At 42.1% G+C, this 72,089-nt stretch overlaps 4 non-coding genes across 4 annotated transcripts; all 4 read left to right on the top strand.

The window, feature by feature from the left end:
- Positions 1–14,144: 14,144 nt before the first annotated feature.
- Positions 14,145–14,263, top strand: LOC138706878 (5S ribosomal RNA). Its single transcript, XR_011334124.1, has one exon. It is a non-coding gene; the product is annotated as a 5S ribosomal RNA (ribosomal RNA).
- A 21,762-nt stretch (positions 14,264–36,025) lies between these two features.
- LOC138706877 (5S ribosomal RNA) lies at positions 36,026–36,144 on the top strand. Its single transcript, XR_011334123.1, has one exon. It is a non-coding gene; the product is annotated as a 5S ribosomal RNA (ribosomal RNA).
- An 18,420-nt stretch (positions 36,145–54,564) lies between these two features.
- LOC138706876 (5S ribosomal RNA) lies at positions 54,565–54,683 on the top strand. The gene has a single exon (XR_011334122.1). It is a non-coding gene; the product is annotated as a 5S ribosomal RNA (ribosomal RNA).
- A 15,457-nt stretch (positions 54,684–70,140) lies between these two features.
- On the top strand, positions 70,141–70,259 carry LOC138706875 (5S ribosomal RNA). Its single transcript, XR_011334121.1, has one exon. It is a non-coding gene; the product is annotated as a 5S ribosomal RNA (ribosomal RNA).
- The last annotated feature ends 1,830 nt before the right edge of the window (positions 70,260–72,089 follow it).

Here is a 72,089-nt window from a genome sequence, read left to right as displayed (position 1 = left end):
CTCTAAGATTGTTTAAAATAAAGGTATTGTAATCGTACGTTTCTGTCTTTTGTCAATAGTAACGTTGACCTTTCTTTTTCGAGAAAACAAAATCTGTTGTACAGTTAAAGGTACTGAAATAGTAAGAAATTTTCTGAAATCCCCACGCGTTTGCAAGTGTAAGTCTCTGTTGTAACCTGTTGATTTACGAGAGACTGCGTGTGCTTCCGTACAGTGTTTCTAAAATGTGCAGTAACGAGTCAGAAATCATTGGAATGTAGTGTAGGTGTGTTTGTTATAACCGGGAATCAATCCGCAGTACTTGACCAATCAACTACGGGAAATATCAGAAAAATTGGCAGGAGTTAGCAAGAAAAACAAAGGTAAAATATCACGTGAACGAGCACCGATACCGAGCACTATGTACAATATACCCTAGAGAAAAAGACAAGAAAACAAAAGTCAACCGCTGCAAGTGTTACGAAGTGGTGTGTGAAACATATAATGAAGAATGTCTGCGGGAAGCGCATCTAGTGAGATAAAGGGTGAAATGGAGGATTCTGCTAAAAATAAAGAAAGGAAGAAAAATGTTTACAGTTAATACAAGTATTGTTTTCTCTTGTGGGTTTATGTTTAGTATAATAGATGTGTGTGTGTGTGTGTGTGTGTGTGTGTTTCATTAAAAATTAGCATATCCTTAATGAATACATCCTAAGTGGTATAAATGAAATTGTATAAACTGCAGGGAATCTTAAAATATGAAAATTGCGATAGTTGTTTTCTTTACAGTCCGACCTTTTTTAATAAACTAGTGTGAGATATGAAGTTTTGCACATTTAAGGGTTGTTAACATGAATGTAAGGAATATATATTATGATATGATATGATATGATTCTCAAATACTCTGTCCTGCTGACCCTTCACATTTCTGTATTCGGGCGAGTGTGTATTCTTCTTCTTCTTCTTCTTCTTCTTCTTATTATTATTATTACTATTACTATAATTATTATTATTATTATTATTATTATTATTATTATTATTATTATTGTGTGAAGAGTTGTATCGGAAGTGCTTTATAGACTAAATTAATAATTTCTATCTTAACTGAAATATTTACATTATATTTCACACAGTATAGTTACAGGTAGCATAAATTCAGATAATGGTTTTTATATGGGAATCTACTTCTTGTGTTTAGAGGCTACATTTATACAGAGTTAATAATTTCTCCCCTATGTAACATATTTCCATGAAATTTTATACGCATCTATGCAAAAACGAATTATGCTCGTGTAATTAGGGAATTAGGGAAAAATTAGTGTTTCTGATAATTTTTAATGTTTTAATAGAAATTATGCTCCTAAAAGATGACTAGCCTGCCATATTTTTCGCAGTTGGTAACAAAATGCTAGATTCATGGATATACTCCATAATTTAGTTGTTCATTATATGTTCAAGAAGTGTTGAATTTTTCTTGGAGAAATTAAGCTCCTTCATCCAGACTCTGAAAAGTGGCTGCTGTCGAATTCGTAAAGCGCCACCAAGAGATGAATATAACATCTAAGTTTGCAGGATGTAGCAGCTAAATTTTAAGCCGTATAGAGTTTAATATTTGATTAATGTGTGGGTAGAAGAATTGAAAGTTAACTCAGGTTTACTTGTAATGCACAGCCTGTTAAATATGTCGTAAAAAAAAAAAAAAAAAAAAAAAACTAGTTGCACAAATCTCAGTAAACGTGCCAATTAAATGAATGCTAACGTATTATAGATTGCTTTTCGCGTATTAAATGAAAGTACACATCTTGTCCTATGACCTCCATAAGGGAAGGTTTAACAATATAAAACAGCCACTGACCCCACGAACAAAAATCAACTGAAGAGCGTGACTTAAAAAAAAAAAAAAAAAAAAAAAAAAAAAAAAAAAAAAAAAAAAAAAAAAACTCATGTTTTGTCCCACCTCTTACTGATATTGATGTTTTGTATGTTGTTGTGCACAATGCCTAGCTTTTGTTTAAGCCTAGATATTACTTAAACTTCGGTTATGATGAAGTTGATTTTCTTACATAGTTTTGCGTTCTGGACAACTGTGCGCCGGCATCTCTCGGAACATCCGAGATCAGGTCCCTATCCCCTCCACCGCAAAGTCAAATAGCGTCTGTCACTTGATTTTGAATATTAAACAAACATACCATCACGGCATTTCCGTTATGGCATCTGGTGTCATCAATAAGCTACAAATAAAGGAAAGAAAGAAAGAAAGAAAGAAAGAAAGAAAGAAAGAAAGAAAGAAAGAAAGAAAGTAGCACAGTCACTGTCCTGAACAAGGTACGCAAGTATTATTTTAATTAATGCGTATCGCCTACCAGCCGCCGAAACTATTCGACAGGAGAGTGAATATCCTACACGGTCCTGTAAAAATGTTCTGAATACACTAAATGACGTGTAATTTTTTTTCTATTATTAGGACAATTGAACGTGTCATTGCTCCTGCGGGTTGCTTTGTTTCACACCACAGAGAATTCAGGTTCTCTACCCCCCGGGATTCTAGAGATAAGAGAGCGATGAGGTTAAAGGAGTAGGCGTTTGTTCGTGTTTTTGTTTTTACTTTAGAAAAATTGCGAAACGTGACGCAATAGCGATAAGTTTTATGAACAAGTTTGCTGAATCGACCAATTGAAGGTAATTTATATTTTGCTAAAGAAGAGAGGAGATTAATGAAATCAGTTATTGTAATAATCGTAGTAGATTGAAGGAATTGTTTGTATTCAAACTCCTTTTGTGAAATAAGCTGCTCGGATGCTTATCAGGGTGACGGTTATAAATGTTATCGTAATACCCACCCGAGGTCACAAAGGTCACAGTCTTCCGCTTGTCCTTTCCTAAGCAGACCACGTCTGTACTATCGAAAATAATGAGTCACAGTTATAGTTTCGTGAAAGTAAAAAATGTTAGATAGGAGACAAGTAGCTACTCTTATACAATCATAATCACATTTTGTATCCAATATAGTATAAACGAGCTACATGTAAGTACTGTGTAAAGTTTCATTAAAACAATATATTATATATGAGACAAGTCACTAATTTTTGTCAAAACGCATCGTCTATAAAGGGGTAGTTTCTCCTCTTATACAGTAGTGACTATAGTGCGAAGTTTCATGGAAATATGTCACATTTTTAGTCCAGCTAGATTTGCTTTCTGGACCACTTTGAGCCTTGGCGCTTGTGATCGGTCGGACGGAGGATCACTCGTCCCGGCGGCGTTAACCCTTAATTTGGTAAATATATATAATGTGCAATATTATAGAACTGTGAAATTTTTTTTTAATTTTCCTAAGAAACTTTGTTATCCATCGTTCTATTAAAAAATTGTTTATTAACCTATAGGATACATTGCGATATTTGTCAAACAGGCTGTGGGAAAATGCTGATACGGTGAGGAATGGAAAGGGAGAAACCATTTATATTATTGAGGTGACCTTGAACTGAGGGTAGTAGGAACGAGACCTGGAGTACGGTACAACCGGCTCTTCCGAGAAATAACTAGTGGCCCTGAAAAGGGCCTTTTTGCGGGCAGGAGTACCTTTGTTAATTCAAGCCCTCTCGCCGCGGATGCGCCTAGCCAGCTGAATATCCTTGGGCATAATGGTCACGCGCTTGGCGTGGATGGCGCAAAGGTTGGTATCCTCGAAGAGACCGACGAGGTATGCCTCGCTTGCCTCCTGCAAGGCCATTACGGCTGAGCTCTGGAAACGGAGGTCGGTTTTGAAATCCTGAGCGATTTCACGCACCAAGCGCTGGAAAGGCAGCTTGCGGATGAGGAGCTCGGTGCTCTTCTGGTAACGACGGATCTCGCGAAGAGCAACTGTACCAGGTCGGTATCGATGGGGTTTCTTCACGCCTCCAGTAGCCGGTGCGCTCTTCCTAGCGGCCTTCGTTGCCAGCTGCTTTCGTGGAGCCTTGCCTCCCGTGGACTTACGCGCAGTTTGCTTCGTACGTGCCATCGCTTACTCCTTCGTCCTCGCAACCCAAGTTGACGCAATACAGTCGCGCCCGCTGCCCCCAAGAGGGGTATTTATGTCTTCGCCCGTTGAGAAGCCACGCCCCTTCCGTAATGTGATTGGTCCGCGGGTTTTAGTATATAAACCAAAAAATGACCCGCCGTCGAGATCACTTTTAACCTTCGTCACACGAGCAACATGACTGGACGCGGCAAGGGAGGCAAGGGTCTTGGCAAAGGTGGAGCGAAGCGCCACAGGAAGGTTCTCCGAGATAATATTCAGGGCATCACGAAGCCGGCCATTCGTCGTCTCGCCCGACGTGGAGGCGTAAAGCGTATCTCCGGCCTCATCTACGAGGAGACGAGAGGTGTTCTCAAGGTCTTTCTGGAGAACGTAATCCGTGACGCTGTAACATACACCGAGCACGCGAAGCGGAAGACAGTCACGGCCATGGACGTGGTATACGCCTTGAAGAGGCAGGGGAGGACTCTCTACGGGTTCGGCGGTTAGACTGCCTACACACGTCTGCTGCCGAATCCGTCGGCAAAACGGCCCTTTTCAGGGCCATAAAATCCGTCTAAAAAGGGCAGTAGTTGTCGAGATTAATTTAATTCACCTTTACTGTGTGACCACTAGCTCAACAGGCCAGTGCGGAAAACAGAACTTATTTCGTAGGGGCACTTCAGTATCAGCAAAAGACGTTGTAAGAAATGCCTCTCCGTTTTTCAAATGGGTCTGACCCCAACGCTTGGTATATCAAGTGGAAAGACCGGATTCCTCTGTGAAGCCTTGCTCCTCGGATTATGTTACCTGTTACTGTAAACTTCTGTAAGTCAATAATCACTGTCCGAAGAATTGGTGGGTAATATGACAACGCAGGTAGGCAATGCTCACCAGACCGTAACAAGGAACCGAGGGGATTGACACATACTGAACATCACATCACCACGTTTTTGCAATGCCAACTTTTAGGTCATAGGAATCCAGTGTGGTAAACACTGGGGAGAAGAGGTACACATCGCATGTCAGAACACAGGACTTCGTCCTGTCAGACAACTTCCACGTATAGCTTGCGTCATTTCGGTTCGAACGAAACGACAGAGAGAGGGGAAATTCGAACGCAAATTGTCAAAGCCTTCGATTCCTACGAGAAGGTCATGTCATCATCTCAGTATTGGGGTTCCTGCGCGTGCGGCCAATATGTGCACCAACAAACAAACGCATTAGGAACTCTATTATAACGCCGTAAGTTGTTCACCAGTTATCGATTTCTTATTCAAAATTAGTTTCATTCGTAGTATGTAGTAAAGTAAACTAGTATATTCAAACGTATATGTCTAAAACCACGATGGGCACCAAAGAAGGGGACTTGTGATTATTTTCACGATAATCTCCATTACTCTAATATGATAGAAATATATTACATAAATTTCGAAGCCAACTATGTACCTTGGCATCATCATCTAATTTAACTCGTATTGTGTTAAATTATATAATAATAATGAAACCTTTCTATATGCATCAGTATAATGTGTTATCACACAATAGCCTAGTAAATGTACAACGGTTTCAAGTACTTCAGTGCGAACCTGGGACAACGACATCGTTCAGAGCACAAAATTACAGAATGATGATATTAAATCAGCCCACCGGTATAGAGAGAGAGAGAAAGTTGACACGCGTAATGAAATTACATTACGAAGCCGTGAGAGAGGATTAACAATACTGGCTATTTCTGACTTTTGTGAGGTTAGTGGGGCCCTTAAAAGGGCCGTTTTACGGAGAAGGGGCTTAAGCCTTCTTCTCGGTTTTCTTCGGGAGGAGAACCGCCTGGATGTTGGGCAACACACCACCCTGGGCGATGGTGACGCCGGACAGGAGTTTGTTCAGCTCCTCGTCGTTGCGAATGGCGAGCTGTAAGTGACGAGGAATGATCCTAGTCTTCTTGTTGTCACGAGCTGCGTTGCCAGCCAACTCGAGAACTTCGGCCGCCAGGTACTCCATCACCGCGGCCAGGTAGACTGGCGCACCGGCACCAACTCGCTCTGCGTAATTGCCCTTACGCAAAAGACGGTGGATACGGCCTACCGGGAACTGCAACCCAGCACGGCTGGATCGAGACTTTGACTTTCCCTTCACCTTGCCTCCCTTTCCACGACCCGACATGATGCTACTCCTACTTGCAGCTGTTTAACTACAAGAACGACGCCTCGCCCAAAATGATGCAGGGCCCGGTGTCAGAGATGATTGCTGGCAGAGCCAGCGGTCGTTTTAGGGTCTTACATTACAATGCCCTCTTCGACCGTGAGTGCTTGTGAGTGCAGTGTTAATAGAATGTTGGATATTTAGGGCTTTTATGAGATTGAGACGTGGAAAGAAGACAGGTGGGTAGAAAGTAAGAAAGAAGATTTAAGAAGCAGATTTTAAGTTTTGATTTGTTGTTATTTGAGGAGTGACCATGAACTGTTTGTGATGTAAATTATTTACTGGGCTTGCGTGAATTTTGAATGTATTTATTTATTGTTTAGTTATTCAACGATAGCTATCATGCATCACTAAGCAGTGGTGAGGGCAGTCACAATTTGTTTATATTGTTGTTATCCTTGTGTTTGTGCGTTGGCATTTTGACTTCAGCTATCCAGCAGTCGGAGAGATGTTCGCTGGTACGTTATGTTGTGGGTGGGGTATTTGATTTCGATTTCCTCTCGTTGTAGATGAAAGTGGATTATTAATTGTATGTGTCGGGTTCTGGTCTATGACATGTATGTGCATTCCTCAACGATGGCATTCTTTTGGGGTATTTATGGGAGACAGACCGCGAATGAGCCGACTCCGGGAGACGAGGGGTGTTGTAGAGAGGGAGAGAGAGGGGGAGAGTTTAATGGTTATTTTGTGGATTGAAGTGATCTTGATAGGCTTGTAGGAGTTTTTCAATGGTTGTGTTCTTGTTGGTGTGTGGAGGATTGTTAAACATATGTTGTGTGTATGAGCGACGTAGTGCGAAGTGTGTGTATTTAGTGACTGTTCGGATTAGGTGTGTGGAGAGTGGTTTCGTTTTGGTGTGGATGTATACTGTGTCGTTTCTGGTATGTTTGGGTAGTCGAAATATCTGGCGCAATAATTTCCTTTCACGGGACTCAAATTTCTTTTGTGTTGAGGGTGAAGATTGCAATAGAAAGTAGGAGGAGTAGGTGCACTGGGATCGAACCAGTGCTTTATATAGGTGTAGTAATGTGTTGGCGTGGCAGCCTTGTCGTCTAATGCCGCTTAGGTAGCTTACTGCTTTAGTAGCTTTGTTGTATTTGTCCCATATTGTTTGCGCTATTGTAGTCCAAGAGAGTTTTGATGTGAGTGGAATGCCTAGATATGTTACTTTGTGTTGGAGTGGTATTAATGCTTGTCCGATTGTAATGTGTTGTCTGTTTGTGATTCGTGATTTTAAAGAGGGGCGGAAGACACAGGTTTGGGTTTTTTCGGTGTTGATGGTAATTCTCCAGGTGTTGGCCCACTCAGTGTACTGTCTCAGGGCGTTGTCTATTAGTACCCTGGCGGATCGTAAGCGGGGATGGGTGGCCCAGAAAGCAACATCGTCAGCAAACTGTGCCAGGCCCACTTGATTGTTGTTGGGTTGAGGGATGTCGGATACATATATGTTATAGAGCAGGGGGGAAATCACGCTGCCCTGGGGAACTCCTGCTTCGATTTGGAAGGTGCGGGACAGATCTTGTCTGCCAAGACGGACCTGGCCAGATCGGTTATTCAGGAAGCTGGAGATCCAGCGTGTTATTTCGTGCGGAAATTGCATGTTTGTTAATTTATATCGCAAGGCGTCCAGCCATACTGTGTCAAAGGCTCGTCTGGCGTCGAGCGCTACCAAGATTGAGTAATGTCGTTTAGAGTAGGCCTCCTCAATGGGGGTAAGTACCCGTATCAGCTGATCAGTCGGCTGGACTCCCGGTCTGAAGCCCGCCTGAGAATCGGGAATCATATTTCGGTCGCGCAGGTAAACCTGCAAGCGTGAAACGAGTACTTTCTCCATTAACTTGGCAATAGTCGGGGTGAGGCTTATGGGTCGGTAGTTGGCGGGGTCTGAGGCGTCTTTACCAGGTTTTGGAAATAGAAGTATGTGTGAATGTCTCCAGCGTGTCGGAGCGTGTCCAAGTTTCAAAGAGAGGGTGAAAAGACCAGCAAGAAAATTAAGGGCTGTCGGCGGGAGTTGTTTAAGTGTTTGGTATGTGATACCATCAGGTCCTGGTGCTGAGTTCTTGCATGTTTGGAGGGCAAGTGAGATGTCTAGTATGGTGATGTCATCAATGATGGGGTCGTCGGTTGATCGTGGTGCTGGTGCTGGGAGTGGATTATAGAGGATATGATGGTTATTGATATGATCTGTGATGAAATGGTAATGATCTTGGTCGAAATCTGGATGTATAGGTGTTGTGTGCGTGTTGGATAGAAACTGTCGGAAGACTTCCAGTTTGCCTGGTGTGTCAATAATCGTTTGTTGTCTGTTGCGTAATGGGTGGGAAGTATATTGGTACTTGCCCCTAATACGCTTTATGGTTTCCCAGAATCGCTTGGGAGCGTTTAGTCTGTCTTTGTCGACTTTCTGAATGAATTTGTCCCATCGTCGCGTCTCGTATCTCTGTATAGCGTCTTTGACATCTTCTTGCAGTGAGCGGTAGAGGCGTCTGTCTTCATCTTCATGGGTGCGCATGTAGAGTCTGTGTGCTGCTCTTTTTGTCTTTATGATTTTTAAGATGTCTGGAGGTAATGCACGGCGACGGTCAGTGGTATATCGTTTTTGTGGTATTGAGTCTTGAATAGCTTCATTAAGCACCTGTACAAACAAAGTCTCTGCGGTGTCTAAGTCTTCGTGTTTCGTGATTGGAAAATGAGGGAGTGATTTAGATATGTAATCTTTGAATTTCTGCCAATCAGCGTTACGATAATCTCGCATGTATATAGCTTCGTTCACGGGTTGAGAGCGGTAAAAGGGGCAGGCAAGTTTTATTAGTATGGGTGCGTGATCTGAATTTAGAGGGGGGAGGACTAGAGTATTGATGAGTCGGTTATGTAATCTGGGAGAGATGAATATTTTATCAGGAGTTGTAAATTGTTGAGTAGGAGTTGGTAGGCGTGTGGGGGCAGGGAGTGGAACTTGTACTAGGTTGAGACTGGGTAAGAGCGTCACTAGGTGGTTGCCTTTGGTGTTCCGATTGTTATCATGGAGGAAGGGGTGGTGGGCGTTGATATCTGTGGTGATTATGACATTTGGAAGGGTGTGAAGGTAACGCAGGAGTGTGGATGGGAGTGGATTGGCTGGCGGAGAGTAGAAAGAAGCCACATGCATGCGAGAATTACCTATGTGGATTTGAATTATTACACATTCTTGGTCGTCGAGGTGGAGGGGTAGGGGAATTTGAGTTGTTGTCAAGTTTTTGTTAGTCATAATCATAACTCCTCCTCCTATCGTAGGTCTGTCGCGTCGATATATAGTGAAGTCTCTCATAGTAAAGCGGTCTTTGTCTCGAAGGTGGGTTTCATTTAAACATATGATTTCGGGTTTTTGCTCTTGGATGAGGTGAGTGAGTTCCGTTCTGTTGTTATACAGGTGTCTAATATTGCAATGAATTATCGTGATGTCATGTCGAAGTAGGATGGACGCCATTATAGTGGTATTAGGTTGTTGGTGAGAGGCTGTTTGTGGTGTCAAGGTGCCGTGAATTTCCTGAGGGGCAGGGTAGGGATTGGTAATCCGCCAGGGCTCGTTCTATTGCGCCACCTATCATAGTTTGGACTTTCTGGACTATGGGCGTGATTATTACATCTATATTGTTTCCATAAGGTGCAACGCTGACTTTCCTATTTATGGTCTTTTTGGCTGTGGCATTTATAGTGGCTGTGGTATTTTCGAGTCGTGAGGGTGGGGTTGTGTTTATTGTTGTGGCTGTGATAAATTGTGTTAAATTGTTAATGGCTTGATTGATTTTTTCGTCAATGTATTTTTCAATGCGGGTTATGTGGATGGCGATACGTTCATCTATATAGTTGGCGATTTGTTGGGGGGTGGGTAGATCATTTCTGTCGGTTTTTTGTGGTGTTGCCAAGATCTGAGCAAATGTGTGGGGTTTGGGACTGTTGGTGGTTTCGTTTGGTATGGTGGATATGTCGCTGTCGACGGAGTTGAGGGTTGGGAAATTGATTGTGTTAAGAGACGGGGGCTGGTTTGGGGGTGTCATTTGGCTGGGTTTAAGTGGCGAATCAATATTTTGTTTCCTAATGAATGGTCTGTAGGTAGGTTCATCGGGGAGTTGGATTTCGCGTGGATATAGTGGACAGTGCATCTGTCCTGTATAATGTCCGTCTCTATTACAGGTGGCGCAATGATGTGGTCGATCTTTATGTGCACAGGAAGTGCCAATGTTCCCACAGTGAAAACAAACTGCGGGGTTTGTGCAGTTTTTCTTCTTATGCAGATACTGATGACAGTTCCTGCATGGAATATGGCGTTTTCCTAGTTTGGGCGGTTCACAATGATATGTTCTGCCCCACAGTCGGAGGCCATCGCTGAGAAGTGTCGATATGGTGTTCGGGTTTTTTGTGAAAATGCGAACAAGGGGCGTTGGTCCGTAGCTATTTCTTATTCTTGTGATCCTAGTGTGTTCTAAGTTGATGTTTGTCATAGCAGCTGATACTGTTTCTGTATCTATTTCCGGGGAGATTCCAGTAGCAACTAGATTGGTTTCTTTGGCGTAAGATTGAGCACTCTCCGTATTTCTGTTCTGTCTGTTAATTTTAATTGCATATTCTGCGTTGGGTCCGAAAGTGTTGGGTGGGTAGGAGGAGATGAATTTATCTAAGTGCTCTTGGTTTTCGAAAATAAGAGTTGTTGAACTGAATTTTTGCGACCAGGTTTGTCGAGGTGGTGTGATTTGAATTTTTAGGCAATTTTGATATATGATGGTGGGGTTGTTTTTGTGTAGATCTTGGTTATTGATACGCATAGCTACGCGTGAGTCAATTTGAGTTGCAGCAGGCGGTGGATGCGTTTGTGATATTCGAATGTCTTTGCTAGGAGTGGTTTTATTATTTGCATTTGATGTGGAAGGTTGTGGCGTGATTTGATTGGGGGCAAAATTAGGATTCGTTTGGATTGGTGATACGGGGGATTGTAGGTCTTGGTGTACTGTGGTGCTTTGAGAGGGAAGTGGCAGAGACGATATCAGATTTTCTAGTCTGTATCGTAGTTCTCTGTTATTTGTTTTGAGTGGAGTTTTTGCGGTAGGGGCAGATATTTCTTTGGTAGCTGCATTTGGTTTGTATTGTCTTTGAGCGGGTTGTGAGAGCCAAGGAGCTTGCAATTTAGCTTGCTCCGGAATCATGTACTGAGTTTTATCACTAGGCCCAAGAATTGAGGGTGGAATGTACTGTGTAAATTTTGAGAGGTGAGCTCGGGTATGGAAATTTATAATAAGCAGGTGTTCATGGTGTTTATACCAGCGAACATGCACACGAATTTGGTTTAGAACTTTTTTGAGCTCTGAGGCACTATAATTATATATTATAAGGGTTGTGTTTGCCTCTGATTCTGTGAAAGCGTCAGGCGGTGACTGCTGGTGTATTAGACCTGGAAAAGGATTGTCAGTGGATGGAGTGTTTACTGACAAATCCTCAGCGGAGTGAGAGCGGTTTTTTGAGGAGTTGTGACTGCCCTTACCTCTGTCTGCTGGTTGTGTTGCTCTGCTTTCAGGGTTGTTGTTATTCATGGTGGCTCCTCCTTTTGATTTGTGTTGGAGTTATGATGCACTATTTGGTTGAAGATGTAATACGTAGCACTAAACACTGTAATTGACACTGCGGCATTTGAGGTATATATTGGAGAGAGAGATAAGAAAGGTTAAACTAAGTCCAGAAATGAAAAGACAAAGGAGAATATTTGGAGTGTAAAGTTTCGTTGACACTATTTAGTTGGTTCACTCACTGCACGTTAGATTGTTTTGTACTATGAGCACACAGAGCACTGTTTAGTTTTCACAAGCAGAGAGAGTGAAACATGTCTGCACGCATAGTAAATGTCTTGCACTCGAATACACTTGACGTGATATAAGATTTAATACACGTCCAAATTGTCAGTCACTCGGTATGCTACACTGTGTTGGCTTCTCTCTAACTGGAACAATATTGTAGTAAAGGTGCGCTACAACTAGATGGAAATTTCCGCAGTAACGTCCTATCGTTAAGCGGAGAGAACTGTATATCTGGATCGGTTAACTAGTGGTCCGTACACTAGCACCACACTAGAGATGTTAACAATTGAAGAGTTCACTCGAGGCAATGGCACAAAAACCCACAGTCTTGAGGGTTTAGTCACTTGCGTACGGCTTCTCTAGCACTATTGATCACTACTCAGTGTCCACACTGTAGAGGTTCCTTCGTAGCTACATCTTTACGGAAGAGTACACACACACGAACACTGCATAGACCTACCCACTGTTTCGGTTCTCACTGGAAAGAAAACACGCAACTAAAGGGTTTCTCTCTGAAGTATACAAATACGCCTCAGGCGTGTTCTCGTACGGTCCGCGCCCGGTATTATAAGCAAAACGGTGGCCTTCACTTTTCGCCTCGGGCGTGTTCCCGTACGGTCCGCACCCGATGCACAGTACGATGCGGAGCGCGACTGATCAATCCTCTGCCATGCAGCTATCTCCACCTGCCTGATCATCTGATGCCATCTCATCAATGCAGGGCCCGACGGTAACCTTCACTTTTACGCCAACGTCAATAATCGACAGCGGACCAATCGTAAAGTCACAAACGTTTGCGCTGTTTCTATTGGCTCGCACTGGGAAGGCAGTACGGCATTGTCCCTGCGACTTAAATATTTTTCTCCCTCCGGGCTCATCATCAGACGAGCACCATGCCCCCCAAAGCTTCCGGAAAGGCTGCCAAGAAGGCCGGCAAGGCCCAGAAGAATATTTCGAAGGGCGATAAGAAGAAGAAGCGCAAGAGGAAGGAGAGCTACGCCATTTACATCTACAAGGTTCTGAAACAAGTTCACCCAGACACGGGAATCAGTTCAAAGGCTATGAGCATCATGAACAGCTTCGTTAACGACATCTTCGAGCGCATCGCCGCGGAAGCTTCGCGGCTCGCGCATTACAACAAGCGGTCGACCATCACCAGTCGGGAGATCCAGACAGCCGTCCGTCTCCTGCTACCCGGTGAGCTGGCCAAGCACGCCGTCAGTGAAGGGACCAAGGCCGTCACAAAATACACTAGTTCCAAGTAAGCGGGAGTGCTTGCTAGGGAATCAGCAACCGGCCCTTTTAAGGGCCACAAGTTATTCATAACAGAGTAGATGAATGAAGAACAACAGCGTTTCCCACCGAGTGAAAATTTAAATAATCACCCCGATAACACTTCTAGGATAGATAATACATTATAGGCAGTCCATGGGAGACTTGGATCCACGAGGCAAATTCGTTTCCTTAATAGTTTCGTACGACTTATATGAGAGCGCGGTGTCATTCCTACTCACTTGGCAGCATTAATTGTTGAGGGAAAACAACTTAGAAGGTAACTTGTCGACCGCGGTCATAATCCTTCCGCAGGCCACTACTGAGAATCTGTGGACATACGGGTAATCTATCTTTATTGAAACTCGGGTTCATAACATACGACTGATACTTTATATATCTGTCACGTAATCCATCAAGAGACAAATGTCCCCCCCCCCCTAGTCAGTAGCGAGCTTCAGTCCATTCGTAGTAGCCGCCGGTGCAAGAAGTGAATTGAAGTTTGTGTGAAGTTCCGTAGTATGGCATGAAAATGATGTCGAAAATCCGACTACAGTTCCACAACCATGTGGTTGAAAGGAGGCTCCGCTGTTGAACAACAATCCACCTGTGGCTTAACTTAGAATGCCGACTAGCTGTTTTATTAATCCCGTGTCAATCCAGCAGTGTGTGACGTTGAAACGTAACCAAACTGCCGTTGATAGATAGATTTATCATCTATCCCAATGACATCCAACGAGCTTGGTAATTTAGGTACAGAGTCTAAGCAGGCAGTTTACGTGTGTGTGTGAGCGAGTGCAGGTTTTATCGAGTGCACCCCAATCCCATCGTCCTCAAGTGCCTACAGATTACGCAGTTTCATCGGCAACGGCCATACCATGTTGAAAATACCGGTTCTCGTCCGATCACCGAAGTCAAGCAACATTGGGCGTGGTCAGTACTTGGATGGGTGACCGCTTGGGAACACCACGTGCCGTTGGCGATTTTTTTTTTTACGTCACTATTTCCAGCGTGTTCTAATAAGACTTATGGGATATTATGTTCCCTTCCCTATTCCAGCTATAGCTTGGATGATGACGCCGCTGCATAATTGTAGAGTAATTGATAATTCTTAAGTACTTGCAGCTCCGTATTGAAACTTATGACTGGTAGCATATTCATATGAGACGGTTCACTTCTCTGCGTTTTCTCGAAGAAGGGAATATGTATTCAGGGGATTGTGAACGTACCTCGCGCTCTCCCTAGAAGTTAGAGACATTTTAGGTAAAGAATGTAATATACTGTACATATATGGCTAATTAAAATCCCATTAGTTACTACATTTCAGTGGGTAGTACAAATTCCATAATGAAAATATCTCTGTCCTAGTAGTTGTATCCTTTAAAGAAGCTCGTTGTTTTCCCATGATGAAGGGCAGAACTTGGTCGGTAGAAATTTAAACAGACTGCATTATCAGACCAGGCGTTATTTCAATATCAGCGTTTAGTTTAGGAAATATAGCAATAGCGGAGTTGGGAGAAGTAGTTATAGCATGTACAGTAAGTATAAACAGTTCGCTGTACTGTACAGTGAATATAAATATTTGAATGTACGATGGCAAAACATCAGACATACAGTACGTAGCTCACATATCTTTAAAAATAAATAAATAAATAAATAAATAAAAATAAAGAAGACATTCTGAGGAGTGAGTGGAAAGTGCATATTATAATGAATATTTTTAACTCTCAGTTGACATTGAGAGAGAAAGCCATGCATCGGGGAACCGGTGACTGTTTTTGCGTTACCTTCTGCTATTGGCGTTGTTGGTTAGTAACGAATGAAAGGGGTAGGACGCGGAATCAAATGTCAAAAAACGATAGGGAAATAATAGTAACTGGTTGTATTTCGATCGAGCTCGGCGTGCTGATTCACCAGTGGGGTGTTTCACAAAGTTTACAATCTTTGGAAATTGTGAACTCTGTTTGTAAACTTCTGTTTCACAATCTTTGTTTGTAAAGGTGGACTGTACAAAGGAAATCAAATCTTTACGAATGAAATTTTGCGCTCTTTACAAGTGATATGTTTGTTTCACAACGAAGGAGTAATTTTACAAACGTGTAAACTAAACTTTACTAGTGAAGTTAGCACATTTTCTACAGTAGCCCTGTTGAAATAGCTTCTAATTGTGAATGAAAAAAATAAACACATATGTATAAAATCAATTTTATAGTAACAGGGTACCATTAAGAATTACACTGAAGCAGTTGTGATGTTATTGAGTAGTTCTAGCGACTCAGACGAAGATTTTGCATTTAGGCCTAACGTAGAATTTTCCGGCCACGTTCGTATCATTGTACGAATATTAATGAAAGGTTTCGAATGAATCCCGCGCTATACTTCAGAATACCGCGTTAGTTCTTATATACGAGGAACGTATTTAATAAATACTCGCACTTAAAGAAGAAAAACTTTGCACCGAAAACCAATCACTTAATAATGCAATGTCGGCATTACTTACGCAGTATTCTGAAGTCGTTCCGAATCCCATTTCGCTGTAATCTCTCCTACAAGATATGGGACATCACATGCAACATCTGAAAGGGAAAAGTGGTGCCCTAACCTCAAAGCGAGAACTGCATTGGTTGCATAGTAGCTCTCAGTTCCCTGCGTTAGCAGATAAGAACGGAATTTATAAGATTACAGTGTGCAAAAGTTCACACATGGTAGTTGATGTTGTTACAAGATTGAAAAAACTCGAGGCGGGTTATTGATCACCGAATGTGCTTACTCGGGCAAAGGATTTTTATGCTCCTCCTGCTGGGTTCCCTAATGTTGGCGAGGTTATGGATGAAACAATAAAATATACTGATGGACCAGCAGAGAGCGAAGTTGATTTTAATGGATGGACATGTTAGCTGCTCTATCAACTGCATATAACTACGTGGGTCAAATCCATTATTTATCAATTATTTGAATGAATTTCGCGCTAACTTTCGTCAGTTAAGTCGTAGGCTAATTAATGCATTGGTATGCTCGACCAATTGCATGCCGCGAAACTCCGTTGTCGCCGATGTAGCAAAATCTAAATAAAATATATATAAAAAAATATAAACATGTCCATCGATAGTTCTAAAATTACAGCTACTTTACCTCTGATCCTTAGTGATTTTTGTAAACTGTCGTTGGCGATTTTGTTCAACCAATTATGCGTATTTGTAAGTTTGTTTCGCCGATTTTGTAAAGTTCGTTAAAACATACAAGTGAATAAGATTGCATTGTGAAACACAGTTAACAAGCATATGTAATATTTCCGTTGTTAATTGTATATTGTTAATTTGTAATTTGTTAGCGTTGTGAAACATGCCCCCATTTACCTTTAGAGGTAATATCTACATTAATATTTAGTTAAAATTTAAAGAAATTTTAAACGAATGGAAGCTGCATTTTAATTCACCCCAAATTACTATGTTCCCTTTCAGATTATCAGCTGTTGTTGTTGTTGTTGTTGTATTGTAAGTTCTCACTTATTGTTAGCTAGCCGTACCCGTTCGCTCCGCTCCACCTGTTAGAAATAAATATAAAGTAATTACATAATTAAAATAGGACGTCTGATCCAGGGAACAACTTTTACAACAGCGCAAGATAATCTGCTTCGCATATTACCCAATTTTTTTTTAGCACTGCATTTATTGCATATATATTTTATGTATTTTAACACGATTCAATTGAGCATAGTTAAAATATGAATTATTAAAATAATGGATTGCCAAGCTAAAGTACTATTACTGCATACTAAATCAATACACTCTCGTTGTTCGTTAATTCTCTGAGATTAAAATGCGTGTACATAAATATTATTTTAAGAAATACAGAAAACGAATGTACAAAATAGCCTATCAAATTTTCTGTGCATAAGAAGCTATTTTAATCTTACCTGTCCTCGATTTACTCAGACGTTACTGTAATAACATTATAGCATTATGTCCATCTAGAGAAACTACAGTTTCCAATGGTGAAATAATAACTAATTATACAAATCAGTTAATTTACGAGCTTGTGATATTACTTCATACAAACACAGAAACATTCCCTGTAGGCTATGTTTAATAGCTTTCGATTGTTTGTTGATGTCCAAGGCCCCTGTTTCGATTGTTGTTGTCCAAGGCCCCTTATAGACGAAGTCATTTGTTCTTAATTCATTGCACCGTCTTAGATAGCGTTATTTTAATTTTAAAACTCATTTATCTCATTAAATATCAGTCCTATCAAAATGTTGTAAAAAAATAAAACTTAACGGAAATCATTTTTAAAGGAACATCTGTTATGTAACATTTTTTCTCAAATATCAATAATAAGCGAGATATTTCGATTTATTTAATTCAGGCCCCCTTATAACTCCCCTTTTAAATAATGTATTTCGAATGCCATATAGCCTAAAATCTAAGTTACAACAAACTTAATTTATATTCCAGTTTTCATATAAATCGGTTCAGCCATTATCGCGTGAAAAGGTAACAAACATACAGACAGACATACAAACAAAAATTTCAAAAATGCGATTTTCGGTTTCAGGGTGGTTAATTATATATGTTAGGACCAATTACTTTTGGAAAATCGAAACTTACCAGAAAAATTTCGGCTACAGATTTATTATTAGTATAGATAGTACGAGATACGACCGCAATTTTGTACGACTAGTGTAATGAAGGAATGCAAAAAATTATTTTGGAACTTTGCAATGTTAGTCTATCATTAAAATAAAATTAAATCTTAATTCGTCCCTTTTGCAGGAGTCTTCTTCATCCAGTATGTTGTTGGCTGATATGGAGGAGGAGGGGGGGGGGACATGCTCTAAAGGGATTAAATTTGCTTAGCAAATCGATATGGTGACTAACGCTTGCAATGCGTCATAGCTATAATTGTACTGCGCGGTAATTTCAGAGTAATAAGAGTTCAGTTCAGGGATCTGCTAATTTCTTCATATTGTGTTCGGCAATGGAATAGTACCGCAGTAGCATTAAGAGGTTTTTATAATTTGAACTGATATGTGCAGGTATATTGACCCCCCCCCCCTCCCACCGCTGGCCGACGCGGACTGCAATGACAACAGTAAGCCACACGTCATACGTAAGCCTTTCTTCTTCTTCATCTTTGCTCGCCTGGCAAATACAGTCTTGGATTTCACATATTCAATTTTTCACAGTCCCAACTCCCTTGCATGGACGTGTTTTCACGTACCTTTAAAGTTTCTCCTCTCATTCATTCAGTCTATTCGCAAGCCTGAGGGTTTTCCGTGGTTTTCCCTAAGGAGCTAAGACAAATGTAGGGATGAGCCCAGAAAGAAAAGGGCATTCACTTCCTTAGACCCTGGTAACTGCTCTTTTTAGAGGAAGGAGGAGGAGAAAGAAACCCCCCCACCCCCACCGACGTGGACTGCAATGACAACAGTAAGCAACACGTTATATGTAAAGCCTTTATTATTATTATTATTATTATTATTATTATTATTTACAATGGGACTAAAGGTGGTGTAGATACACTATGTCAAATGTGCCACAATCTTTCCTGCAATAGAAAGACGAGGCGCTGGCCACTAGCAATATTTTACAACATGCTAAATATTGCAAGTATAAATTCATGGATAATTTATAGTTAGAAGAACTCAGAAAACAATATCAAGAAAACAATTCATTTTCCAATTGTGTGAAGAGCTGACAAAACCGTGGATGCAGCACCGCTTTGCACGTCCTACTTTACACCGATCTCTGCGGGCAACAATTGAAGAACATCTGAACATTGCTGTGCAACAACAATGCCAGGTAATGCAGCCAGATGGTGAACGTACTGTTTGCTATAAATGTCCTGCAAAGAAGAGGAGAATGATGACAACATTTTGTGGACTTTGCAAAAAGGGGTTCTGCAGAGAACATCGCGCTGTTGTTTGCACTAATTGTAAATAGGACAATAACATGAACGTAAAGACTTTATGACAAACTTAAAATTAAATGAACACTAATGGCTACGAAAAGTGTAAAAGTTGTTAAATGTGTGATATTGAGTTGATTTCAGTTAATTAAAATGTGAGTAGTAAAAATTACGAATGCTTACCTTTAACATGAGTACAGTGATGATTACCTGTCTAGGGTTAAGTAGTCGCGTGGTGAGTTTAGGAATTCCCAGACCACCTCTAAGATTGTTTAAAATAAAGGTATTGTAATCGTACGTTTCTGTCTTTTGTCAATAGTAACGTTGACCTTTCTTTTTCGAGAAAACAAAATCTGTTGTACAGTTAAAGGTACTGAAATAGTAAGAAATTTTCTGAAATCCCCACGCGTTTGCAAGTGTAAGTCTCTGTTGTAACCTGTTGATTTACGAGAGACTGCGTGTGCTTCCGTACAGTGTTTCTAAAATGTGCAGTAACGAGTCAGAAATCATTGGAATGTAGTGTAGGTGTGTTTGTTATAACCGGGAATCAATCCGCAGTACTTGACCAATCAACTACGGGAAATATCAGAAAAATTGGCAGGAGTTAGCAAGAAAAACAAAGGTAAAATATCACGTGAACGAGCACCGATACCGAGCACTATGTACAATATACCCTAGAGAAAAAGACAAGAAAACAAAAGTCAACCGCTGCAAGTGTTACGAAGTGGTGTGTGAAACATATAATGAAGAATGTCTGCGGGAAGCGCATCTAGTGAGATAAAGGGTGAAATGGAGGATTCTGCTAAAAATAAAGAAAGGAAGAAAAATGTTTACAGTTAATACAAGTATTGTTTTCTCTTGTGGGTTTATGTTTAGTATAATAGATGTGTGTGTGTGTGTGTGTGTGTGTGTGTTTCATTAAAAATTAGCATATCCTTAATGAATACATCCTAAGTGGTATAAATGAAATTGTATAAACTGCAGGGAATCTTAAAATATGAAAATTGCGATAGTTGTTTTCTTTACAGTCCGACCTTTTTTAATAAACTAGTGTGAGATATGAAGTTTTGCACATTTAAGGGTTGTTAACATGAATGTAAGGAATATATATTATGATATGATATGATATGATTCTCAAATACTCTGTCCTGCTGACCCTTCACATTTCTGTATTCGGGCGAGTGTGTATTCTTCTTCTTCTTCTTCTTCTTCTTCTTATTATTATTATTACTATTACTATAATTATTATTATTATTATTATTATTATTATTATTATTATTATTATTATTGTGTGAAGAGTTGTATCGGAAGTGCTTTATAGACTAAATTAATAATTTCTATCTTAACTGAAATATTTACATTATATTTCACACAGTATAGTTACAGGTAGCATAAATTCAGATAATGGTTTTTATATGGGAATCTACTTCTTGTGTTTAGAGGCTACATTTATACAGAGTTAATAATTTCTCCCCTATGTAACATATTTCCATGAAATTTTATACGCATCTATGCAAAAACGAATTATGCTCGTGTAATTAGGGAATTAGGGAAAAATTAGTGTTTCTGATAATTTTTAATGTTTTAATAGAAATTATGCTCCTAAAAGATGACTAGCCTGCCATATTTTTCGCAGTTGGTAACAAAATGCTAGATTCATGGATATACTCCATAATTTAGTTGTTCATTATATGTTCAAGAAGTGTTGAATTTTTCTTGGAGAAATTAAGCTCCTTCATCCAGACTCTGAAAAGTGGCTGCTGTCGAATTCGTAAAGCGCCACCAAGAGATGAATATAACATCTAAGTTTGCAGGATGTAGCAGCTAAATTTTAAGCCGTATAGAGTTTAATATTTGATTAATGTGTGGGTAGAAGAATTGAAAGTTAACTCAGGTTTACTTGTAATGCACAGCCTGTTAAATATGTCGTAAAAAAAAAAAAAAAAAAAAAAAACTAGTTGCACAAATCTCAGTAAACGTGCCAATTAAATGAATGCTAACGTATTATAGATTGCTTTTCGCGTATTAAATGAAAGTACACATCTTGTCCTATGACCTCCATAAGGGAAGGTTTAACAATATAAAACAGCCACTGACCCCACGAACAAAAATCAACTGAAGAGCGTGACTTAAAAAAAAAAAAAAAAAAAAAAAAAAAAAAAAAAAAAAAAAAAAAAAAAAACTCATGTTTTGTCCCACCTCTTACTGATATTGATGTTTTGTATGTTGTTGTGCACAATGCCTAGCTTTTGTTTAAGCCTAGATATTACTTAAACTTCGGTTATGATGAAGTTGATTTTCTTACATAGTTTTGCGTTCTGGACAACTGTGCGCCGGCATCTCTCGGAACATCCGAGATCAGGTCCCTATCCCCTCCACCGCAAAGTCAAATAGCGTCTGTCACTTGATTTTGAATATTAAACAAACATACCATCACGGCATTTCCGTTATGGCATCTGGTGTCATCAATAAGCTACAAATAAAGGAAAGAAAGAAAGAAAGAAAGAAAGAAAGAAAGAAAGAAAGAAAGAAAGAAAGAAAGTAGCACAGTCACTGTCCTGAACAAGGTACGCAAGTATTATTTTAATTAATGCGTATCGCCTACCAGCCGCCGAAACTATTCGACAGGAGAGTGAATATCCTACACGGTCCTGTAAAAATGTTCTGAATACACTAAATGACGTGTAATTTTTTTTCTATTATTAGGACAATTGAACGTGTCATTGCTCCTGCGGGTTGCTTTGTTTCACACCACAGAGAATTCAGGTTCTCTACCCCCCGGGATTCTAGAGATAAGAGAGCGATGAGGTTAAAGGAGTAGGCGTTTGTTCGTGTTTTTGTTTTTACTTTAGAAAAATTGCGAAACGTGACGCAATAGCGATAAGTTTTATGAACAAGTTTGCTGAATCGACCAATTGAAGGTAATTTATATTTTGCTAAAGAAGAGAGGAGATTAATGAAATCAGTTATTGTAATAATCGTAGTAGATTGAAGGAATTGTTTGTATTCAAACTCCTTTTGTGAAATAAGCTGCTCGGATGCTTATCAGGGTGACGGTTATAAATGTTATCGTAATACCCACCCGAGGTCACAAAGGTCACAGTCTTCCGCTTGTCCTTTCCTAAGCAGACCACGTCTGTACTATCGAAAATAATGAGTCACAGTTATAGTTTCGTGAAAGTAAAAAATGTTAGATAGGAGACAAGTAGCTACTCTTATACAATCATAATCACATTTTGTATCCAATATAGTATAAACGAGCTACATGTAAGTACTGTGTAAAGTTTCATTAAAACAATATATTATATATGAGACAAGTCACTAATTTTTGTCAAAACGCATCGTCTATAAAGGGGTAGTTTCTCCTCTTATACAGTAGTGACTATAGTGCGAAGTTTCATGGAAATATGTCACATTTTTAGTCCAGCTAGATTTGCTTTCTGGACCACTTTGAGCCTTGGCGCTTGTGATCGGTCGGACGGAGGATCACTCGTCCCGGCGGCGTTAACCCTTAATTTGGTAAATATATATAATGTGCAATATTATAGAACTGTGAAATTTTTTTTTAATTTTCCTAAGAAACTTTGTTATCCATCGTTCTATTAAAAAATTGTTTATTAACCTATAGGATACATTGCGATATTTGTCAAACAGGCTGTGGGAAAATGCTGATACGGTGAGGAATGGAAAGGGAGAAACCATTTATATTATTGAGGTGACCTTGAACTGAGGGTAGTAGGAACGAGACCTGGAGTACGGTACAACCGGCTCTTCCGAGAAATAACTAGTGGCCCTGAAAAGGGCCTTTTTGCGGGCAGGAGTACCTTTGTTAATTCAAGCCCTCTCGCCGCGGATGCGCCTAGCCAGCTGAATATCCTTGGGCATAATGGTCACGCGCTTGGCGTGGATGGCGCAAAGGTTGGTATCCTCGAAGAGACCGACGAGGTATGCCTCGCTTGCCTCCTGCAAGGCCATTACGGCTGAGCTCTGGAAACGGAGGTCGGTTTTGAAATCCTGAGCGATTTCACGCACCAAGCGCTGGAAAGGCAGCTTGCGGATGAGGAGCTCGGTGCTCTTCTGGTAACGACGGATCTCGCGAAGAGCAACTGTACCAGGTCGGTATCGATGGGGTTTCTTCACGCCTCCAGTAGCCGGTGCGCTCTTCCTAGCGGCCTTCGTTGCCAGCTGCTTTCGTGGAGCCTTGCCTCCCGTGGACTTACGCGCAGTTTGCTTCGTACGTGCCATCGCTTACTCCTTCGTCCTCGCAACCCAAGTTGACGCAATACAGTCGCGCCCGCTGCCCCCAAGAGGGGTATTTATGTCTTCGCCCGTTGAGAAGCCACGCCCCTTCCGTAATGTGATTGGTCCGCGGGTTTTAGTATATAAACCAAAAAATGACCCGCCGTCGAGATCATCATCACATCATTCTGCCGACGGACGAGGTACAGAGACGTACAACAGAGGCTCCACTGCATCTCCGAGAACTTCGCGTCACAGCATCGCAGTTTGGCCTTGAGATGAGCACCAGCAGCGGCGGGCGCGGACCGCCGCGACAACCACCTGACGCAGCAGTCGTCACGGACGATCACGGCGGGCAACTTTTCATCGTTCCGACAACTACGAAGAAGGGAAAGAAGAAAAAGAAGACTCACACTACCACGACTGGGACTACACTCGACCAACCTACAACTGACTCCCATGAGACCACTACGCTACAGACTAAATTGACAACACTAGACCCGTGGACCGAACTAAAAAACTGGCCGTCTGAAAGAGCGAACCGATCAGTAATGGTCGAAGACGCTGACCCAGACTTACTAGCGACGCTCCAACCTCCTCATCGAGCCGACACATTGACACTTGGACCAAGAACGAGAGTGTTCACATTCTCGACACGACTCAAACTACAGAAAGCTACGAGACCCGACCCAAAGCAATTCGGGAAGAAAGCCCGCTACATTGCGCCACCGACCGCAACTCTACAAGGACCTTGGACGCTACCGACTGATCCTCCTGCACCATCCCGATCCGTGAAACCCGACCGGCCCTCAGAAGGTCCTTCCTCTGAACCCACCAGACCCGAAACCCCTCCACTGCAACACATTCAGGACTCGTACTTTTACACCACGAGTGAATCTGCCTCTTCTGAAGGTTCAAATGAATCCGAAGGAGAGGTAGACCAAGACTGGCAGAACGCCAAGTCACGGCGCAAGAAGAAGACTCGACCAACCGCGAGCGCCGTTTCGACCACGGCAGCCGAGAAGGTCACGCCCAGTCCACAACCTGCTCCCCAGAATTCCCTTGCACCCACACCACCACCAGACCGAGACACCACAGCCGCAAGTGAACGACTCAAGAGCAGAACGACTGTGAAAATCACTAGACACACGACTGACAACAATAACCCACTGTTCATCCAGAAGCTTATAAGACAGAACAACTTAAACATGGAAACTCCGAGACAATACTGGGCCTACTCTACAGGAACGACGACACTTACCTTCCCGACGATTGACGAGGCGGAACGATTTGTTAAAGCCATACCGGCCAGAACTTTTGGACCGTCCGCACAACTTTTCATCGTCCATACACCATCTCACCAAGGACAAAGACTTCCACGAAACCGAGAGATCAGTGTCGTCATGAAGAATGTCGGCACCCAGATCCCGGAGGACGAATTGTTGCAGATTCTACGGGAAAAGTTCCCTGGAATCAAGCGCATCTCTAGAATAACCTCCGCCCAGACTAACCAGCCGACGCAGATGGTTCGACTTATAGTACAAGACGTGACCACAGCCGACCAACTTCTATGTGGAATCAACATAGCCGGACGTAATTACAAAGTCGAGCCAGCCCACGAGACAGTATTCCACAGACCGTGTCAGAACTGCGCCCAGTATGGACATGACAAAACCGACTGCCGAAACGACAAGACGTGTTTCACTTGCGGAAAAAATCCCGTCCACTGCAAACACCCACCAGACAACCAAGTCAAGTTCTGCGCCAGCTGCAAGAGCGATACCCACTATACGGGCCAAGCACGCTGTCCAAACTACCCCCGACATAACCCAACCCAACAAACTCCAACCCACATCCCGGTTCAAACACCCCAACAGATCCCTCCACCAATTCCTAAACCCTCACAATCCAGTCCAATCCAACTTCCCGAACCAAGACCTGGAATATCGTACGCCAGTGCGGTAAACCCGACAACGACCGACACGACAGAACCAACAACGGAACCGACACAGACTAACACCGAACAAATCGTAGCAGCAGCTCTAAATTCTGCAATGCAGAAAATAGAAAGCTACATCGACCAACAGATCAACAGACTGCGAGATGAAATTGTGATGTTCACAATTTCACTCCTCACGACAGACGCCCAACCCAAGACAAGACGAACGACTTTAGCAACAGCTAACCAGACAGCAAGACGGCTCTTACGCAGACAAGTTGCTCACCACTTTGTGGGTAACAAACTACAACTATCACTAGCACCACTGAAACGTGACACGACCAACCACAGACAAGCAACCAACAGCGGCCCTTCATAGGGCCGCGCGACAAAAGTAAACCACAACCAACACAGACAACAGCTTCATCCAGCCACATAAATCTGCAAGATAACAGCATCCAAGGCCAACGCAGCAGCCTGGTGTGAGCGGAGAAGACGCTGACCCGTAGAGAGTCCAACGAGCGAAGCCTAGCCGGGACCACGCCTCAACTGTCGCTACAGACAAAACATCGTAACCTGAAGAGGGCATATGTAAGACCCTAAAACAGGTTGCCCTTTGGGCAAACAACTTTGAGCTTGAGCTTGAGCCGTCGAGATCACTTTTAACCTTCGTCACACGAGCAACATGACTGGACGCGGCAAGGGAGGCAAGGGTCTTGGCAAAGGTGGAGCGAAGCGCCACAGGAAGGTTCTCCGAGATAATATTCAGGGCATCACGAAGCCGGCCATTCGTCGTCTCGCCCGACGTGGAGGCGTAAAGCGTATCTCCGGCCTCATCTACGAGGAGACGAGAGGTGTTCTCAAGGTCTTTCTGGAGAACGTAATCCGTGACGCTGTAACATACACCGAGCACGCGAAGCGGAAGACAGTCACGGCCATGGACGTGGTATACGCCTTGAAGAGGCAGGGGAGGACTCTCTACGGGTTCGGCGGTTAGACTGCCTACACACGTCTGCTGCCGAATCCGTCGGCAAAACGGCCCTTTTCAGGGCCATAAAATCCGTCTAAAAAGGGCAGTAGTTGTCGAGATTAATTTAATTCACCTTTACTGTGTGACCACTAGCTCAACAGGCCAGTGCGGAAAACAGAACTTATTTCGTAGGGGCACTTCAGTATCAGCAAAAGACGTTGTAAGAAATGCCTCTCCGTTTTTCAAATGGGTCTGACCCCAACGCTTGGTATATCAAGTGGAAAGACCGGATTCCTCTGTGAAGCCTTGCTCCTCGGATTATGTTACCTGTTACTGTAAACTTCTGTAAGTCAATAATCACTGTCCGAAGAATTGGTGGGTAATATGACAACGCAGGTAGGCAATGCTCACCAGACCGTAACAAGGAACCGAGGGGATTGACACATACTGAACATCACATCACCACGTTTTTGCAATGCCAACTTTTAGGTCATAGGAATCCAGTGTGGTAAACACTGGGGAGAAGAGGTACACATCGCATGTCAGAACACAGGACTTCGTCCTGTCAGACAACTTCCACGTATAGCTTGCGTCATTTCGGTTCGAACGAAACGACAGAGAGAGGGGAAATTCGAACGCAAATTGTCAAAGCCTTCGATTCCTACGAGAAGGTCATGTCATCATCTCAGTATTGGGGTTCCTGCGCGTGCGGCCAATATGTGCACCAACAAACAAACGCATTAGGAACTCTATTATAACGCCGTAAGTTGTTCACCAGTTATCGATTTCTTATTCAAAATTAGTTTCATTCGTAGTATGTAGTAAAGTAAACTAGTATATTCAAACGTATATGTCTAAAACCACGATGGGCACCAAAGAAGGGGACTTGTGATTATTTTCACGATAATCTCCATTACTCTAATATGATAGAAATATATTACATAAATTTCGAAGCCAACTATGTACCTTGGCATCATCATCTAATTTAACTCGTATTGTGTTAAATTATATAATAATAATGAAACCTTTCTATATGCATCAGTATAATGTGTTATCACACAATAGCCTAGTAAATGTACAACGGTTTCAAGTACTTCAGTGCGAACCTGGGACAACGACATCGTTCAGAGCACAAAATTACAGAATGATGATATTAAATCAGCCCACCGGTATAGAGAGAGAGAGAAAGTTGACACGCGTAATGAAATTACATTACGAAGCCGTGAGAGAGGATTAACAATACTGGCTATTTCTGACTTTTGTGAGGTTAGTGGGGCCCTTAAAAGGGCCGTTTTACGGAGAAGGGGCTTAAGCCTTCTTCTCGGTTTTCTTCGGGAGGAGAACCGCCTGGATGTTGGGCAACACACCACCCTGGGCGATGGTGACGCCGGACAGGAGTTTGTTCAGCTCCTCGTCGTTGCGAATGGCGAGCTGTAAGTGACGAGGAATGATCCTAGTCTTCTTGTTGTCACGAGCTGCGTTGCCAGCCAACTCGAGAACTTCGGCCGCCAGGTACTCCATCACCGCGGCCAGGTAGACTGGCGCACCGGCACCAACTCGCTCTGCGTAATTGCCCTTACGCAAAAGACGGTGGATACGGCCTACCGGGAACTGCAACCCAGCACGGCTGGATCGAGACTTTGACTTTCCCTTCACCTTGCCTCCCTTTCCACGACCCGACATGATGCTACTCCTACTTGCAGCTGTTTAACTACAAGAACGACGCCTCGCCCAAAATGATGCAGGGCCCGGTGTCAGAGTTGATTGCTGGCGGAGCCAGCGGTCGTTTTAGGGTCTTACATTACAATGCCCTCTTCGACCGTGAGTGCTTGTGAGTGCAGTGTTATTAGAAAGTTGGATATTTAGGGCTTTTATGAGATTGAGATTGAGACGTGGAAAGAAGACAGGTGGGTAGAAAGTAAGAAAGAAGATTTAAGAAGCAGATTTTAAGTTTTGATTTGTTGTTATTTGAGGAGTAACCATGAACTCTTTGTGATGTAAATTATTTACTGGGCTTGCGTGAATTTTGAATGTATTTAATTATTGTTTAGTGAATTTTGAATGTATTTAATTATTGTTTAGTTATTGAACGATAGCTATCATGCATCACTAGGCAGTGGTGAGGGCAGTCACAATTTGTTTATATTGTTGTTATCCTTGTGTTTGTGCGTTGGCATTTTGGCTTCGGCTATCCAGCAGTCGGAGAGATGTTCGCTGGTACGTTATGTTGTGGGTGGGGTATTTGATTTCGATTTCCTCTCGTTGTAGATGAAGGTGGATTATTAATTGTATGTGTCGGGTTCTGGTCCATGACATGTATGTGCATTCCTCAACGATGGCATTCTTGTGGAGTATTTATGGGAGACAGGCCGCGAATGAGCCGACTCCGGGAGACGAGGGGTGTTGTAGAGTGGGAGAGAGGGGGAGAGTTTAATAGTTATTTTGTGGATTGAAGTGATCTTGATAGGCTTGTAGGAGTTTTTCAATGGTTGTGTTCTTGTTGGTGTGTGGAGGATTGTTAAACATATGTTGTGTGTATGAGCGACGTAGTGCGAAGTGTGTGTATTTAGTGACTGTTCGGATTAGGTGAGTGGAGAGTGGTTTCGTTTTAGTGTGGATGTATACTGTGTCATTTCTGGTATGTTTGGGTAGTCGAAATATCTGGCGCAATAATTTCCTTTCACGGGACTCAAATTTCTTTTGTGTTGAGGGTGAAGATTGCAATAGAAAGTAGGAGGAGTAGGTGCACTGGGATCGAACCAGTGCTTTATATAGGTGTAGTAATGTGTTGGCGTGGCAGCCTTGTCGTCTAATGCCGCTTAGGTAGCTTACTGCTTTAGTGGCTTTGTTGTATTTGTCCCATATTGTTTGCGCTATTGTAGTCCAAGAGAGTTTTGATGTGAGTGGAATGCCTAGATATGTTACTTTGTGTTGGAGTGGTATTAATGCTTGTCCGATGGTAATGTGTTGTCTGTTTGTGATTCGTGATTTTAAAGAAGGGCGGAAGACACAGGTTTGGGTTTTTTCGGTGTTGATGGTAATTCTCCAGGTGTTGGCCCACTCAGTGTACTGTCTCAGGGCGTTGTCTATTAGTACCCTGGCGGATCGTAAGCGGGGATGGGTGACCCAGAATGCCACATCGTCAGCAAACTGTGCCAGGCCCACTTGATTGTTGTTGGGTTGAGGGATGTCAGATACATATATGTTATAGAGCAGGGGGGAAATCACGCTGCCCTGGGGAACTCCTGCTTCGATTTGGAAGGTGCGGGACAGATCTTGTCTGCCAAGACGCACCTGGCCAGATCGGTTTTTCAGGAAGCTGGAGATCCAGCGTGTTATTTCGTGCGGAAATTCCATGTTTGTTAATTTATATCGCAAGGCGTCCAGCCATACTGTGTCAAAGGCTCGTCTGGCGTCGAGAGCTACCATGATTGAGTAATGTCGTTTAGAGTAGGCCTCCTCAATGGGGGTAAGTACCCGTATCAGCTGGTCAGTCGGCTGGACTCCCGGTCTGAAGCCAGCCTGAGAATCGGGAATCATATTTCGGTCGCGCAGGTAAACCTGCAAGCGTGAAACGAGTACTTTCTCCATTAACTTGGCAATAGTCGGGGTGAGGCTTATGGGTCGGTAGTTGGCGGGGTCTGAGGCGTCTTTACCAGGTTTTGGAAATAGAAGTATGTGTGAATGTCTCCAGCGTGTCGGAGCGTGTCCAAGTTTCAAAGAGAGGGTGAAAAGACCAGCAAGAAAATTAAGGGCTGTCGGCGGGAGTTGTTTAAGTGTTTGGTATGTGATACCATCAGGTCCTGGTGCTGAGTTCTTGCATGTTTGAAGGGCAATTGAGATGTCTAGTATGGTGATGTCATCAATGATGGGGTCGTCGGTTGATCGTGGTGCTGGTGCTGGGAGTGGATTATAGAGGATAGGATGGTTATTGATATGATCTGTGATGAAGTGGTAATGATCTTGGTCGAAATCTGGATGTATAGGTGTTGTGTGCGTGTTGGATAGATACTGTCGGAAGACTTCCAGTTTGCCTGGTGTGTCAATAATCGTTTGTTGTCTGTTGCGTAATGGGTGGGAAGTATATTGGTACTTGCCCCTAATACGCTTTATGGTTTCCCAAAATCGCTTGGGAGCATTTAGTCTGTCTTTGTCGACTTTCTGAATGAATTTGTCCCATCGTCGCGTCTCGTATCTCTGTATAGCGTCTTTGACATCTTCTTGTAGTGAGCGGTAGAGGCGTCTGTCTTCATCTTCATGGGTGCGCATGTAGAGTCTGTGTGCTGCTCTTTTTGTCTTTATGATTTTTAAGATGTCTGGAGGTAATGCACGGCGACGGTCAGTGGTATATCGTTTTTGTGGTATGGAGTCTTGAATAGCTTCATTAAGCACCTGTACAAACAAAGTCTCTGCGGTGTCTAAGTCTTCGTGTTTCGTGATTGGAAAATGAGGGAGTGATTTAGATATGTAATCTTTGAATTTCTGCCAATCAGCGTTACGATAATCTCGCATGTATATAGCTTCGTTGGCGGGTTGAGAGCGGTAAAAGGGGCAGGCAAGTTTTATTAGTATGGGTGCGTGATCTGAATTTAGAGGGGGAAGGACTAAAGTATTGATGAGTCGGTTATGTAATCTGGGAGAGATGAATATTTTATCAGGAGTTGTAAATTGTTGAGTAGGAGTTGGTAGGCGTGTGGGGGCAGGGAGTGGAACTTGTACTAGGTTGAGACTGGGTAGGAGCGTCACTAGGTGGTTGCCTTTGGTGTTCCGATTGTTATCATGGAGGAAGGGGTGGTGGGCGTTGATATCTGTGGTGATTATGACATTTGGAAGGGTGTGAAGGTAACGCAGGAGTGTGGATGGGAGTGGATTGGCTGGCGGAGAGTAGAAAGAAGCCACATGCATGCGAGAATTACCTATGTGGATTTGAATTATTACACATTCTTGGTCGTCGAGGTAGGGGGGTAGGGGAATTTGAGTTGTTGTCAAGTTTTTGTTAGTCATAATCATAACTCCTCCTCCTATCGTTGGTCTGTCGCGTCGATATATAGTGAAGTCTCTCATAGTAAAGCGGTCTTTGTCTCGAAGGTGGGTTTCATTTAAACATATGATTTCGGGTTTTTGCTCTTGGATGAGGTGAGTGAGTTCCGTTCTGTTGTTATACAGGTGCCTAATATTGCAATGAATTATCGTGATGTCATGTCGAAGTAGGATGGACGCCATTATAATGGTATTAGGTTGTTGGTGAGAGGTTGTTTGTGGTGTCAAGGTGCCGTGAATTTCCTGAGGGGCAGGGTAGGGATTGGTAATCCGCCAGGGCTCGTTCTATTGCGCCACCTATCATAGTTTGGACTTTCTGGACTATGGGCGTGATTATTACATCTATATTGTTTCCATAGGGTGCAACGCTGACTTTTCTATTTATGGTCTTTTTGGCTGTGGCATTTATAGTGGCTGTGGTATTTTCGAGTCGTGAGGGTGGGGTCGTGTTTATTGTTGTGGCTGTGATAAATTGTGTTAAATTATTAATGGCTTGATTGATTTTTTCGTCAATGTATTTTTCAATGCGTGTTATGTGGATGGCGATACGTTCATCTATAAAGTTGGCGATTTGTTGGGGGGTGGGGAGATCATTTCTGTCGGTTTTTTGTGGTGTTGCCAAGATCTGAGCAAATGTGTGGGGTTTGGGACTGTTGGTGGTTTCGTTTGGTATGTTGGATATGTCGCTGTCGACGGAGTTTAGGGATGGGAAATTTATTGTGTTAAGAGACGGGGGCTGGTTTGGGGGTGTCATTTGGCTGGGTTTAAGTGGCGAATCAATATTTTGTTTCCTAACGAATGGTCTGTAGGTAGGTTCATCGGGGAGTTGGATTTCGCGTGGATATAGTGGACAGTGCATCTGTCCTGTATAATGTCCGTCTCTATGACAGGTGGCGCAATGATGTGGTCGATCTTTATGTGCGCAGGAGGTGCCAATGTTCCCACAGTGAAAACAAACTGCGGGGTTTGTGCAGTTTTTCTTCTCATGCAGATACTGGTGACAGTTCCTGCATGGAATATGGCGTTTTCCTAGTTTGGGCGGTTCACAATGATATGTTCTGCCCCACAGTCGGAGGCCATCGCTGAGAAGTGTCGATATGGTGTTCGGGTTTTTTGTGAAAATGCGAACAAGGGGCGTTGGTCCGTAGCTATTTCTTATTCTTGTGATCCTAGTGTGTTCTAAGTTGATGCTTGTCATAGCGGCTGATACTGTTTCTATATCTATTTCCGGGGAGATTCCAGTAGCAACTAGATTGGTTTCTTTGGCGTAAGATTCAGCGCTCTCCGTATTTCTGTTCTGTCTGTTAATTTTGATTGCATATTCTGCGTTGGGTCCGAAAGTGTTGGGGGGGTAGGAGGAGATGAATTTATCTAAGTGCTCTTGGTTTTCGAAAATAAGAGTTGTTGAACTGAATTTTTGCGACCAGGTTTGTCGAGGTGGTGTGATTTGAATTTGTAGGCAATTTTGGTATATGATGGTGGGGTTGTTTTTGTGTAGATCTTGGTTATTGATACGCATAGCTACGCGTGAGTCAATTTGAGTTGCGGCAGGCGGTGGATGCGTTTGTGATATTCGAATGTCTTTGCTAGGAGTGGTTTTATTATTTGCATTTGATGTGGAAGGTTGAGGCGTGATTTGATTGGGGGCAAAATTAGGATTCGTTTGGATTGGTGACACGGGGGATTGTAGGTCTTGGTGTACTGTGGTGCTTTGAGAGGGAAGTGGCAGAGACGATATCAGATTTTCTAGTCTGTATCGTAGTTCTCTGTTATTTGTTTTGAGTGGAGTTTTTGCGGTAGGGGCAGATATTTCTTTGGTAGCTGCATTTGGTTTGTATTGTCTTTGAGCGGGTTGTGAGAGCCAAGGAGCTTGTAATTTTGCTTGGCCCGGAATCATATACTGGGTTTCTTCACTAGGTCCAAGAATTGAGGGTGGTATGTACTCTGTAAATTTTGAGAGGTGAGCTCGGGTATGGAAATTTATAATAAGTAGGTGTTCATGGTGTTTGTACCAGCGAACATGCACACGAATTTGGTTTAGAACTTTTTTGAGATCTGAGGCACTATAATTATATATTATGAGAGTTGTGTTCGCCTCTGATTCTGTGAAAGCGTCGGGAGGCGACTGCTGGTGTATTAGACCTGGAAAAGGATTGTCAGAACATGAAGTGTTTACTGACAAATCCTCAGCGGAGTGAGAGCGTTTTTTTGAGGTGTTGTGACTGCCCTTACCTTTGGTTGCTGGTTGTGTTGCACTGCTTTTAGGGTTGTTGCTATTCATGGTGGCTCCTCCTTTTGATTTGTGTTGGAGTTATGATGCACTATTTGGTTGAAGATGTAATACGTAGCACTAAACACTATAATTGACACTACGGCATTTGAGGTATATATTGGAGAAATAGATAAGAAAGGTTAAACTAAGTCCAAAAAGAAAAGGCAAAGGAGAATATTTGGAGTGTAGAGTTTCGTTGTCTCTATTTAGTTGGTTCACTCACTGCACGTTAGATTGTTTTGTGCTATGAGTACACAGAGCACTGTTTAGGTTTCACTAGCAGAGAAAATGAATCATGACTGCACGCATAGTATATGTCTTGCACTCGTATACACTTGACATGATATAAGCTTTGAAGCACGCCCAAATTGTCAGTCACTCGGTATGCTACACTGTGTTGGCTTCTTTCTAACTGGAACAATATTTGTAGTAAAGGTGCACTAAAACTAGATGAGTATTTCCGCAATAACGTCCTGTCGTTTGGCGGAGGGAGTGGTCCGTACACTAGCACCACACTAGAGATGAAGAGTTCACTCGCGGCAATGGCACAAGACACACAGCCTTGGGAGTTAAGTCACTTGCGTCCGGCTTCTCTCGCACTATTGATCACTACTCGGTGGCCACACTGTAGAGGTTCCTCCGTAGCTACATCTTTACAGAAGAGTACACACGCACGAGCACTGAAAAGACCTACCCACTGTTTCGGTTCATCACTGGAAACAAACACGCAGCAAGACGGTTTCTCTCTAAAGTATACAAATACGCCTCAGGCGTGTTCTCGTACGGTCCGCGCTCGGAATTATAAGCAAAAGGGTGGCCTTCACTTTTCGCCTCAGGCGTGTTCCCGTACGGTCCGCACCCGAAGAACAGTACGATGCGGAGCGCGACTACTTCCTTCTGCCATCAATGCCTGTCTCCCGATCAATCAATCTGCCAAATCTGCCTCTCGATCTCATGCATGCAGGCCCGACGGTAACCTTCACTTTTACGCCAACGTCAATAATCGACAGCGGACCAATCGTAAAGTCACAAACGTTTGCGCTGTTTCTATTGGCTCGCACTGGGAAGGCAGTACGGCATTGTCCCTGCGACTTAAATATTTTTCTCCCTCCGGGCTCATCATCAGACGAGCACCATGCCCCCCAAAGCTTCCGGAAAGGCTGCCAAGAAGGCCGGCAAGGCCCAGAAGAATATTTCGAAGGGCGATAAGAAGAAGAAGCGCAAGAGGAAGGAGAGCTACGCCATTTACATCTACAAGGTTCTGAAACAAGTTCACCCAGACACGGGAATCAGTTCAAAGGCTATGAGCATCATGAACAGCTTCGTTAACGACATCTTCGAGCGCATCGCCGCGGAAGCTTCGCGGCTCGCGCATTACAACAAGCGGTCGACCATCACCAGTCGGGAGATCCAGACAGCCGTCCGTCTCCTGCTACCCGGTGAGCTGGCCAAGCACGCCGTCAGTGAAGGGACCAAGGCCGTCACAAAATACACTAGTTCCAAGTAAGCGGGAGTGCTTGCTAGGGAATCAGCAACCGGCCCTTTTAAGGGCCACAAGTTATTCATAACAGAGTAGATGAATGAAGAACAACAGCGTTTCCCACCGAGTGAAAATTTAAATAATCACCCCGATAACACTTCTAGGATAGATAATACATTATAGGCAGTCCATGGGAGACTTGGATCCACGAGGCAAATTCGTTTCCTTAATAGTTTCGTACGACTTATATGAGAGCGCGGTGTCATTCCTACTCACTTGGCAGCATTAATTGTTGAGGGAAAACAACTTAGAAGGTAACTTGTCGACCGCGGTCATAATCCTTCCGCAGGCCACTACTGAGAATCTGTGGACATACGGGTAATCTATCTTTATTGAAACTCGGGTTCATAACATACGACTGATACTTTATATATCTGTCACGTAATCCATCAAGAGACAAATGTCCCCCCCCCCCTAGTCAGTAGCGAGCTTCAGTCCATTCGTAGTAGCCGCCGGTGCAAGAAGTGAATTGAAGTTTGTGTGAAGTTCCGTAGTATGGCATGAAAATGATGTCGAAAATCCGACTACAGTTCCACAACCATGTGGTTGAAAGGAGGCTCCGCTGTTGAACAACAATCCACCTGTGGCTTAACTTAGAATGCCGACTAGCTGTTTTATTAATCCCGTGTCAATCCAGCAGTGTGTGACGTTGAAACGTAACCAAACTGCCGTTGATAGATAGATTTATCATCTATCCCAATGACATCCAACGAGCTTGGTAATTTAGGTACAGAGTCTAAGCAGGCAGTTTACGTGTGTGTGTGAGCGAGTGCAGGTTTTATCGAGTGCACCCCAATCCCATCGTCCTCAAGTGCCTACAGATTACGCAGTTTCATCGGCAACGGCCATACCATGTTGAAAATACCGGTTCTCGTCCGATCACCGAAGTCAAGCAACATTGGGCGTGGTCAGTACTTGGATGGGTGACCGCTTGGGAACACCACGTGCCGTTGGCGATTTTTTTTTTTACGTCACTATTTCCAGCGTGTTCTAATAAGACTTATGGGATATTATGTTCCCTTCCCTATTCCAGCTATAGCTTGGATGATGACGCCGCTGCATAATTGTAGAGTAATTGATAATTCTTAAGTACTTGCAGCTCCGTATTGAAACTTATGACTGGTAGCATATTCATATGAGACGGTTCACTTCTCTGCGTTTTCTCGAAGAAGGGAATATGTATTCAGGGGATTGTGAACGTACCTCGCGCTCTCCCTAGAAGTTAGAGACATTTTAGGTAAAGAATGTAATATACTGTACATATATGGCTAATTAAAATCCCATTAGTTACTACATTTCAGTGGGTAGTACAAATTCCATAATGAAAATATCTCTGTCCTAGTAGTTGTATCCTTTAAAGAAGCTCGTTGTTTTCCCATGATGAAGGGCAGAACTTGGTCGGTAGAAATTTAAACAGACTGCATTATCAGACCAGGCGTTATTTCAATATCAGCGTTTAGTTTAGGAAATATAGCAATAGCGGAGTTGGGAGAAGTAGTTATAGCATGTACAGTAAGTATAAACAGTTCGCTGTACTGTACAGTGAATATAAATATTTGAATGTACGATGGCAAAACATCAGACATACAGTACGTAGCTCACATATCTTTAAAAATAAATAAATAAATAAATAAATAAAAATAAAGAAGACATTCTGAGGAGTGAGTGGAAAGTGCATATTATAATGAATATTTTTAACTCTCAGTTGACATTGAGAGAGAAAGCCATGCATCGGGGAACCGGTGACTGTTTTTGCGTTACCTTCTGCTATTGGCGTTGTTGGTTAGTAACGAATGAAAGGGGTAGGACGCGGAATCAAATGTCAAAAAACGATAGGGAAATAATAGTAACTGGTTGTATTTCGATCGAGCTCGGCGTGCTGATTCACCAGTGGGGTGTTTCACAAAGTTTACAATCTTTGGAAATTGTGAACTCTGTTTGTAAACTTCTGTTTCACAATCTTTGTTTGTAAAGGTGGACTGTACAAAGGAAATCAAATCTTTACGAATGAAATTTTGCGCTCTTTACAAGTGATATGTTTGTTTCACAACGAAGGAGTAATTTTACAAACGTGTAAACTAAACTTTACTAGTGAAGTTAGCACATTTTCTACAGTAGCCCTGTTGAAATAGCTTCTAATTGTGAATGAAAAAAATAAACACATATGTATAAAATCAATTTTATAGTAACAGGGTACCATTAAGAATTACACTGAAGCAGTTGTGATGTTATTGAGTAGTTCTAGCGACTCAGACGAAGATTTTGCATTTAGGCCTAACGTAGAATTTTCCGGCCACGTTCGTATCATTGTACGAATATTAATGAAAGGTTTCGAATGAATCCCGCGCTATACTTCAGAATACCGCGTTAGTTCTTATATACGAGGAACGTATTTAATAAATACTCGCACTTAAAGAAGAAAAACTTTGCACCGAAAACCAATCACTTAATAATGCAATGTCGGCATTACTTACGCAGTATTCTGAAGTCGTTCCGAATCCCATTTCGCTGTAATCTCTCCTACAAGATATGGGACATCACATGCAACATCTGAAAGGGAAAAGTGGTGCCCTAACCTCAAAGCGAGAACTGCATTGGTTGCATAGTAGCTCTCAGTTCCCTGCGTTAGCAGATAAGAACGGAATTTATAAGATTACAGTGTGCAAAAGTTCACACATGGTAGTTGATGTTGTTACAAGATTGAAAAAACTCGAGGCGGGTTATTGATCACCGAATGTGCTTACTCGGGCAAAGGATTTTTATGCTCCTCCTGCTGGGTTCCCTAATGTTGGCGAGGTTATGGATGAAACAATAAAATATACTGATGGACCAGCAGAGAGCGAAGTTGATTTTAATGGATGGACATGTTAGCTGCTCTATCAACTGCATATAACTACGTGGGTCAAATCCATTATTTATCAATTATTTGAATGAATTTCGCGCTAACTTTCGTCAGTTAAGTCGTAGGCTAATTAATGCATTGGTATGCTCGACCAATTGCATGCCGCGAAACTCCGTTGTCGCCGATGTAGCAAAATCTAAATAAAATATATATAAAAAAATATAAACATGTCCATCGATAGTTCTAAAATTACAGCTACTTTACCTCTGATCCTTAGTGATTTTTGTAAACTGTCGTTGGCGATTTTGTTCAACCAATTATGCGTATTTGTAAGTTTGTTTCGCCGATTTTGTAAAGTTCGTTAAAACATACAAGTGAATAAGATTGCATTGTGAAACACAGTTAACAAGCATATGTAATATTTCCGTTGTTAATTGTATATTGTTAATTTGTAATTTGTTAGCGTTGTGAAACATGCCCCCATTTACCTTTAGAGGTAATATCTACATTAATATTTAGTTAAAATTTAAAGAAATTTTAAACGAATGGAAGCTGCATTTTAATTCACCCCAAATTACTATGTTCCCTTTCAGATTATCAGCTGTTGTTGTTGTTGTTGTTGTATTGTAAGTTCTCACTTATTGTTAGCTAGCCGTACCCGTTCGCTCCGCTCCACCTGTTAGAAATAAATATAAAGTAATTACATAATTAAAATAGGACGTCTGATCCAGGGAACAACTTTTACAACAGCGCAAGATAATCTGCTTCGCATATTACCCAATTTTTTTTTAGCACTGCATTTATTGCATATATATTTTATGTATTTTAACACGATTCAATTGAGCATAGTTAAAATATGAATTATTAAAATAATGGATTGCCAAGCTAAAGTACTATTACTGCATACTAAATCAATACACTCTCGTTGTTCGTTAATTCTCTGAGATTAAAATGCGTGTACATAAATATTATTTTAAGAAATACAGAAAACGAATGTACAAAATAGCCTATCAAATTTTCTGTGCATAAGAAGCTATTTTAATCTTACCTGTCCTCGATTTACTCAGACGTTACTGTAATAACATTATAGCATTATGTCCATCTAGAGAAACTACAGTTTCCAATGGTGAAATAATAACTAATTATACAAATCAGTTAATTTACGAGCTTGTGATATTACTTCATACAAACACAGAAACATTCCCTGTAGGCTATGTTTAATAGCTTTCGATTGTTTGTTGATGTCCAAGGCCCCTGTTTCGATTGTTGTTGTCCAAGGCCCCTTATAGACGAAGTCATTTGTTCTTAATTCATTGCACCGTCTTAGATAGCGTTATTTTAATTTTAAAACTCATTTATCTCATTAAATATCAGTCCTATCAAAATGTTGTAAAAAAATAAAACTTAACGGAAATCATTTTTAAAGGAACATCTGTTATGTAACATTTTTTCTCAAATATCAATAATAAGCGAGATATTTCGATTTATTTAATTCAGGCCCCCTTATAACTCCCCTTTTAAATAATGTATTTCGAATGCCATATAGCCTAAAATCTAAGTTACAACAAACTTAATTTATATTCCAGTTTTCATATAAATCGGTTCAGCCATTATCGCGTGAAAAGGTAACAAACATACAGACAGACATACAAACAAAAATTTCAAAAATGCGATTTTCGGTTTCAGGGTGGTTAATTATATATGTTAGGACCAATTACTTTTGGAAAATCGAAACTTACCAGAAAAATTTCGGCTACAGATTTATTATTAGTATAGATAGTACGAGATACGACCGCAATTTTGTACGACTAGTGTAATGAAGGAATGCAAAAAATTATTTTGGAACTTTGCAATGTTAGTCTATCATTAAAATAAAATTAAATCTTAATTCGTCCCTTTTGCAGGAGTCTTCTTCATCCAGTATGTTGTTGGCTGATATGGAGGAGGAGGGGGGGGGGACATGCTCTAAAGGGATTAAATTTGCTTAGCAAATCGATATGGTGACTAACGCTTGCAATGCGTCATAGCTATAATTGTACTGCGCGGTAATTTCAGAGTAATAAGAGTTCAGTTCAGGGATCTGCTAATTTCTTCATATTGTGTTCGGCAATGGAATAGTACCGCAGTAGCATTAAGAGGTTTTTATAATTTGAACTGATATGTGCAGGTATATTGACCCCCCCCCCCTCCCACCGCTGGCCGACGCGGACTGCAATGACAACAGTAAGCCACACGTCATACGTAAGCCTTTCTTCTTCTTCATCTTTGCTCGCCTGGCAAATACAGTCTTGGATTTCACATATTCAATTTTTCACAGTCCCAACTCCCTTGCATGGACGTGTTTTCACGTACCTTTAAAGTTTCTCCTCTCATTCATTCAGTCTATTCGCAAGCCTGAGGGTTTTCCGTGGTTTTCCCTAAGGAGCTAAGACAAATGTAGGGATGAGCCCAGAAAGAAAAGGGCATTCACTTCCTTAGACCCTGGTAACTGCTCTTTTTAGAGGAAGGAGGAGGAGAAAGAAACCCCCCCACCCCCACCGACGTGGACTGCAATGACAACAGTAAGCAACACGTTATATGTAAAGCCTTTATTATTATTATTATTATTATTATTATTATTATTTACAATGGGACTAAAGGTGGTGTAGATACACTATGTCAAATGTGCCACAATCTTTCCTGCAATAGAAAGACGAGGCGCTGGCCACTAGCAATATTTTACAACATGCTAAATATTGCAAGTATAAATTCATGGATAATTTATAGTTAGAAGAACTCAGAAAACAATATCAAGAAAACAATTCATTTTCCAATTGTGTGAAGAGCTGACAAAACCGTGGATGCAGCACCGCTTTGCACGTCCTACTTTACACCGATCTCTGCGGGCAACAATTGAAGAACATCTGAACATTGCTGTGCAACAACAATGCCAGGTAATGCAGCCAGATGGTGAACGTACTGTTTGCTATAAATGTCCTGCAAAGAAGAGGAGAATGATGACAACATTTTGTGGACTTTGCAAAAAGGGGTTCTGCAGAGAACATCGCGCTGTTGTTTGCACTAATTGTAAATAGGACAATAACATGAACGTAAAGACTTTATGACAAACTTAAAATTAAATGAACACTAATGGCTACGAAAAGTGTAAAAGTTGTTAAATGTGTGATATTGAGTTGATTTCAGTTAATTAAAATGTGAGTAGTAAAAATTACGAATGCTTACCTTTAACATGAGTACAGTGATGATTACCTGTCTAGGGTTAAGTAGTCGCGTGGTGAGTTTAGGAATTCCCAGACCACCTCTAAGATTGTTTAAAATAAAGGTATTGTAATCGTACGTTTCTGTCTTTTGTCAATAGTAACGTTGACCTTTCTTTTTCGAGAAAACAAAATCTGTTGTACAGTTAAAGGTACTGAAATAGTAAGAAATTTTCTGAAATCCCCACGCGTTTGCAAGTGTAAGTCTCTGTTGTAACCTGTTGATTTACGAGAGACTGCGTGTGCTTCCGTACAGTGTTTCTAAAATGTGCAGTAACGAGTCAGAAATCATTGGAATGTAGTGTAGGTGTGTTTGTTATAACCGGGAATCAATCCGCAGTACTTGACCAATCAACTACGGGAAATATCAGAAAAATTGGCAGGAGTTAGCAAGAAAAACAAAGGTAAAATATCACGTGAACGAGCACCGATACCGAGCACTATGTACAATATACCCTAGAGAAAAAGACAAGAAAACAAAAGTCAACCGCTGCAAGTGTTACGAAGTGGTGTGTGAAACATATAATGAAGAATGTCTGCGGGAAGCGCATCTAGTGAGATAAAGGGTGAAATGGAGGATTCTGCTAAAAATAAAGAAAGGAAGAAAAATGTTTACAGTTAATACAAGTATTGTTTTCTCTTGTGGGTTTATGTTTAGTATAATAGATGTGTGTGTGTGTGTGTGTGTGTGTGTGTTTCATTAAAAATTAGCATATCCTTAATGAATACATCCTAAGTGGTATAAATGAAATTGTATAAACTGCAGGGAATCTTAAAATATGAAAATTGCGATAGTTGTTTTCTTTACAGTCCGACCTTTTTTAATAAACTAGTGTGAGATATGAAGTTTTGCACATTTAAGGGTTGTTAACATGAATGTAAGGAATATATATTATGATATGATATGATATGATTCTCAAATACTCTGTCCTGCTGACCCTTCACATTTCTGTATTCGGGCGAGTGTGTATTCTTCTTCTTCTTCTTCTTCTTCTTCTTATTATTATTATTATTACTATTACTATAATTATTATTATTATTATTATTATTATTATTATTATTATTATTGTGTGAAGAGTTGTATCGGAAGTGCTTTATAGACTAAATTAATAATTTCTATCTTAACTGAAATATTTACATTATATTTCACACAGTATAGTTACAGGTAGCATAAATTCAGATAATGGTTTTTATATGGGAATCTACTTCTTGTGTTTAGAGGCTACATTTATACAGAGTTAATAATTTCTCCCCTATGTAACATATTTCCATGAAATTTTATACGCATCTATGCAAAAACGAATTATGCTCGTGTAATTAGGGAATTAGGGAAAAATTAGTGTTTCTGATAATTTTTAATGTTTTAATAGAAATTATGCTCCTAAAAGATGACTAGCCTGCCATATTTTTCGCAGTTGGTAACAAAATGCTAGATTCATGGATATACTCCATAATTTAGTTGTTCATTATATGTTCAAGAAGTGTTGAATTTTTCTTGGAGAAATTAAGCTCCTTCATCCAGACTCTGAAAAGTGGCTGCTGTCGAATTCGTAAAGCGCCACCAAGAGATGAATATAACATCTAAGTTTGCAGGATGTAGCAGCTAAATTTTAAGCCGTATAGAGTTTAATATTTGATTAATGTGTGGGTAGAAGAATTGAAAGTTAACTCAGGTTTACTTGTAATGCACAGCCTGTTAAATATGTCGTAAAAAAAAAAAAAAAAAAAAAAACTAGTTGCACAAATCTCAGTAAACGTGCCAATTAAATGAATGCTAACGTATTATAGATTGCTTTTCGCGTATTAAATGAAAGTACACATCTTGTCCTATGACCTCCATAAGGGAAGGTTTAACAATATAAAACAGCCACTGACCCCACGAACAAAAATCAACTGAAGAGCGTGACTTAAAAAAAAAAAAAAAAAAAAAAAAAAAAAAAAAAAAAAAAAAAAAAAACTCATGTTTTGTCCCACCTCTTACTGATATTGATGTTTTGTATGTTGTTGTGCACAATGCCTAGCTTTTGTTTAAGCCTAGATATTACTTAAACTTCGGTTATGATGAAGTTGATTTTCTTACATAGTTTTGCGTTCTGGACAACTGTGCGCCGGCATCTCTCGGAACATCCGAGATCAGGTCCCTATCCCCTCCACCGCAAAGTCAAATAGCGTCTGTCACTTGATTTTGAATATTAAACAAACATACCATCACGGCATTTCCGTTATGGCATCTGGTGTCATCAATAAGCTACAAATAAAGGAAAGAAAGAAAGAAAGAAAGAAAGAAAGAAAGAAAGAAAGAAAGAAAGAAAGAAAGTAGCACAGTCACTGTCCTGAACAAGGTACGCAAGTATTATTTTAATTAATGCGTATCGCCTACCAGCCGCCGAAACTATTCGACAGGAGAGTGAATATCCTACACGGTCCTGTAAAAATGTTCTGAATACACTAAATGACGTGTAATTTTTTTTCTATTATTAGGACAATTGAACGTGTCATTGCTCCTGCGGGTTGCTTTGTTTCACACCACAGAGAATTCAGGTTCTCTACCCCCCGGGATTCTAGAGATAAGAGAGCGATGAGGTTAAAGGAGTAGGCGTTTGTTCGTGTTTTTGTTTTTACTTTAGAAAAATTGCGAAACGTGACGCAATAGCGATAAGTTTTATGAACAAGTTTGCTGAATCGACCAATTGAAGGTAATTTATATTTTGCTAAAGAAGAGAGGAGATTAATGAAATCAGTTATTGTAATAATCGTAGTAGATTGAAGGAATTGTTTGTATTCAAACTCCTTTTGTGAAATAAGCTGCTCGGATGCTTATCAGGGTGACGGTTATAAATGTTATCGTAATACCCACCCGAGGTCACAAAGGTCACAGTCTTCCGCTTGTCCTTTCCTAAGCAGACCACGTCTGTACTATCGAAAATAATGAGTCACAGTTATAGTTTCGTGAAAGTAAAAAATGTTAGATAGGAGACAAGTAGCTACTCTTATACAATCATAATCACATTTTGTATCCAATATAGTATAAACGAGCTACATGTAAGTACTGTGTAAAGTTTCATTAAAACAATATATTATATATGAGACAAGTCACTAATTTTTGTCAAAACGCATCGTCTATAAAGGGGTAGTTTCTCCTCTTATACAGTAGTGACTATAGTGCGAAGTTTCATGGAAATATGTCACATTTTTAGTCCAGCTAGATTTGCTTTCTGGACCACTTTGAGCCTTGGCGCTTGTGATCGGTCGGACGGAGGATCACTCGTCCCGGCGGCGTTAACCCTTAATTTGGTAAATATATATAATGTGCAATATTATAGAACTGTGAAATTTTTTTTTAATTTTCCTAAGAAACTTTGTTATCCATCGTTCTATTAAAAAATTGTTTATTAACCTATAGGATACATTGCGATATTTGTCAAACAGGCTGTGGGAAAATGCTGATACGGTGAGGAATGGAAAGGGAGAAACCATTTATATTATTGAGGTGACCTTGAACTGAGGGTAGTAGGAACGAGACCTGGAGTACGGTACAACCGGCTCTTCCGAGAAATAACTAGTGGCCCTGAAAAGGGCCTTTTTGCGGGCAGGAGTACCTTTGTTAATTCAAGCCCTCTCGCCGCGGATGCGCCTAGCCAGCTGAATATCCTTGGGCATAATGGTCACGCGCTTGGCGTGGATGGCGCAAAGGTTGGTATCCTCGAAGAGACCGACGAGGTATGCCTCGCTTGCCTCCTGCAAGGCCATTACGGCTGAGCTCTGGAAACGGAGGTCGGTTTTGAAATCCTGAGCGATTTCACGCACCAAGCGCTGGAAAGGCAGCTTGCGGATGAGGAGCTCGGTGCTCTTCTGGTAACGACGGATCTCGCGAAGAGCAACTGTACCAGGTCGGTATCGATGGGGTTTCTTCACGCCTCCAGTAGCCGGTGCGCTCTTCCTAGCGGCCTTCGTTGCCAGCTGCTTTCGTGGAGCCTTGCCTCCCGTGGACTTACGCGCAGTTTGCTTCGTACGTGCCATCGCTTACTCCTTCGTCCTCGCAACCCAAGTTGACGCAATACAGTCGCGCCCGCTGGGGGGGGGTGATGTTATAGTATCTCTACAATGAGAGATACTGCCTGTTTTAGGGCCTTATGTGCCCTCTTCAGGCCGGGGTGTTTGTTCTATAGAGTTTGTTATTTTGTCAACTTGCGCAGGAGAGACAAAGGAGTTGTGGCTCACGATCTTGGCGCATCCGCAGCTGTGGCATTATTTAGGATAGTTATTATTGATTATAATATAATGGCTGACATGGTTGGATTTTGGAGCTGTGGGGTTGGGAGTTCTACAGTTTTGGTAGTTCGTAATGGACTTATACCAGTGCTGTATGACACATTGCAAGGGTTTCTCTCTTAGGGTGGGCGGTTTCTATATTGAAGGAGTAAATTGTCAACTGTGGTTGGGGGGTTTGTATTGGGAGGATTTAGGAAGATATGTTGGATAAAAGGTCTATCGAGGGCATTGTGGACATATTTGATGTTTTTGGCTGTGATATACTGGGAAATTGGTTGGATTCTGGTGACGTCGTATACGGTTTGGTTGTCGGTATTCCGGGGCAGGTTGAATGCTTTTCTGGCTAGTCGTCTTTCAGTAGCACAGAGTTGTGACATATGGGTAGGGGATAGCCTGGTGTATAGTTGGGATGCATATAGGATAGAAGGGCGGATTATTGTTTTATATATCATCATTGTGGTTTTTGGTTTGCAACCTGGGTATTCGGGTCCTCTGCCTGCCATGCGGTACAAAAGTGGGATTGAAAATTTTAATTTTTTCCGGAGGTGATGAATGTGACTTGCGAGATTAAGTTTATCATTGAAGGTGACACCTAGGTATTTGATGTTTCGTTTGTATGGAATTGGGGTGTTATTGATTAGGACAGGATATCTTGCTCTAGCACCCAACGGACAGTTTTGTTTCTTAATCAACATGGCTTGGGATTTATCAGCATTGACTACAAGTCTCCACTGTCCAAGCCATGTTGATAAGGTTTGTAGTGTGGAGTTGATGTGCCGCCTCGCTATATTTATTCTATAGGATGTGGAGGTGTATATGACGTCATCGGCGAATTGTCCGAGTCTAACGTTGTCGTCTTGTGGTATCGGGATATCTGCTACATAGAGATTGAATAGGGCCGGTGAAAGGACCGTGCCTTGTGGGACGCCACTGAAAATGGTTATCTCGTTTGATAGATGTTCATTAATTTTGATTTGGGCCGTCCTATCTCTTATGAAGTCAGATATCCACCGCGTGAATTGTGATGGTAGCGCAAGTCGCGTGAGTTTATATCTAAGTCCGTCTAGCCAAACCGAGTCGAATGCACGTTGTGTGTCCAGTGCCACCATGATCGTAGTCTTGCGAGTTTCCAGGCCGTGTTCTACTGGTGTCATAATCTTTAATAGTTGGTCTACGATGTCTGTGTCTTGTCGGAAACCGGCCTGTGTGTCGGGTAGTAAATTGTTGTCTTGTATGTAGAGTTGCAGTCGTCTGTTAAGAATTCTTTCGAATACTTTACAGACTGTCGCAGTCAGACTAATTGGTCTATAGTTTTTCTTGTCGGTATGGTCTTTTCCGGGTTTCGGGAAGAGCAATATATGGGCGTGCTTCCAACGTGGGGGCAAAATTCCCATGCGAAAGCTCGCCCGATATATTTCCGTCAGAAACTCAATGGCCTTCTGTGGGTATTGTTTTAGGAGAATGTTCTGTATAGTGTCAGGTCCTGCGGCTGTGTTTCTAGTTCTGTTTATGCTGTTTGTGACTTCCTGTTGTGTGATGTTTGCGGTGAGTATGTTGTCGTGTTCTATGTTCGCAGGGGCTTCTGTGGGTGTATAGAGATTGTTGTTTTCTCTAATGTTTTCAGTGATTGCATTGTAATGTACTTGATCGAATAGTGGGTTTTCTTGGATGCTGTGTATTTGCTGTAAATGGGCTCTGAAGATGTCCAGTTTCTGTGTTGTGTGATAGATGTGCGTGTTGTTATCTTTTAGTGGGTGGTTAATGCTGGATTGACCCTTGAGTTTCTTTAGTAGTGTCCAGAATTTCGTGGGGTCGTCTTTTCTTGTATTGTCTAGTTTCCTGGTGATTTCTGTCCAGCAATATGTGTTGTAACGTCTGATTGCGTCTTTTACGTCTTGCTGTAGACTTCGATATAATCGTCGATTGTCATCTGTGTGTTGTCGCATGTATAGTCTATGGGCCCGTCTCTTAGTCTTTATTAACTGTACAATTTGTGGGGGTAATTCCCGTTGTCTATGCTGTCTGGATTGTTTATGTGGCACGGCCCGTAGTCTTGCGTCCAACGTAACCTGTAGTAACAGATCGTCTGCTCTAATTAGAGCGTTCGAATTAGTGATGTCAGGTGGAGGTGGTAATTTGTCATTAATGTATTCCCTATATGAGTCCCAGTCTGCCTTGTTATACTTGAAGATGGTTTTAGCAATGTACTGCGTTGTAGGTGCGTGGTTCGGGGTATTTATTGTTAGTAATATAGGGCAGTGGTCAGAGTTCATAGGCGGGAGTACGTCTAGTTGCGTCATTCTGCGTTGTATAGGTGGGGAGACTAGTATTTTGTCTGGTGCTGTCCAATTGATTTGTCTTATGGATGTTGGAAATCTGGTGGGGCCTGCGTCTAGGAGTAGCATTCTAGAGTTATGTAAGAATCGTCTTAGGCGTCGCCCTGCTGCATTGATATATATATCACCGAATTCGGTATGGCTGGCGTTAAGGTCTCCAAGTAATATTAGCTTGTGAAAAGTGTTCAAGTGGTCGAAAAAATCTATGGGGAAAGGGTGCCCTGGCGGAAGATACAGCGAGGTTACGTAGACTGGGAAGTTCTTAATTTCAATTTTGATTGTCACTTGTTCAATGTTGTCGTAGATTTCGGGTTGTTTATGTAGTGAGACTGGCAGGTTATCTCGACAGAGAATGGCCACGCCCCCTCCACGGCGGTTGCGGTCTTTTCTAAATACCGTAAAACCTCGCTGTGAGAATTTATCTGTCGGGTTTAGGTGCGTCTCGTTGAGTGCTATTATGTCGGGGTTGTGTTCTGTAATGGTGTGCGTCAATTCGGTACGATTATTATACAGGTTACGTATATTGTTGTGTAGTAAAGTCAAGTTCCGTCTGGTTTCGTATCTGTCCATTTTAGTTATTATTGTCATTGTGGAGTCCCATGTTTTCGACGAGTGACGTCACTTTCCGGAAGGGGATGAGGGTTATTTGGAGTTGGTTGTTAATGAATTGGTGTCGGATATTCTTTTTAAGGACTCGGCGTGCCGCCTGGTTTGCCATTTTAATATGGTGGAGGCGTTTGGTGGGTAGTGTGTGTGTGGTGAACATAGCGAGTGTGAACGTGACTAGTTTTTCTTCTAGTTCGTTTATTTTCTCGTCAATGTACTGTTCCACACATTTGGTGAGATTATGGAGATCTTTTTGATGGGTTGTAGTTGTTGGGGCGTTAGAGGTCGTGGGTTCGTCGGGGATGGAGTTTGTGGATGTTGGTTGAGTTGGGAGAGAATCCATTACTGTGGTGTTTGGGGGTGGGAGGGAAGCCATTTTCGTGTTGTTTGTTGGTAGGCGTAAGACCTTTCCAGTGTGTGCGGATTGTTTTTTCGTTGCAATGTCGCACGTGCTATGGCTGCTTGGGAGAGAAGCCGTTGCTGTGGCGTAGGAGCGCTGACTCGTTCCTGTTTGTTTTGGGATCTCTCCGAACAGGCGTGGCATTTGTGACGGTTTCATTATGGGTGGCGTTGGGTTAACGGGAGTGTAAATGGGTCTGTGTGTGGGAGCTGTGGATGTAGGAGGAACGGCTTTCGGATAGCGGGGGCACATCATTTGGCCTGTATAGTGTGTGCTGTCTGTGCACGTAGCACAGTATTTGAGGTTGTCAGATGGTTTGTGTTTACAGATCGTCGGGTCTATTCCACACTTCCAGCATCTAGCTGCGTTGGTGCAGGTCGCGATGTCATGGCCGTAGAGCGCGCATCGTGCGCATGGTCGGTGGCGCACTAACTCTCTGGAAGCCTCTACTCTGTAGCTGCGACCAAATAGTCTCACACCTGTCAGTAGTCTAGTCGATGAGTCAACATCCTCAACAAAGATTCGTACCATGTCTGTGGGTTTATGTGTTTGTGCGGAGATTATGCGTATGATTCGTTTTACGTTGTATTGTTGTTCGTTCAGTGCGTCGGTCAGTGCGTCTAGGGGAACGGTAGTAGCTACGTCTTTCATGACGACGCTTATGTCATACTGTCGGGTTGTGGTTTGTTGTTGTGTCTGTCCTTGTGATATAGAGTATGCTGCGTTTGGTCCAAATGTCGAGGGGGGGATGTTATTGGCAAAGGCTTCGAGATCCGCCTTGCTGTCAAAGGTGAGCGTCGTTGTGGTTGTGCTACGTGCCCAGAACATGTTAGGTTGCTCTATGATCAGCTCTTTTTCCTGTATTAGATGGTGAATGAAGAAAGGGTTATTGCCATTTATAGTATGACTGCTTATTTTCAGAGCGTGTCGTGGGTGCTGAGAAGAAGGGGTGGGGGTTGTGGGAGTAGTGGGAGGGAGATGGAACTGTGTATTTTGTGTCTTTTTCTTCCTGTTACTGGCTATTTTCCAATCATCGTCTTCTGATGATTCAGGGAAGGGGGAGGGTTGTTTTGTAGTGGTGCCACCTTCATGATTATGGATATGAGATTGTGCGTTGTTTGAGTGGGCCTTGTTTGGGGGTGGTGAATTTTGCTGGGGTGATTGTTGGGCTCGGCAGATTTCCTTCGCCCATGGTGCTGGTTTGGAGGAGTTGGGTGGAAGGGAGTAGGTAGCGTGGGGTCCGAAATGGGTTGAGGGATATTTGTTAGTGAAGATAGTGAGAATTTTTCTGCTCGGGAAAGTCACTACTCTGTCCGTTTCATTGATTGCCGTGATGTCATACGTGTAGTCGTCGGGGATTGGGATAGAGGTGAGGAGATGAGGAAGGCAGTTGCTTATGATTACAGTTCTGTTTGATATTTCAGTGGGAAGGATATTTAGGTCAGCAAATGTGTCATTATTGCAATTGGTATCAAGTACTGTAGATTTTTTCGGGATGGATTTCGAGGTTTTAGTTGGATTCTGTGGGGTGATGATAGTTTTGGATTCGGAGAGGACGTTTTTCTTGCGTTTGAGTGTGCGTTTAGATTGATTGCTTGGTTTGGGTTGAGAGATGGAGCTAGGAGAATCATCCTCTGATGAGAGTGCGGGGGAAGAGGGGAGGGATGAGTGGGAATCGTGTTTCATGGTTAGCTGGGAGGAACAAGACTATAATGCCACGACTAAGCATGCACAAGATCACAAACACTAGCACTGGCACTGCACAATTCACAATTACACTGCACTTGCACTGTTCACACGTAGATTTAGGTTGGAGTGGCTATTTATTAGTGATTATCTGATGTTTAGGCACAAATTCTTGTAACACACATGTTCACTGCCGGTTATTTAACTAGTTTAAGCTTGAAAAACAGAGTCCAAACAAACACAGATGATGAATAATAGCGAGCGCGCAGGGCGCGGACCGCGGCGTAAACGGCCAGGCGCACGCACTTAAAAACGCTGTCGCCGGACTTTTCGCTGTTGTAACTCTGCTGCCGCTCTCCGCTGACGATCGAGGGATGGATGCGCGCCCGCTGCCCCCAAGAGGGGTATTTATGTCTTCGCCCGTTGAGAAGCCACGCCCCTTCCGTAATGTGATTGGTCCGCGGGTTTTAGTATATAAACCAAAAAATGACCCGCCGTCGAGATCACTTTTAACCTTCGTCACACGAGCAACATGACTGGACGCGGCAAGGGAGGCAAGGGTCTTGGCAAAGGTGGAGCGAAGCGCCACAGGAAGGTTCTCCGAGATAATATTCAGGGCATCACGAAGCCGGCCATTCGTCGTCTCGCCCGACGTGGAGGCGTAAAGCGTATCTCCGGCCTCATCTACGAGGAGACGAGAGGTGTTCTCAAGGTCTTTCTGGAGAACGTAATCCGTGACGCTGTAACATACACCGAGCACGCGAAGCGGAAGACAGTCACGGCCATGGACGTGGTATACGCCTTGAAGAGGCAGGGGAGGACTCTCTACGGGTTCGGCGGTTAGACTGCCTACACACGTCTGCTGCCGAATCCGTCGGCAAAACGGCCCTTTTCAGGGCCATAAAATCCGTCTAAAAAGGGCAGTAGTTGTCGAGATTAATTTAATTCACCTTTACTGTGTGACCACTAGCTCAACAGGCCAGTGCGGAAAACAGAACTTATTTCGTAGGGGCACTTCAGTATCAGCAAAAGACGTTGTAAGAAATGCCTCTCCGTTTTTCAAATGGGTCTGACCCCAACGCTTGGTATATCAAGTGGAAAGACCGGATTCCTCTGTGAAGCCTTGCTCCTCGGATTATGTTACCTGTTACTGTAAACTTCTGTAAGTCAATAATCACTGTCCGAAGAATTGGTGGGTAATATGACAACGCAGGTAGGCAATGCTCACCAGACCGTAACAAGGAACCGAGGGGATTGACACATACTGAACATCACATCACCACGTTTTTGCAATGCCAACTTTTAGGTCATAGGAATCCAGTGTGGTAAACACTGGGGAGAAGAGGTACACATCGCATGTCAGAACACAGGACTTCGTCCTGTCAGACAACTTCCACGTATAGCTTGCGTCATTTCGGTTCGAACGAAACGACAGAGAGAGGGGAAATTCGAACGCAAATTGTCAAAGCCTTCGATTCCTACGAGAAGGTCATGTCATCATCTCAGTATTGGGGTTCCTGCGCGTGCGGCCAATATGTGCACCAACAAACAAACGCATTAGGAACTCTATTATAACGCCGTAAGTTGTTCACCAGTTATCGATTTCTTATTCAAAATTAGTTTCATTCGTAGTATGTAGTAAAGTAAACTAGTATATTCAAACGTATATGTCTAAAACCACGATGGGCACCAAAGAAGGGGACTTGTGATTATTTTCACGATAATCTCCATTACTCTAATATGATAGAAATATATTACATAAATTTCGAAGCCAACTATGTACCTTGGCATCATCATCTAATTTAACTCGTATTGTGTTAAATTATATAATAATAATGAAACCTTTCTATATGCATCAGTATAATGTGTTATCACACAATAGCCTAGTAAATGTACAACGGTTTCAAGTACTTCAGTGCGAACCTGGGACAACGACATCGTTCAGAGCACAAAATTACAGAATGATGATATTAAATCAGCCCACCGGTATAGAGAGAGAGAGAAAGTTGACACGCGTAATGAAATTACATTACGAAGCCGTGAGAGAGGATTAACAATACTGGCTATTTCTGACTTTTGTGAGGTTAGTGGGGCCCTTAAAAGGGCCGTTTTACGGAGAAGGGGCTTAAGCCTTCTTCTCGGTTTTCTTCGGGAGGAGAACCGCCTGGATGTTGGGCAACACACCACCCTGGGCGATGGTGACGCCGGACAGGAGTTTGTTCAGCTCCTCGTCGTTGCGAATGGCGAGCTGTAAGTGACGAGGAATGATCCTAGTCTTCTTGTTGTCACGAGCTGCGTTGCCAGCCAACTCGAGAACTTCGGCCGCCAGGTACTCCATCACCGCGGCCAGGTAGACTGGCGCACCGGCACCAACTCGCTCTGCGTAATTGCCCTTACGCAAAAGACGGTGGATACGGCCTACCGGGAACTGCAACCCAGCACGGCTGGATCGAGACTTTGACTTTCCCTTCACCTTGCCTCCCTTTCCACGACCCGACATGATGCTACTCCTACTTGCAGCTGTTTAACTACAAGAACGACGCCTCGCCCAAAATGATGCAGGGCCCGACGGTAACCTTCACTTTTACGCCAACGTCAATAATCGACAGCGGACCAATCGTAAAGTCACAAACGTTTGCGCTGTTTCTATTGGCTCGCACTGGGAAGGCAGTACGGCATTGTCCCTGCGACTTAAATATTTTTCTCCCTCCGGGCTCATCATCAGACGAGCACCATGCCCCCCAAAGCTTCCGGAAAGGCTGCCAAGAAGGCCGGCAAGGCCCAGAAGAATATTTCGAAGGGCGATAAGAAGAAGAAGCGCAAGAGGAAGGAGAGCTACGCCATTTACATCTACAAGGTTCTGAAACAAGTTCACCCAGACACGGGAATCAGTTCAAAGGCTATGAGCATCATGAACAGCTTCGTTAACGACATCTTCGAGCGCATCGCCGCGGAAGCTTCGCGGCTCGCGCATTACAACAAGCGGTCGACCATCACCAGTCGGGAGATCCAGACAGCCGTCCGTCTCCTGCTACCCGGTGAGCTGGCCAAGCACGCCGTCAGTGAAGGGACCAAGGCCGTCACAAAATACACTAGTTCCAAGTAAGCGGGAGTGCTTGCTAGGGAATCAGCAACCGGCCCTTTTAAGGGCCACAAGTTATTCATAACAGAGTAGATGAATGAAGAACAACAGCGTTTCCCACCGAGTGAAAATTTAAATAATCACCCCGATAACACTTCTAGGATAGATAATACATTATAGGCAGTCCATGGGAGACTTGGATCCACGAGGCAAATTCGTTTCCTTAATAGTTTCGTACGACTTATATGAGAGCGCGGTGTCATTCCTACTCACTTGGCAGCATTAATTGTTGAGGGAAAACAACTTAGAAGGTAACTTGTCGACCGCGGTCATAATCCTTCCGCAGGCCACTACTGAGAATCTGTGGACATACGGGTAATCTATCTTTATTGAAACTCGGGTTCATAACATACGACTGATACTTTATATATCTGTCACGTAATCCATCAAGAGACAAATGTCCCCCCCCCCCCTAGTCAGTAGCGAGCTTCAGTCCATTCGTAGTAGCCGCCGGTGCAAGAAGTGAATTGAAGTTTGTGTGAAGTTCCGTAGTATGGCATGAAAATGATGTCGAAAATCCGACTACAGTTCCACAACCATGTGGTTGAAAGGAGGCTCCGCTGTTGAACAACAATCCACCTGTGGCTTAACTTAGAATGCCGACTAGCTGTTTTATTAATCCCGTGTCAATCCAGCAGTGTGTGACGTTGAAACGTAACCAAACTGCCGTTGATAGATAGATTTATCATCTATCCCAATGACATCCAACGAGCTTGGTAATTTAGGTACAGAGTCTAAGCAGGCAGTTTACGTGTGTGTGTGAGCGAGTGCAGGTTTTATCGAGTGCACCCCAATCCCATCGTCCTCAAGTGCCTACAGATTACGCAGTTTCATCGGCAACGGCCATACCATGTTGAAAATACCGGTTCTCGTCCGATCACCGAAGTCAAGCAACATTGGGCGTGGTCAGTACTTGGATGGGTGACCGCTTGGGAACACCACGTGCCGTTGGCGATTTTTTTTTTTACGTCACTATTTCCAGCGTGTTCTAATAAGACTTATGGGATATTATGTTCCCTTCCCTATTCCAGCTATAGCTTGGATGATGACGCCGCTGCATAATTGTAGAGTAATTGATAATTCTTAAGTACTTGCAGCTCCGTATTGAAACTTATGACTGGTAGCATATTCATATGAGACGGTTCACTTCTCTGCGTTTTCTCGAAGAAGGGAATATGTATTCAGGGGATTGTGAACGTACCTCGCGCTCTCCCTAGAAGTTAGAGACATTTTAGGTAAAGAATGTAATATACTGTACATATATGGCTAATTAAAATCCCATTAGTTACTACATTTCAGTGGGTAGTACAAATTCCATAATGAAAATATCTCTGTCCTAGTAGTTGTATCCTTTAAAGAAGCTCGTTGTTTTCCCATGATGAAGGGCAGAACTTGGTCGGTAGAAATTTAAACAGACTGCATTATCAGACCAGGCGTTATTTCAATATCAGCGTTTAGTTTAGGAAATATAGCAATAGCGGAGTTGGGAGAAGTAGTTATAGCATGTACAGTAAGTATAAACAGTTCGCTGTACTGTACAGTGAATATAAATATTTGAATGTACGATGGCAAAACATCAGACATACAGTACGTAGCTCACATATCTTTAAAAATAAATAAATAAATAAATAAATAAAAATAAAGAAGACATTCTGAGGAGTGAGTGGAAAGTGCATATTATAATGAATATTTTTAACTCTCAGTTGACATTGAGAGAGAAAGCCATGCATCGGGGAACCGGTGACTGTTTTTGCGTTACCTTCTGCTATTGGCGTTGTTGGTTAGTAACGAATGAAAGGGGTAGGACGCGGAATCAAATGTCAAAAAACGATAGGGAAATAATAGTAACTGGTTGTATTTCGATCGAGCTCGGCGTGCTGATTCACCAGTGGGGTGTTTCACAAAGTTTACAATCTTTGGAAATTGTGAACTCTGTTTGTAAACTTCTGTTTCACAATCTTTGTTTGTAAAGGTGGACTGTACAAAGGAAATCAAATCTTTACGAATGAAATTTTGCGCTCTTTACAAGTGATATGTTTGTTTCACAACGAAGGAGTAATTTTACAAACGTGTAAACTAAACTTTACTAGTGAAGTTAGCACATTTTCTACAGTAGCCCTGTTGAAATAGCTTCTAATTGTGAATGAAAAAAATAAACACATATGTATAAAATCAATTTTATAGTAACAGGGTACCATTAAGAATTACACTGAAGCAGTTGTGATGTTATTGAGTAGTTCTAGCGACTCAGACGAAGATTTTGCATTTAGGCCTAACGTAGAATTTTCCGGCCACGTTCGTATCATTGTACGAATATTAATGAAAGGTTTCGAATGAATCCCGCGCTATACTTCAGAATACCGCGTTAGTTCTTATATACGAGGAACGTATTTAATAAATACTCGCACTTAAAGAAGAAAAACTTTGCACCGAAAACCAATCACTTAATAATGCAATGTCGGCATTACTTACGCAGTATTCTGAAGTCGTTCCGAATCCCATTTCGCTGTAATCTCTCCTACAAGATATGGGACATCACATGCAACATCTGAAAGGGAAAAGTGGTGCCCTAACCTCAAAGCGAGAACTGCATTGGTTGCATAGTAGCTCTCAGTTCCCTGCGTTAGCAGATAAGAACGGAATTTATAAGATTACAGTGTGCAAAAGTTCACACATGGTAGTTGATGTTGTTACAAGATTGAAAAAACTCGAGGCGGGTTATTGATCACCGAATGTGCTTACTCGGGCAAAGGATTTTTATGCTCCTCCTGCTGGGTTCCCTAATGTTGGCGAGGTTATGGATGAAACAATAAAATATACTGATGGACCAGCAGAGAGCGAAGTTGATTTTAATGGATGGACATGTTAGCTGCTCTATCAACTGCATATAACTACGTGGGTCAAATCCATTATTTATCAATTATTTGAATGAATTTCGCGCTAACTTTCGTCAGTTAAGTCGTAGGCTAATTAATGCATTGGTATGCTCGACCAATTGCATGCCGCGAAACTCCGTTGTCGCCGATGTAGCAAAATCTAAATAAAATATATATAAAAAAATATAAACATGTCCATCGATAGTTCTAAAATTACAGCTACTTTACCTCTGATCCTTAGTGATTTTTGTAAACTGTCGTTGGCGATTTTGTTCAACCAATTATGCGTATTTGTAAGTTTGTTTCGCCGATTTTGTAAAGTTCGTTAAAACATACAAGTGAATAAGATTGCATTGTGAAACACAGTTAACAAGCATATGTAATATTTCCGTTGTTAATTGTATATTGTTAATTTGTAATTTGTTAGCGTTGTGAAACATGCCCCCATTTACCTTTAGAGGTAATATCTACATTAATATTTAGTTAAAATTTAAAGAAATTTTAAACGAATGGAAGCTGCATTTTAATTCACCCCAAATTACTATGTTCCCTTTCAGATTATCAGCTGTTGTTGTTGTTGTTGTTGTATTGTAAGTTCTCACTTATTGTTAGCTAGCCGTACCCGTTCGCTCCGCTCCACCTGTTAGAAATAAATATAAAGTAATTACATAATTAAAATAGGACGTCTGATCCAGGGAACAACTTTTACAACAGCGCAAGATAATCTGCTTCGCATATTACCCAATTTTTTTTTAGCACTGCATTTATTGCATATATATTTTATGTATTTTAACACGATTCAATTGAGCATAGTTAAAATATGAATTATTAAAATAATGGATTGCCAAGCTAAAGTACTATTACTGCATACTAAATCAATACACTCTCGTTGTTCGTTAATTCTCTGAGATTAAAATGCGTGTACATAAATATTATTTTAAGAAATACAGAAAACGAATGTACAAAATAGCCTATCAAATTTTCTGTGCATAAGAAGCTATTTTAATCTTACCTGTCCTCGATTTACTCAGACGTTACTGTAATAACATTATAGCATTATGTCCATCTAGAGAAACTACAGTTTCCAATGGTGAAATAATAACTAATTATACAAATCAGTTAATTTACGAGCTTGTGATATTACTTCATACAAACACAGAAACATTCCCTGTAGGCTATGTTTAATAGCTTTCGATTGTTTGTTGATGTCCAAGGCCCCTGTTTCGATTGTTGTTGTCCAAGGCCCCTTATAGACGAAGTCATTTGTTCTTAATTCATTGCACCGTCTTAGATAGCGTTATTTTAATTTTAAAACTCATTTATCTCATTAAATATCAGTCCTATCAAAATGTTGTAAAAAAATAAAACTTAACGGAAATCATTTTTAAAGGAACATCTGTTATGTAACATTTTTTCTCAAATATCAATAATAAGCGAGATATTTCGATTTATTTAATTCAGGCCCCCTTATAACTCCCCTTTTAAATAATGTATTTCGAATGCCATATAGCCTAAAATCTAAGTTACAACAAACTTAATTTATATTCCAGTTTTCATATAAATCGGTTCAGCCATTATCGCGTGAAAAGGTAACAAACATACAGACAGACATACAAACAAAAATTTCAAAAATGCGATTTTCGGTTTCAGGGTGGTTAATTATATATGTTAGGACCAATTACTTTTGGAAAATCGAAACTTACCAGAAAAATTTCGGCTACAGATTTATTATTAGTATAGATAGTACGAGATACGACCGCAATTTTGTACGACTAGTGTAATGAAGGAATGCAAAAAATTATTTTGGAACTTTGCAATGTTAGTCTATCATTAAAATAAAATTAAATCTTAATTCGTCCCTTTTGCAGGAGTCTTCTTCATCCAGTATGTTGTTGGCTGATATGGAGGAGGAGGGGGGGGGGACATGCTCTAAAGGGATTAAATTTGCTTAGCAAATCGATATGGTGACTAACGCTTGCAATGCGTCATAGCTATAATTGTACTGCGCGGTAATTTCAGAGTAATAAGAGTTCAGTTCAGGGATCTGCTAATTTCTTCATATTGTGTTCGGCAATGGAATAGTACCGCAGTAGCATTAAGAGGTTTTTATAATTTGAACTGATATGTGCAGGTATATTGACCCCCCCCCCCTCCCACCGCTGGCCGACGCGGACTGCAATGACAACAGTAAGCCACACGTCATACGTAAGCCTTTCTTCTTCTTCATCTTTGCTCGCCTGGCAAATACAGTCTTGGATTTCACATATTCAATTTTTCACAGTCCCAACTCCCTTGCATGGACGTGTTTTCACGTACCTTTAAAGTTTCTCCTCTCATTCATTCAGTCTATTCGCAAGCCTGAGGGTTTTCCGTGGTTTTCCCTAAGGAGCTAAGACAAATGTAGGGATGAGCCCAGAAAGAAAAGGGCATTCACTTCCTTAGACCCTGGTAACTGCTCTTTTTAGAGGAAGGAGGAGGAGAAAGAAACCCCCCCACCCCCACCGACGTGGACTGCAATGACAACAGTAAGCAACACGTTATATGTAAAGCCTTTATTATTATTATTATTATTATTATTATTATTATTTACAATGGGACTAAAGGTGGTGTAGATACACTATGTCAAATGTGCCACAATCTTTCCTGCAATAGAAAGACGAGGCGCTGGCCACTAGCAATATTTTACAACATGCTAAATATTGCAAGTATAAATTCATGGATAATTTATAGTTAGAAGAACTCAGAAAACAATATCAAGAAAACAATTCATTTTCCAATTGTGTGAAGAGCTGACAAAACCGTGGATGCAGCACCGCTTTGCACGTCCTACTTTACACCGATCTCTGCGGGCAACAATTGAAGAACATCTGAACATTGCTGTGCAACAACAATGCCAGGTAATGCAGCCAGATGGTGAACGTACTGTTTGCTATAAATGTCCTGCAAAGAAGAGGAGAATGATGACAACATTTTGTGGACTTTGCAAAAAGGGGTTCTGCAGAGAACATCGCGCTGTTGTTTGCACTAATTGTAAATAGGACAATAACATGAACGTAAAGACTTTATGACAAACTTAAAATTAAATGAACACTAATGGCTACGAAAAGTGTAAAAGTTGTTAAATGTGTGATATTGAGTTGATTTCAGTTAATTAAAATGTGAGTAGTAAAAATTACGAATGCTTACCTTTAACATGAGTACAGTGATGATTACCTGTCTAGGGTTAAGTAGTCGCGTGGTGAGTTTAGGAATTCCCAGACCACCTCTAAGATTGTTTAAAATAAAGGTATTGTAATCGTACGTTTCTGTCTTTTGTCAATAGTAACGTTGACCTTTCTTTTTCGAGAAAACAAAATCTGTTGTACAGTTAAAGGTACTGAAATAGTAAGAAATTTTCTGAAATCCCCACGCGTTTGCAAGTGTAAGTCTCTGTTGTAACCTGTTGATTTACGAGAGACTGCGTGTGCTTCCGTACAGTGTTTCTAAAATGTGCAGTAACGAGTCAGAAATCATTGGAATGTAGTGTAGGTGTGTTTGTTATAACCGGGAATCAATCCGCAGTACTTGACCAATCAACTACGGGAAATATCAGAAAAATTGGCAGGAGTTAGCAAGAAAAACAAAGGTAAAATATCACGTGAACGAGCACCGATACCGAGCACTATGTACAATATACCCTAGAGAAAAAGACAAGAAAACAAAAGTCAACCGCTGCAAGTGTTACGAAGTGGTGTGTGAAACATATAATGAAGAATGTCTGCGGGAAGCGCATCTAGTGAGATAAAGGGTGAAATGGAGGATTCTGCTAAAAATAAAGAAAGGAAGAAAAATGTTTACAGTTAATACAAGTATTGTTTTCTCTTGTGGGTTTATGTTTAGTATAATAGATGTGTGTGTGTGTGTGTGTGTGTGTGTGTTTCATTAAAAATTAGCATATCCTTAATGAATACATCCTAAGTGGTATAAATGAAATTGTATAAACTGCAGGGAATCTTAAAATATGAAAATTGCGATAGTTGTTTTCTTTACAGTCCGACCTTTTTTAATAAACTAGTGTGAGATATGAAGTTTTGCACATTTAAGGGTTGTTAACATGAATGTAAGGAATATATATTATGATATGATATGATATGATTCTCAAATACTCTGTCCTGCTGACCCTTCACATTTCTGTATTCGGGCGAGTGTGTATTCTTCTTCTTCTTCTTCTTCTTCTTCTTATTATTATTATTATTACTATTACTATAATTATTATTATTATTATTATTATTATTATTATTATTATTATTGTGTGAAGAGTTGTATCGGAAGTGCTTTATAGACTAAATTAATAATTTCTATCTTAACTGAAATATTTACATTATATTTCACACAGTATAGTTACAGGTAGCATAAATTCAGATAATGGTTTTTATATGGGAATCTACTTCTTGTGTTTAGAGGCTACATTTATACAGAGTTAATAATTTCTCCCCTATGTAACATATTTCCATGAAATTTTATACGCATCTATGCAAAAACGAATTATGCTCGTGTAATTAGGGAATTAGGGAAAAATTAGTGTTTCTGATAATTTTTAATGTTTTAATAGAAATTATGCTCCTAAAAGATGACTAGCCTGCCATATTTTTCGCAGTTGGTAACAAAATGCTAGATTCATGGATATACTCCATAATTTAGTTGTTCATTATATGTTCAAGAAGTGTTGAATTTTTCTTGGAGAAATTAAGCTCCTTCATCCAGACTCTGAAAAGTGGCTGCTGTCGAATTCGTAAAGCGCCACCAAGAGATGAATATAACATCTAAGTTTGCAGGATGTAGCAGCTAAATTTTAAGCCGTATAGAGTTTAATATTTGATTAATGTGTGGGTAGAAGAATTGAAAGTTAACTCAGGTTTACTTGTAATGCACAGCCTGTTAAATATGTCGTAAAAAAAAAAAAAAAAAAAAAAACTAGTTGCACAAATCTCAGTAAACGTGCCAATTAAATGAATGCTAACGTATTATAGATTGCTTTTCGCGTATTAAATGAAAGTACACATCTTGTCCTATGACCTCCATAAGGGAAGGTTTAACAATATAAAACAGCCACTGACCCCACGAACAAAAATCAACTGAAGAGCGTGACTTAAAAAAAAAAAAAAAAAAAAAAAAAAAAAAAAAAAAAAAAAAAAAAACTCATGTTTTGTCCCACCTCTTACTGATATTGATGTTTTGTATGTTGTTGTGCACAATGCCTAGCTTTTGTTTAAGCCTAGATATTACTTAAACTTCGGTTATGATGAAGTTGATTTTCTTACATAGTTTTGCGTTCTGGACAACTGTGCGCCGGCATCTCTCGGAACATCCGAGATCAGGTCCCTATCCCCTCCACCGCAAAGTCAAATAGCGTCTGTCACTTGATTTTGAATATTAAACAAACATACCATCACGGCATTTCCGTTATGGCATCTGGTGTCATCAATAAGCTACAAATAAAGGAAAGAAAGAAAGAAAGAAAGAAAGAAAGAAAGAAAGAAAGAAAGAAAGAAAGAAAGTAGCACAGTCACTGTCCTGAACAAGGTACGCAAGTATTATTTTAATTAATGCGTATCGCCTACCAGCCGCCGAAACTATTCGACAGGAGAGTGAATATCCTACACGGTCCTGTAAAAATGTTCTGAATACACTAAATGACGTGTAATTTTTTTTCTATTATTAGGACAATTGAACGTGTCATTGCTCCTGCGGGTTGCTTTGTTTCACACCACAGAGAATTCAGGTTCTCTACCCCCCGGGATTCTAGAGATAAGAGAGCGATGAGGTTAAAGGAGTAGGCGTTTGTTCGTGTTTTTGTTTTTACTTTAGAAAAATTGCGAAACGTGACGCAATAGCGATAAGTTTTATGAACAAGTTTGCTGAATCGACCAATTGAAGGTAATTTATATTTTGCTAAAGAAGAGAGGAGATTAATGAAATCAGTTATTGTAATAATCGTAGTAGATTGAAGGAATTGTTTGTATTCAAACTCCTTTTGTGAAATAAGCTGCTCGGATGCTTATCAGGGTGACGGTTATAAATGTTATCGTAATACCCACCCGAGGTCACAAAGGTCACAGTCTTCCGCTTGTCCTTTCCTAAGCAGACCACGTCTGTACTATCGAAAATAATGAGTCACAGTTATAGTTTCGTGAAAGTAAAAAATGTTAGATAGGAGACAAGTAGCTACTCTTATACAATCATAATCACATTTTGTATCCAATATAGTATAAACGAGCTACATGTAAGTACTGTGTAAAGTTTCATTAAAACAATATATTATATATGAGACAAGTCACTAATTTTTGTCAAAACGCATCGTCTATAAAGGGGTAGTTTCTCCTCTTATACAGTAGTGACTATAGTGCGAAGTTTCATGGAAATATGTCACATTTTTAGTCCAGCTAGATTTGCTTTCTGGACCACTTTGAGCCTTGGCGCTTGTGATCGGTCGGACGGAGGATCACTCGTCCCGGCGGCGTTAACCCTTAATTTGGTAAATATATATAATGTGCAATATTATAGAACTGTGAAATTTTTTTTTAATTTTCCTAAGAAACTTTGTTATCCATCGTTCTATTAAAAAATTGTTTATTAACCTATAGGATACATTGCGATATTTGTCAAACAGGCTGTGGGAAAATGCTGATACGGTGAGGAATGGAAAGGGAGAAACCATTTATATTATTGAGGTGACCTTGAACTGAGGGTAGTAGGAACGAGACCTGGAGTACGGTACAACCGGCTCTTCCGAGAAATAACTAGTGGCCCTGAAAAGGGCCTTTTTGCGGGCAGGAGTACCTTTGTTAATTCAAGCCCTCTCGCCGCGGATGCGCCTAGCCAGCTGAATATCCTTGGGCATAATGGTCACGCGCTTGGCGTGGATGGCGCAAAGGTTGGTATCCTCGAAGAGACCGACGAGGTATGCCTCGCTTGCCTCCTGCAAGGCCATTACGGCTGAGCTCTGGAAACGGAGGTCGGTTTTGAAATCCTGAGCGATTTCACGCACCAAGCGCTGGAAAGGCAGCTTGCGGATGAGGAGCTCGGTGCTCTTCTGGTAACGACGGATCTCGCGAAGAGCAACTGTACCAGGTCGGTATCGATGGGGTTTCTTCACGCCTCCAGTAGCCGGTGCGCTCTTCCTAGCGGCCTTCGTTGCCAGCTGCTTTCGTGGAGCCTTGCCTCCCGTGGACTTACGCGCAGTTTGCTTCGTACGTGCCATCGCTTACTCCTTCGTCCTCGCAACCCAAGTTGACGCAATACAGTCGCGCCCGCTGCCCCCAAGAGGGGTATTTATGTCTTCGCCCGTTGAGAAGCCACGCCCCTTCCGTAATGTGATTGGTCCGCGGGTTTTAGTATATAAACCAAAAAATGACCCGCCGTCGAGATCATCATCACATCATTCTGCCGACGGACGAGGTACAGAGACGTACAACAGAGGCTCCACTGCATCTCCGAGAACTTCGCGTCACAGCATCGCAGTTTGGCCTTGAGATGAGCACCAGCAGCGGCGGGCGCGGACCGCCGCGACAACCACCTGACGCAGCAGTCGTCACGGACGATCACGGCGGGCAACTTTTCATCGTTCCGACAACTACGAAGAAGGGAAAGAAGAAAAAGAAGACTCACACTACCACGACTGGGACTACACTCGACCAACCTACAACTGACTCCCATGAGACCACTACGCTACAGACTAAATTGACAACACTAGACCCGTGGACCGAACTAAAAAACTGGCCGTCTGAAAGAGCGAACCGATCAGTAATGGTCGAAGACGCTGACCCAGACTTACTAGCGACGCTCCAACCTCCTCATCGAGCCGACACATTGACACTTGGACCAAGAACGAGAGTGTTCACATTCTCGACACGACTCAAACTACAGAAAGCTACGAGACCCGACCCAAAGCAATTCGGGAAGAAAGCCCGCTACATTGCGCCACCGACCGCAACTCTACAAGGACCTTGGACGCTACCGACTGATCCTCCTGCACCATCCCGATCCGTGAAACCCGACCGGCCCTCAGAAGGTCCTTCCTCTGAACCCACCAGACCCGAAACCCCTCCACTGCAACACATTCAGGACTCGTACTTTTACACCACGAGTGAATCTGCCTCTTCTGAAGGTTCAAATGAATCCGAAGGAGAGGTAGACCAAGACTGGCAGAACGCCAAGTCACGGCGCAAGAAGAAGACTCGACCAACCGCGAGCGCCGTTTCGACCACGGCAGCCGAGAAGGTCACGCCCAGTCCACAACCTGCTCCCCAGAATTCCCTTGCACCCACACCACCACCAGACCGAGACACCACAGCCGCAAGTGAACGACTCAAGAGCAGAACGACTGTGAAAATCACTAGACACACGACTGACAACAATAACCCACTGTTCATCCAGAAGCTTATAAGACAGAACAACTTAAACATGGAAACTCCGAGACAATACTGGGCCTACTCTACAGGAACGACGACACTTACCTTCCCGACGATTGACGAGGCGGAACGATTTGTTAAAGCCATACCGGCCAGAACTTTTGGACCGTCCGCACAACTTTTCATCGTCCATACACCATCTCACCAAGGACAAAGACTTCCACGAAACCGAGAGATCAGTGTCGTCATGAAGAATGTCGGCACCCAGATCCCGGAGGACGAATTGTTGCAGATTCTACGGGAAAAGTTCCCTGGAATCAAGCGCATCTCTAGAATAACCTCCGCCCAGACTAACCAGCCGACGCAGATGGTTCGACTTATAGTACAAGACGTGACCACAGCCGACCAACTTCTATGTGGAATCAACATAGCCGGACGTAATTACAAAGTCGAGCCAGCCCACGAGACAGTATTCCACAGACCGTGTCAGAACTGCGCCCAGTATGGACATGACAAAACCGACTGCCGAAACGACAAGACGTGTTTCACTTGCGGAAAAAATCCCGTCCACTGCAAACACCCACCAGACAACCAAGTCAAGTTCTGCGCCAGCTGCAAGAGCGATACCCACTATACGGGCCAAGCACGCTGTCCAAACTACCCCCGACATAACCCAACCCAACAAACTCCAACCCACATCCCGGTTCAAACACCCCAACAGATCCCTCCACCAATTCCTAAACCCTCACAATCCAGTCCAATCCAACTTCCCGAACCAAGACCTGGAATATCGTACGCCAGTGCGGTAAACCCGACAACGACCGACACGACAGAACCAACAACGGAACCGACACAGACTAACACCGAACAAATCGTAGCAGCAGCTCTAAATTCTGCAATGCAGAAAATAGAAAGCTACATCGACCAACAGATCAACAGACTGCGAGATGAAATTGTGATGTTCACAATTTCACTCCTCACGACAGACGCCCAACCCAAGACAAGACGAACGACTTTAGCAACAGCTAACCAGACAGCAAGACGGCTCTTACGCAGACAAGTTGCTCACCACTTTGTGGGTAACAAACTACAACTATCACTAGCACCACTGAAACGTGACACGACCAACCACAGACAAGCAACCAACAGCGGCCCTTCATAGGGCCGCGCGACAAAAGTAAACCACAACCAACACAGACAACAGCTTCATCCAGCCACATAAATCTGCAAGATAACAGCATCCAAGGCCAACGCAGCAGCCTGGTGTGAGCGGAGAAGACGCTGACCCGTAGAGAGTCCAACGAGCGAAGCCTAGCCGGGACCACGCCTCAACTGTCGCTACAGACAAAACATCGTAACCTGAAGAGGGCATATGTAAGACCCTAAAACAGGTTGCCCTTTGGGCAAACAACTTTGAGCTTGAGCTTGAGCCGTCGAGATCACTTTTAACCTTCGTCACACGAGCAACATGACTGGACGCGGCAAGGGAGGCAAGGGTCTTGGCAAAGGTGGAGCGAAGCGCCACAGGAAGGTTCTCCGAGATAATATTCAGGGCATCACGAAGCCGGCCATTCGTCGTCTCGCCCGACGTGGAGGCGTAAAGCGTATCTCCGGCCTCATCTACGAGGAGACGAGAGGTGTTCTCAAGGTCTTTCTGGAGAACGTAATCCGTGACGCTGTAACATACACCGAGCACGCGAAGCGGAAGACAGTCACGGCCATGGACGTGGTATACGCCTTGAAGAGGCAGGGGAGGACTCTCTACGGGTTCGGCGGTTAGACTGCCTACACACGTCTGCTGCCGAATCCGTCGGCAAAACGGCCCTTTTCAGGGCCATAAAATCCGTCTAAAAAGGGCAGTAGTTGTCGAGATTAATTTAATTCACCTTTACTGTGTGACCACTAGCTCAACAGGCCAGTGCGGAAAACAGAACTTATTTCGTAGGGGCACTTCAGTATCAGCAAAAGACGTTGTAAGAAATGCCTCTCCGTTTTTCAAATGGGTCTGACCCCAACGCTTGGTATATCAAGTGGAAAGACCGGATTCCTCTGTGAAGCCTTGCTCCTCGGATTATGTTACCTGTTACTGTAAACTTCTGTAAGTCAATAATCACTGTCCGAAGAATTGGTGGGTAATATGACAACGCAGGTAGGCAATGCTCACCAGACCGTAACAAGGAACCGAGGGGATTGACACATACTGAACATCACATCACCACGTTTTTGCAATGCCAACTTTTAGGTCATAGGAATCCAGTGTGGTAAACACTGGGGAGAAGAGGTACACATCGCATGTCAGAACACAGGACTTCGTCCTGTCAGACAACTTCCACGTATAGCTTGCGTCATTTCGGTTCGAACGAAACGACAGAGAGAGGGGAAATTCGAACGCAAATTGTCAAAGCCTTCGATTCCTACGAGAAGGTCATGTCATCATCTCAGTATTGGGGTTCCTGCGCGTGCGGCCAATATGTGCACCAACAAACAAACGCATTAGGAACTCTATTATAACGCCGTAAGTTGTTCACCAGTTATCGATTTCTTATTCAAAATTAGTTTCATTCGTAGTATGTAGTAAAGTAAACTAGTATATTCAAACGTATATGTCTAAAACCACGATGGGCACCAAAGAAGGGGACTTGTGATTATTTTCACGATAATCTCCATTACTCTAATATGATAGAAATATATTACATAAATTTCGAAGCCAACTATGTACCTTGGCATCATCATCTAATTTAATTCGTATTGTGTTAAATTATATAATAATAATGAAACCTTTCTATATGCATCAGTATAATGTGTTATCACACAATAGCCTAGTAAATGTACAACGGTTTCAAGTACTTCAGTGCGAACCTGGGACAACGACATCGTTCAGAGCACAAAATTACAGAATGATGATATTAAATCAGCCCACCGGTATAGAGAGAGAGAGAAAGTTGACACGCGTAATGAAATTACATTACGAAGCCGTGAGAGAGGATTAACAATACTGGCTATTTCTGACTTTTGTGAGGTTAGTGGGGCCCTTAAAAGGGCCGTTTTACGGAGAAGGGGCTTAAGCCTTCTTCTCGGTTTTCTTCGGGAGGAGAACCGCCTGGATGTTGGGCAACACACCACCCTGGGCGATGGTGATGCCGGACAGGAGTTTGTTCAGCTCCTCGTCGTTGCGAATGGCGAGCTGTAAGTGACGAGGAATGATCCTAGTCTTCTTGTTGTCACGAGCTGCGTTGCCAGCCAACTCGAGAACTTCGGCCGCCAGGTACTCCATCACCGCGGCCAGGTAGACTGGCGCACCGGCACCAACTCGCTCTGCGTAATTGCCCTTACGCAAAAGACGGTGGATACGGCCTACCGGGAACTGCAACCCAGCACGGCTGGATCGAGACTTTGACTTTCCCTTCACCTTGCCTCCCTTTCCACGACCCGACATGATGCTACTCCTACTTGCAGCTGTTTAACTACAAGAACGACGCCTCGCCCAAAATGATGCAGGGCCCGACGGTAACCTTCACTTTTACGCCAACGTCAATAATCGACAGCGGACCAATCGTAAAGTCACAAACGTTTGCGCTGTTTCTATTGGCTCGCACTGGGAAGGCAGTACGGCATTGTCCCTGCGACTTAAATATTTTTCTCCCTCCGGGCTCATCATTATGTGGTACCTAAGAGGTTACGTCCAATTTCGGCTTCCCCTTCAAAATTTTCTAGAGCTCCTTCAGGGGAGCAGCGTAACCCGGAGTGAGACTAGTGGCCAACAGGCTTGGAGCTCACATATTTAGTTTTGTACAGCCCCCAACCCCTTGCAAGGACGCGTTTTGCGTACCTTTTAAATTTTCCTCCCAATTCTCCTTCGATTTTTCGATTTCGATTTTTCGGGCTCATCATCAGACGAGCACCATGCCCCCCAAAGCTTCCGGAAAGGCTGCCAAGAAGGCCGGCAAGGCCCAGAAGAATATTTCGAAGGGCGATAAGAAGAAGAAGCGCAAGAGGAAGGAGAGCTACGCCATTTACATCTACAAGGTTCTGAAACAAGTTCACCCAGACACGGGAATCAGTTCAAAGGCTATGAGCATCATGAACAGCTTCGTTAACGACATCTTCGAGCGCATCGCCGCGGAAGCTTCGCGGCTCGCGCATTACAACAAGCGGTCGACCATCACCAGTCGGGAGATCCAGACAGCCGTCCGTCTCCTGCTACCCGGTGAGCTGGCCAAGCACGCCGTCAGTGAAGGGACCAAGGCCGTCACAAAATACACTAGTTCCAAGTAAGCGGGAGTGCTTGCTAGGGAATCAGCAACCGGCCCTTTTAAGGGCCACAAGTTATTCATAACAGAGTAGATGAATGAAGAACAACAGCGTTTCCCACCGAGTGAAAATTTAAATAATCACCCCGATAACACTTCTAGGATAGATAATACATTATAGGCAGTCCATGGGAGACTTGGATCCACGAGGCAAATTCGTTTCCTTAATAGTTTCGTACGACTTATATGAGAGCGCGGTGTCATTCCTACTCACTTGGCAGCATTAATTGTTGAGGGAAAACAACTTAGAAGGTAACTTGTCGACCGCGGTCATAATCCTTCCGCAGGCCACTACTGAGAATCTGTGGACATACGGGTAATCTATCTTTATTGAAACTCGGGTTCATAACATACGACTGATACTTTATATATCTGTCACGTAATCCATCAAGAGACAAATGTCCCCCCCCCCCTAGTCAGTAGCGAGCTTCAGTCCATTCGTAGTAGCCGCCGGTGCAAGAAGTGAATTGAAGTTTGTGTGAAGTTCCGTAGTATGGCATGAAAATGATGTCGAAAATCCGACTACAGTTCCACAACCATGTGGTTGAAAGGAGGCTCCGCTGTTGAACAACAATCCACCTGTGGCTTAACTTAGAATGCCGACTAGCTGTTTTATTAATCCCGTGTCAATCCAGCAGTGTGTGACGTTGAAACGTAACCAAACTGCCGTTGATAGATAGATTTATCATCTATCCCAATGACATCCAACGAGCTTGGTAATTTAGGTACAGAGTCTAAGCAGGCAGTTTACGTGTGTGTGTGAGCGAGTGCAGGTTTTATCGAGTGCACCCCAATCCCATCGTCCTCAAGTGCCTACAGATTACGCAGTTTCATCGGCAACGGCCATACCATGTTGAAAATACCGGTTCTCGTCCGATCACCGAAGTCAAGCAACATTGGGCGTGGTCAGTACTTGGATGGGTGACCGCTTGGGAACACCACGTGCCGTTGGCGATTTTTTTTTTTACGTCACTATTTCCAGCGTGTTCTAATAAGACTTATGGGATATTATGTTCCCTTCCCTATTCCAGCTATAGCTTGGATGATGACGCCGCTGCATAATTGTAGAGTAATTGATAATTCTTAAGTACTTGCAGCTCCGTATTGAAACTTATGACTGGTAGCATATTCATATGAGACGGTTCACTTCTCTGCGTTTTCTCGAAGAAGGGAATATGTATTCAGGGGATTGTGAACGTACCTCGCGCTCTCCCTAGAAGTTAGAGACATTTTAGGTAAAGAATGTAATATACTGTACATATATGGCTAATTAAAATCCCATTAGTTACTACATTTCAGTGGGTAGTACAAATTCCATAATGAAAATATCTCTGTCCTAGTAGTTGTATCCTTTAAAGAAGCTCGTTGTTTTCCCATGATGAAGGGCAGAACTTGGTCGGTAGAAATTTAAACAGACTGCATTATCAGACCAGGCGTTATTTCAATATCAGCGTTTAGTTTAGGAAATATAGCAATAGCGGAGTTGGGAGAAGTAGTTATAGCATGTACAGTAAGTATAAACAGTTCGCTGTACTGTACAGTGAATATAAATATTTGAATGTACGATGGCAAAACATCAGACATACAGTACGTAGCTCACATATCTTTAAAAATAAATAAATAAATAAATAAATAAAAATAAAGAAGACATTCTGAGGAGTGAGTGGAAAGTGCATATTATAATGAATATTTTTAACTCTCAGTTGACATTGAGAGAGAAAGCCATGCATCGGGGAACCGGTGACTGTTTTTGCGTTACCTTCTGCTATTGGCGTTGTTGGTTAGTAACGAATGAAAGGGGTAGGACGCGGAATCAAATGTCAAAAAACGATAGGGAAATAATAGTAACTGGTTGTATTTCGATCGAGCTCGGCGTGCTGATTCACCAGTGGGGTGTTTCACAAAGTTTACAATCTTTGGAAATTGTGAACTCTGTTTGTAAACTTCTGTTTCACAATCTTTGTTTGTAAAGGTGGACTGTACAAAGGAAATCAAATCTTTACGAATGAAATTTTGCGCTCTTTACAAGTGATATGTTTGTTTCACAACGAAGGAGTAATTTTACAAACGTGTAAACTAAACTTTACTAGTGAAGTTAGCACATTTTCTACAGTAGCCCTGTTGAAATAGCTTCTAATTGTGAATGAAAAAAATAAACACATATGTATAAAATCAATTTTATAGTAACAGGGTACCATTAAGAATTACACTGAAGCAGTTGTGATGTTATTGAGTAGTTCTAGCGACTCAGACGAAGATTTTGCATTTAGGCCTAACGTAGAATTTTCCGGCCACGTTCGTATCATTGTACGAATATTAATGAAAGGTTTCGAATGAATCCCGCGCTATACTTCAGAATACCGCGTTAGTTCTTATATACGAGGAACGTATTTAATAAATACTCGCACTTAAAGAAGAAAAACTTTGCACCGAAAACCAATCACTTAATAATGCAATGTCGGCATTACTTACGCAGTATTCTGAAGTCGTTCCGAATCCCATTTCGCTGTAATCTCTCCTACAAGATATGGGACATCACATGCAACATCTGAAAGGGAAAAGTGGTGCCCTAACCTCAAAGCGAGAACTGCATTGGTTGCATAGTAGCTCTCAGTTCCCTGCGTTAGCAGATAAGAACGGAATTTATAAGATTACAGTGTGCAAAAGTTCACACATGGTAGTTGATGTTGTTACAAGATTGAAAAAACTCGAGGCGGGTTATTGATCACCGAATGTGCTTACTCGGGCAAAGGATTTTTATGCTCCTCCTGCTGGGTTCCCTAA

The sequence above is a fragment of the Periplaneta americana genome, chromosome 9 (assembly GCF_040183065.1).
Source record: "Periplaneta americana isolate PAMFEO1 chromosome 9, P.americana_PAMFEO1_priV1, whole genome shotgun sequence".
Lineage (NCBI taxonomy): Eukaryota > Metazoa > Arthropoda > Insecta > Blattodea > Blattidae > Periplaneta > Periplaneta americana.
Note: the sequence above shows the minus strand (reverse complement) of the source record. Positions and strands in the feature narration are given on the sequence as shown.